Source organism: Mercurialis annua, linkage group LG7, assembly GCF_937616625.2.
Source record: "Mercurialis annua linkage group LG7, ddMerAnnu1.2, whole genome shotgun sequence".
In the NCBI taxonomy this organism is placed as follows: domain Eukaryota; kingdom Viridiplantae; phylum Streptophyta; class Magnoliopsida; order Malpighiales; family Euphorbiaceae; genus Mercurialis; species Mercurialis annua.
This window is the reverse complement of record NC_065576.1, coordinates 12,095,922-12,156,869: the sequence shown is the minus strand read 5'-3', so window position 1 is coordinate 12,156,869 and position 60,948 is coordinate 12,095,922. Positions and strand designations below refer to the sequence as shown.

Sequence of the window (60,948 nt, the reverse complement as noted above, 5' to 3'; positions counted from 1 at the left end):
TCATATGACCACACTCTTTTGTGTTGTGGCCATGACCTCTATGGAACCCACAATATCTCGACCGGTCTCCTTCTTGTAGCAATTATGAGGGGTATAATAGGCTCATTATGATTCTTTCCACATTAAGATCTCCTCTCTCGGGGTATTGAGAGGTACCAAAGGTTGCTCTACTCCTGCTCTATCTATGCAACTATGTCTCTTACTATAATTCAGCTTTCCATGTGCATAGCTAGGTCTAGCGCCCCGGTTGCCAGAGCTTTTGTTTAACAGCCGGTGTCTGTCGTAGGTCTTTCCTATGGGAGGTTGCATCGAAGGTTTCACATATTTAGTTACTGCATTGCCAATATCTTTCGATGTCTTTCTTCATCTAGATTTATATAGTTTCAAGCTCTAGCCATCAATTGCGTGTAATCCTCCACTGGATCAGTTATTAAATTGTCTCTAAACTCGGTCATGGTCGTATTGTCTTTCATAGAATCTATTATTATATCATCAATCAGATTCTCTACCATGATGACCTCATCGTTAAAGCAGGCCACAAAAACCTTCAGACTCTCTTTTGTCTTCTAGAAACATTGTTTTAAGTCGCCGGATTTTTTCCTTATCTGGATGCTCGGAGTAAAGTGAGTTTTGAATGCTAGGGCTAACTCCGAGAAACTGTTGATGGACACTTCTCTCAGGAGCTGGTACTATTTTTGAGCCGCTATTAGGGAAGAGCATCCAAACAGCCGCATTCGATATATTCTGCACCCCCATTGCAACCTGAAAACAGTTTAAGTGAGTCATTGGATCCGTTTTCCCATTATATTTATCTAGATTAGGATACTTGAACTTATCTGGGAATTGTTCTTCAACGATGGCTCGGGCAAGCAGATTTCCGAGTCCTACCACTCTTACTCTTGCTGGGTCTCCCTTGTTTCCTTTTTGTTTGTCGAACTCGGCTCGTACTTGCCGGGTTATGTTATCGTTCAACGTTTTCTTCCAATTTGAATCGTATGTACGCTCTCGGTTGGTTCTTTCTTGATTAGTCTAGGAGGATTTACCTCAACTCGAGCTTCTTTTGTAACACTCCGTAAAATTTTAAGTCATTACTTATGACACAAGTCATAACTTTAAGACTGGAAGGACGTAATGAAAATTTAATTCATAAGTGTCCCTAAAAATATATTATGGTATTGGGAGTTTAAAATTTTAATTTTATTATATAAAGAGTTAGCGTGGTTAAATGTAACTTATAAATTAGAAATAAAATATATTATAAGTCCTGAGCAAATTTTCCGGTTTCAATATTTGCGATATAATTTAAAAAGGATATCGTTAAAATTTGATAAAGTTCGGATGTAAATTTTTTATCAAGTGGGACTAATTTAGACTCGATAAATCGTAAATGATTTATTAAATATTAAAGGGTTAATTCTTAAAAAAATCACGAACTTTTCACGAAATTTCATTTTAATCATGACCTTTAAAAGTTGTCATTTAAAGGCACGAACTTTCATATTGCTTCAAATTCATCATTTCAGTGTACTTTTATTAACTAAATTTTTCACTAAACCACTAATGAAAGACCCAAGTTATTAATCAACATCAAATCTTAGGCTTAATTCCTTAAAAAACCCCCACCTTACACTTTTTATTCGTTTATACCCTGACCTTATAAAAACACCATTTGTACCCAATTTTGGGTTTTTATGTTTCATCCCTACCCAAAAGCATTAAATTGTATTCTTTTCATTTGGAAAAGAGTTTAAACATACTTTTTTCTATTTTAAAATATACAAATAAATCCTTAAACTTAAAAAATAATCAAATACATCCAAATAATTAATTAATATTTTTAATTTTATAAAATAAATAAAAAATTAAAAAAAATATTATTATTTTTAATTTTTTTGTCGGAAATATTTTTTAAAAAAATTAAAAAAAATTATTATTATTTTTAATATTTTGGAGAAGATGATATTTTTGTACTATTAATAACATTAATATCTAATTAGTATATAAGTTAAAAATGAAGGATTGTTTTAAACTCTTTTTTAAATGAAAAAAGTACAATTTAATGCTTTTGGGTAGAGATGAAACATAAAAACTCAAAATTGGGTACAAATGGTGTTTTTACAAGGTCAGGGTATAAACGAAAAAAAATGCAAGGTGGGGTTTTTTTAAGCAATTAAGCCCAAATCTTATTATCTTTCAGTTAGAGTATCTAGGATTAGGAATTTTTAGTCAAATAAAATACACCGAATTTTACTTTGGTGATAGATTTGAAATAAAATGAAAGTTTGTGCCTTTAAATGACAACTTTTAAAGGTCATGATAAAAATAAAATTGTGTAAAGTTCATGATCTTTTTAGAAATTAACCCAAAATTAAATATAAGTCATGTGCGCATAAAAATTATATTTTTATCCGTTTGATATTTTATGGATTTTTTGGGTAAAATTTCATAAAGTTTGAAATTCGTTTCCGTTTTAGTTACAGACGGATGTTTAAGAAATTTGGTTAAAATGACGCGTTAGTCACGAAGGACTAAGTTTCCATTTCACCGATACTATATAAGAAAGAGTCATTTGAAAAAATTTAAAAAGGAATTTAAGCTGCTTAAGCTCCTAGAGGCACGAAACCTAGGGTTTGATCCGAACTTGATCGTTTATCGATTCTAACTCTGTTTCTTATACTAATCCTCAATTAATCAAGGTATTAAACCCGTATACTATGTTTATTTCCATATATTTTGATTATTAGCGGTTATTGAACCGATCGATCAAATTATTCGTCTGAATTGCGTTTTAATTGCTTATATGTATAGTAGGGTATGAATTTCAAGTTTTGCAGCGTTCCGAACGTCCTGAGAACTTTGGAAGGCCTGGGAATTGAGGTTCTCCAGGCTATACCATGGCTGCACGAACGAGCAGCCACTGCTGTGGTATGCACAACAGGTCAGTCGTCGAAGGGGAGGGGGATTTTCCGAGGGCTTTTTCCTATTTAGTTGACGCATTTTCGTTAATCCAGAAATATTTAAATGGATGTTTTTAAAGTAAAAGTAGAGGTTTTAAACAAATGTTTTAAACCTAAAAGTAAATGTTTTATAAGAGGTTTTAAACAGACTTTTGAAGATGTAAAGTGAATGTTTAAAAAAGTTGATTATCGGTTTTACAAAGTGACTAGTATATTACTATTAATTGTTGTTAAGCATATAGGTTTATAGTATTGTAGACACCTATTTCTCGAAAAGGTAAAAAGTGATAAGGAACTGAAGCGTCCAATGATGATTTCCAGAGAAATCCATCCGAGAGACGAGCTTTCGATTTGTTTGCTGGAATGAAAGCAGGAGTAGTTTGTGCACAATTGTGAACTTGGAGGATTAAAACGTAATTAGACGTAAATAGCCCATAAAAATCCAAAGAAATTGTAATCTAAGTCTTGTAATTGGACTAGTTGCAATATTTTAGAAGTTTATGGGCCAATTTGCAAGTTCGACGGACTGAAATTGACCATGACCAAGCCTATAAGGCCCAAAGGAATCTTTTTTGAACACTTTCGGGCACCAAAATGCACTTTTAACTCTCTTTTACCTAGCTAGCAAGTCTAAATTCGAATTTAATTAATTTACTAGTGTTTCTAGCTAATCCTAATTCCTTAAGACCTAGCACTTCACACACTTTCACCCTAGAATATTCTAGAAGATTCTAGGAAACCGTAGGTCATACCATTCCCCTATAAATACTGCTGTTAGTCAGCTGAGTAAATGGTCGGACCAGAAACACAAAAAAACATAGTATAGGCCGAACCCCCTAGCACAATACACACACAAATATCATCAATACCAGTCCTGAAACACCTAAAATCAGTTTGATTCTCCAAGAACGCGAGATGGACAGACTCGAAGCTGGATTCCGCATCCACTTCGCCAGCTAACGAGCCAAGAACTCAGACCGGTATCTAAGGACCCTCTATATTCTCTGTATTGCTTTTTATGTATTCTGTTCATATTTGCTGAATATTTGTGAGCTAAGATGCATGATTAGGTTATTTTCACTATATTTACCATAATTGTCAAATCATGTGTTTTTATGAAATTGCCATGAAAATCGATGAAAAAGCATGTTAATAGATAGATTAATATGTTTTGTATGTTTAAATCCAGAAACCCAGACACTATAATTGCTTAGAACGCATGTTTAGGTTAATCACAAGCCTATTTGACATAATATGTTTAATTCAATAACTACTACGATTTGATAGTAGTGATGATGTAAATACTACTTATATGTTTAATTCGACCTCTTTTTGCATGAAAAACGGATTCAACAACGAGCTGAAACAAGCTAAAAACAGTAAACAACGAATGCTGGAAATTACTGTTGTCTGCTGCCTGCGCAATGGCGCAGTGTTCTTCGTTCCCCAGCCTCCCAGATTCGTTTCCCAAATCTTCCAGACTTCGATCCAAACTTCCATACGTGTTTTCGGTCTCATCCAGACTCCGAATGAGGCTCAGTTTGATTTTAGAAATATTGTTTTAGTTGTAGGATCTGTTTGTAATAGCAAATGGGCTTAACCCGATATTTTTAGAGCCCCGAAGCCCGCTATTGTAATCTGCCCAGTCAACCGGGCCCATCGAACCAGATTCGATTTGACCAGCAACTTTCGTACCAATTTCTGGGTTCAGCTGGACTCTAAATCAATTCCAGTTTGATTCAGTGGTTTTGTATCGATGAGCCGGTCAAATTTTGTGTTTTGACCGATAGCCAGATCTGACCAGATCGATGGTCAAAACCCGCGCGAGTGCCAGACACTCAAAGTCAACGAGGTTTTAAAGTATTCCTAATCTTATATGTATTCAAACTGTTCATGAGCATGCCTGCAATGTTTATCGCTTTCTAAAAACATTCCAAATGAAATAATAACCGGTTAAAGGACTAATCACCTTAAAATTGACTCATTAATGTAATTCCAGCCCATTACCTAAACATCGTAGGACTAATACGAAAATGTAGTAAACGGTTGTATAGGTTTTTCAAGACTCACCTAATAAAATCAATCAATCACACTTATACATCCGGTTTAGGCTTTGTGCATGTAATCAACCCAGACCATCCAGACTTATGCTACTTGCTAAAAACCTCTAAGGTTAGATGTATGCTTAGGAGTACCTGCTACTTGGCTCAAATGCTAATACAGATTGAGTCATATGCGCGTCAAACGTGTTTACCGCTTTCATACTTATTTATTTATAGATTTCATATCCTGTGAACTGCATATACTGTTGAGATGAGAATAAAACGAATATATCCAGTAAATAAAGTTCGGTAATAGATAAGACAAGCACAAGAGTCTCGGGGAGGTACACGAACCCTAGTCTTTTGTCCGATGCACGATAGTCTTACTAGAGGCGAGTAAGGCTATCTAGTCGGTTAAAAGGCATTTCGTAGTTGAACTAGGTGGCGACTACATTTTTCAAATAATTTCCAGATCGAGAAGTTAGCCATCAGCCTTAGGCGAACGGCCCCCGTACCCCGCTCCGCTCACAAGTATAAAGTGTTTTCTTTAGATATTGTTAATATCTAAAGTAACTTCTAATTAGAAGTTTGAATGTTCTCTCAAATTAGTGAGAATTATACATACGATTATTAAACGAGAAAGACCATAAGTGTTATGTGTTTATGCGACAACATGCTTTATCTGGAACTCATAAATATTTATATTTTCAATCTCGCTGTTGTTAATATTTTTAGGTGTCTAGTTTTGGGATGATCGAGCTTTCGTACTCTTGTTTCAAGGAACCTCTACCTTTTTAACATGTACATATTATTTTGTACTCTTAGAATGCTGCAGTAGTTTAAGGCAGTTGCATGTAGACTTGTCAACATATACTCTGATATGAAACTATTGCTTTTGTATATACCATTTCAGTGGCTACATATAGGACATTGTATAGTTATTAGCAGTAGTTTACATATGTGTTTGGCTGTCTGTTTTTGGGTTACGAAAAAAAAATATTTTATACACGCCGACTATATATGTATCCGGTCATTTGTGTATATATTTTAAACCTTGGCTAGGTTCGGGTGTTCCAAACCCTTGGAAGTGAATAGGTATGACTGTCCCATTTATAATGGGGCTACTGGAGTAAAGGGACTGTTGCTAGGTTTCTCCCGGACGTCCTGATTGAGCAGGTCTTTTTCTTTGGTTGTGGGATTTGATGGGTTTTTTTGATTTCCATCATCCTGGGATCCAATTGTTAAATTTTTATAAAAAATAGAGGTTCTCTCAGATAGCGCAAATGATGAATCTGAAGATACTATGGGGTGTGATTCTATTGGGCTTCTTGAGTATTTGTGGTTGTGCTAGTACAGACAAACAAGGGACGCGACAAAGTTAAATTTTGGACTCTAGACCTCGAATTCACTCTGATGCTTAAATCAATATAGTATTAGTTGAGGGTAATAAATGTGTGTTAAAAGTAAAGGAATAAAATTGTTTACTTTTTATAAACTTTTTTATGTGGTCACCTTATTTTTTTTAGATGTGGGACAAATTGGTTGTACGATGTTCCATCAATTAGCACTTTTATTACAAATTCATGTTAATCATCATCAAAAATTATTACGTTTAGTAAAATAATTAATTATAAACATAATTTTAATGATAGTAATTTAAAATTTATATTTTTTAATTTGGTACCAAATTGAAATTTCGCTTCAGCGATTTTTTTTATCGAGAGGAGACACATTATGATTATGAATAAATCAAATAAAAGAAGACGAAATAACTGCAAACCGAACTAGTGGAATTTATATTTGAATTTATAAAGATGGTTAGATTCTGGAAATTTGCACACCGAAATAAACCGTGTTCACCTTTAACCGTACGGTTTTTTTTATTAGAGATTAAGGGTTCAGTTTCTTTTAAAAACACTCTCTTATTCCGAATGATATAAAAGAAAAAGGTCTATTCATTTGAATGGATTTGTAAATTTGAAAACATTTTCTTATTCGTAAAACATGTTTAAATCAACAAATTGATTTATGAAAGCAGACAAAATAAATAAAAATGGGGGCTGCCTGTATCCCAGGACCATGACCAATTTCAAGTAGATATAAACAAGGTGGAAAGATTGTGGCCACTCTTCCTCTCCCACTCCTTATGATTTTTTTTTAGGATTGATTATATATAAAATCACCATCTTTACACGAATTTTTAAAAATAACACGATCTTTAAAACGTGTCAATTCAGGGCATCACCTTTCATTTCTTTTCAAAAATAACATGGGCACGTTTTTTAATAAAATTTTACTGACTTGGACACCCGATGAGAGTGCCACGTGTCACGCCACGTCAGCAAAAATGCCACTAAAAATGTGCCCGTGTTATTTTTGAAAAGAAATGAAAGGTGGTGCCCTGAATTGTCACGTTTTAAAGGTCGTGTTATTTTTGCAATTTCGTGTAAAGGTGGAGATTTTATATGTAATTAACCCTTTTTTATATAAATAGTCTGTATTTGATTAAAATCAAATCAAATTAGTCTATGGGAGTTTTAAAAAAAATACCTATATACTAGGTAAATATTTTTAAAAATATTGTTCAGTTTGTGTTTAAAAATATGTTTGTCTTTTAATTTTTTTGGAAATGAAAAATAAAAATAATAATAAATTATTGATTAATTTACTAATAAATTTTTACTATTAATTTACTAACGGTTCACTAATAGTTTACTGACGGTTTAATTTATTTATGTTTAGTGTACTAACAGTTTTATAAAATTTTAAATACATACAATATTCATAATAAACTATACCATTAATTTAACAGGTGAATCTAAGAGAGCCAAATTGCCTAGTATATAGATATTTTAATCAAAAAATCAAACAGAATAGAAGAGCCTTTGTCTTTTGGTTTTTTTTCTTCATTAATGGCTTCCCTTTCAAACTTTGTTAACAGACCCACTTACCCTGCTCACTGACTCCCAAAATCATCAACTGCCCATTTCTCTCCTCTTCTTAATATATCACCCTCTAAAAAAAACGAGCAATTCGCGAACAAATTATAGAGCGATCCAACACAGATTTTCTCGGACCCACCGCTGCCGGCAAACCCACCACAAACCCATGAACTCCAGCAAATCCACATATTTCGGGACACTCTCAGCCTCCACAACCTTTTTTTTTAAAAAATTGGTTCGATAAACTCATCTTCATATCTGATTACTTCAGCTTGTATTGTAAGGAAAGATGATGCACTAGCAGCGGCACCGACATAATCAAATTACTAAAACTTAAAACCTTTAAGTGTTTTAATGTCGAGTCGAAATAAAAAACGGAAGAATGGGGTTGTAGCAGAATAGGTCCATACAGAAAAAAAAATGGCCAAGATGATGGAAAGGAAAACAGAAGGGTAGATTCAAACCATACTTTTGCAATCGACAAAGTAACTCTGCAAATTGATTAAATATTCTTTAACACTGACTAATCAAATAGTATAAGTGATATTTTTTTACTGTTGTGTGGTGTACTGTCTAATTTACTCTAGTCTTTTTAGTCAGAATCTTTTTAATTTTATTAAAAAAATATTTTATTTTTTTAAATTAAAAACCTAATTATCCGAAAAAAGTCAACTTTTTGCTAATTAGATTAATTCTAATTGAGACTTATAAAAATGATTACTAGTCAAATTTTGATAAATAACATTTCAATTTTAGCAAATAATTTATTTATTTTAAAATTATTTTTTTAAGTTTTTTTAATTGATGATCATTTCGTCGACTATGTTCTAATTTTAATAAGTATTTTTCAAATAACAATGTTAGATTTCGTTGGAATTAAAAATATAATTTTTAAATTTTTTATTATTGAATGAATAGGTCATTAAATCGGATAAATGACACTATTTAAAAACTAAACATACTAAATAGATTAAATTTTCTGTTAATTTTTGAAAGGCTGCAACATAAAAAAGTTTGGCTTTTTATAATATTAGACCTAAATCAAACCGAGTCAATTATAAATTATTTTAAAAATATATTTTATTCAGTTCGATTTTAATACAAAGCAAATTAGTTTCTTTTAACTTTAGAGTCGAATAGAATTTAAAATTATTTTCTCTTAAATTTCAAACCAAACCATATATATATATACACATATAATTACCATCTTACCCATACATTGATTACCTAGCCAAAAACCGAACCAACCGTAATTTAACAAGCCAGAATTTGATTAGACAGCAATCAGTAACCCAAAAATTGGAGCTTTAGAAGTTGAAAGGTATGAAGTAGATCGAGGATGGTGGAGCTGATGGTCCATCACGTGCCACACCCGGTGGCTTTGGCATATGTTGCTTCATTTGTTATCATAGGAAGGTAACTCTATTGGAATTCTGTCACTTTCTTTAAATGACAAAGCCATTATTGAAACATAGAAGGGCTCTTGTTTTCTTCGACAACAAGTACATTTACCTACTGAATATGCTCAATAAATAGATGAGGTAAAATTTCGCCCCAATTTTTTTTACACTTTTAGCGACGGATACAAATAACACATTTAGCAACAAATTATTTCATTCTGTCGCTAAATACTTACTTTAGCAACAGATTTCACAATCCGTAGTATTATTTTTATTAAAAACTTATTTATTAAAAACATTATTTATTCAAAAAAATTATTTATTCAAATATTATTATTTATTTTTAAAAAATATTATTTATTAAGCCATTTTTGAGCCATTTTTGAATCGAATCGGATCTATTGCCTACATGTCATTCATATCACTTCCAACTCAGTAAACTATAGCTGACATGGCAACATCCAAAAAAATGTCAAATCTTTACGCCTTGTGTCAGTTATAGCCAAATCTTTTAAAATTATTATATTTAGCCAATTTTGCTATATTATGTTTTTTTACCCATTTTTGAATCGAACTGTATTTGTTGCCTCCAAATCATGTATGTCATTTCCAACTCAATAAATTAGCTGACATGAAAACATCGCAAACCACTAACCCAACTTAACCAAACAAAATATTTAACCAAACAAAATCAATCCAACTAAATCATATAATAATTAATTAATTAGTAAAACTCATATATATTAATAAAATTAATATTAATTTATTTCATCTAATAACTAATGGATATATAATTAATTTTTTACTAAATAAATTAAATAAATAAAAAATCATAAAATTCAAACAACCAACGCAAAATTTAATATTTTTTATATTTAAAAAATAATTAATATTTTTTAATTAAATAAAAATTTATATAAAATATAATTAAAACTAAATTTAAATAATAAATTTATTAAAATTAATTTAAAACTCTATTATATTAATATAAACCTTAATTATCTCGAAACCCGCCTCCATCGAGACCGACCGCCGAAGGAAGAGCAGATCTGCTCTACTCCATCTTGCTTGAGAAGGAGCATAGCAGACCTGCTCCTTCTTGCCTGAGAAGGAGCAGATCTACCCCTTCTCGGAGGAGGAGCAGTAGATCTTCCTTCGACGGTTGGTCTCGGTGGAGCGGGTCCTGCAGGCGGCAAGTCTCGGTGGCGGCAAGTAGGGATGTCTAATTTTATGATTTTTTATTTATTTAATTTATTTAGTAAAAAATTAATTATATATCAATTAGTTATTAAATGAAATAAATTAATTAATATTAATGGGTTAGTGGTTTGGGATGTTGTCATGACAGCTAATTTGCTGAGTTGAAAGTGAGGTGGATGACATGGAGACAATAAATCCGGTTCGATTCAGAAATAGCTAAAAAAAGAAACAAAATATAGCAAAATTGGCTAAATCTGGTGATTTTGAAAGGTTTGACTATAATTGACACAAGACGCAAAAGTTTGGCATTTTTTGGGATGTTTCCATATCAGCTAATTTGCGAAGTTTGAAGTGATATGGATGACATGTAGGCAATAAATCCGGTTTGATTCAAAAATGGCTGGAAAAAAAAACAGAATATATCAAATTTGGCTAAATCTGGTGATTTTGAAAGGTTTGGCTATAATTGACATAAGACGTAAAAGTTTGGCTTTTTTCGGTAATTAAGCCAAAAATTATTATATTAGAATGCGGCAATAAAGTATAAAAGTAAAAATTTGTTGTTTTTAATTAAAATAATTTTATTATTCATTATTTATTTAAAAATAATTATTTTATAATGAGGGAGTAAATTGCAGGTGTAAATATATAAAAAGAGTCTGAGTTGGTTAAAATGGTGTAACCCGCGGGGAAACTACAGTGTTAAAGAATTTTTTGATGGCAGTAATTGAAGGATGTGTAACGTATTGAAAAATTTGCAAAATTTGCAAGTGGGTAACAGTGTGTGATCTATCGCGGGTGGGTGACGTTGGGCTACCGATTAAATAAAATTTTATTTTACGATTTTAATTTAAAAAATTAATTTATTTTTTATCTTAAAAATTTAGTGACATATTTAAACTTGTCGCTAAAATCCGTCATTAATATCGGTAGCAAATTTTTTAATTCTATCACTATAAAATTTTACGACTAAATATGTAGTGACGGAAAAATCCATCGGTAATGGCTGTTTTGCTAATAGTGTTATTTGTTAATGGGTGATAAATGGGTTAAAGCCCTTAAAACCCATAAACGTAGAAGGGTCACATTAGAGCTGGGTTCGTTCTAGAGAAAAATTAATAAGTACCCAACATAGGCAAACTTATTATGAAATTTACGGTTGACAAAAAAAAAATTGACAACATTAATTATTACTTTATAAATTACACAAATAGATTAGTTAATATAACAAATACGGTGGATATGTGAGAAAGGAAAGATGGTGAATCTTTTGTAATGCTTAATTATAGCAACAGTTATGGAAAAGATCCTGATATGATACAAATAAATCTATTAAAATCCTTAATTGCTAATAAAAGACCACATAAAACGGAGATTCAAGCAAAAGAAGAAAATCAAAAAGTCGAAAACTTGACAAAAAATAAATTTCAAGCAGAAGAAGACCTTCATAAAATCAGCCTTTCAAACGGGTAAGTGGTTTCTTGAATTAAAACAAAAAATTTCATATATATTATGCTGAAATTATCTATGAACAAAGGATCACTTTACCCCCCGAACTTGGCACAAAGTATCAAAAACGTCAAAATTAGCAAAACCGGATCACTTTTACCCTGAACTTGACAAAACCGGTTCAAAAACACCCCTATGCTGATGTGGCACCTTAATTGGAGAGTGAGACTCCAAACTAAAAATAATTAATTCTAATTAAGTTTAAACCCTAATTAATTTTATACCCTTCTTCTTCTTCTTCCTCCACCACCACCACCACCACCATCCCTCTTCCTCCACCTCCATCTTCACCGACCACCACCCAAAATTTATAATCCACCGCCCAAACCCATTATCACCATCGGAAACCAGCGGCCGGACGAAACGGATTCGTCTCTCAGATCTGAGAGACGAATCTGCTTCGTCTCTCATCTGAGAGACGAAGCGTTCGTCTCTCATCTGAGAGACGAATCTGCTTCGTCTCTCATCTGAGAGACGAACCCAGTTCGTCTCTCTGACGAACCCAGATCTGGGTTCGTCAGAGAGACGAACTCTGACGAACTAAGTTCGTCTCCACCACAGAGACGAACTCAGTTCGTGATGAGCAGCTGCCGGAAAACAATTTCCGGCAGCTGGTCATCAAAATTTAAAAAAAATAATTTTTTTTACAAAATATACAAAAAGGTCCTTTATGTTTTTAGTTAATATAATTTAGGTATGGAGTTAATATAATTTTTAGTGATTAATTTGGTATATAAGTAAATGTTGAAGGATTAATTTGTAATATTAAGTTTGAAATTGAAAGGATGAAAATGTTTTTTTTTTAATTATTAGGTATTAATATAAAATATTTAAAAACAATTAGGACCATTTTAAATTTTTTTCAATCAAAAACCACCTTAGAAAACCAAAACCACTATTAAAACCGGAGAGTGAGGTACACTCTCTAAGGTGAGAGTGGGGAGGGGGTTTTTTGTACTAAATTTGACAAGTTCAGGGTAAAAGTGATCCCGTTTTGCTAATTTGGACGTTTTTGATACTTTGTGCCAAGTTCGGGGGGTAAAGTGATCCTTTGTTCAATTATCTATTATAGATGGTGAATTAGGTGATTACTAATGATTCGAATCAGTGATGATTCGAAAACATTAGTGATTCAAAACCAACGATATAATAATTCATTTGAGTTATAAGTAGTGAATTACATGTATAATGAAGAAAAAAATGTTAATGAACTTGCAGCAATTGTTAACCTGAATGATGCATATTAACGATGATATTAATGACAATTTTTTTCCAAGTGAACTATTAGTGTACTAATCGTAAACTAAAGGTTAACTTAAGTAACTGATGACATAATTTATTTTTTTCAAAAACTGCAGGAATGACAACATTGAAGGTTCTTGTATACTATGATGGAGTATGGGATGAAAATCTAAACTACTCAAATTATAAGATCAAGGGTATTTTAGTTAAAGACGATGCGGAATTTGAAACTCTAAAAGCATTGATTTTCAGTATACTTAAGGTTAAATTTGGGGAAACTGAAATACACATCAAGTATCAGTTGGAACCAAATCAGCAAGCTGTGGACATTGATGATAATGAAAGCCTTCAATTTTATATTGAGATTAAAAGAGAGGATGCTAGAATTACACGTTTTCCACTGTGCATCACAACTATAGGGTATGAGATTCAGAATGTCATTGAAATGGACACTGAAACAGTTGAAGATACGAATGAAGACATACATGAGGCGTCATATCCCAGTCCTACAGCAATGGATATTGTTACATATGCTGAAATGATATTCAAGCAGACGGAACATGACGAAGCAGAACGACAGACAATCGAGGACGGGGAGAATGAAATTGTATCGTCACAAAGTGTCAAAGAAGCCTTTAAAGGGCAGATATTCAAGGATAAAAAGACAATGAAATCATGTTTGTGTTTTTACGCAATTGAAAAAAAAATTCAGTTTGCTGTAAGTAAATCGTGCAAGCTCGAATACGTGATTCATTGCCTTTATGATCAATGCAACTGGAATTTAAGGGCTTCGAAAGACGGAAAGACAAGCATGTTTATTATAAGAAGAATGGACGATATTCACACATGTCCCCCGAAATTCAGAATGGAAGAACAACGGCAAGCGACATATTCAGTAATTGGGGACTTGATAAAATCAAAATTCTTGAATATAAAGACCGTGTACACACCGGCAGACATTATTTCCGATATGCAAAGAGATTTTGTAGTTGTTTTGAATTACAACAAGGCTTGGAGATCCAGAGGAAAAGCACTTGAGTTAATTAGAGGTAAACCAAGAGATTCATATTCAGTTTTGCCTAATTTTTTGAATATGTTTGTGAAAACAAACCCAGGATCAGTTGTAGATCTACAAACAGCAGAAGGGAATAAATTTAAATATGTTTTTATGACTTTGGATGCATCCATAAAGGGCTGGAATTTTTGCAGACCGGTTATTGTAGTGAATGGAACTTTTTTAAAATCAAACTATGGAGGAACACTACTAACTGCATCTACACAAGACGGTGGGGGTAAGATATTTCCACTTGCATTTTATGTGGTCGATTCTGAAAATGATGAGTCTTGGCATTACTTTTTTTAGAAAATAAAAGGAGCTTTTAGAGAAAAGGAGAAGTTATGTATTGTATCTGATAGACATGATAGCATTAAAAAGGCTGCAAATTCAGTATTTCCTCTTGCTAGTCATGGTATTTGCGCGTATCATCTCTTGTGTAACGTCAAAAAACAATTTAAAGTTAATCCTAAAAATCCAAAGAGTTTGAAGGACTGTTTTTTTGGGGCTGCGAAGTCGTACACGAAAAAAAGTTTTGATTACTTTATGGCAGAACTAGATAGCATCAACGTAGCAATACGACCATACCTTGTTGGTGTTGGGTTAGAAAAATGGGCAAGAGCATATTCAACTAAAAACAGGTACAAAAATTGATTACGATATTTTGTTTTGCTAAATAAATAATAAGATGTTTATTGTTAACCTATAATTCACTATAAGATTACTTACAGTTAACCATTAATTTAGTTTTTAAATACTAATCATGGGAGTTTTATCAGGTACTGAACAATGACATCGAATATTGCTAAGTCTTTTAATGCAGCAATCAAATCAGCAAGGGAATTACCAGTTGCAACACTTCTGGAATATTTGAGGATATTAGTTCAAGAGTGGAGCTACAAAAATAGAAACATAGCTTCTTATACTATGACAAAACTGACAAATAAAGCAGAAGAAGCACTTAGGGAAAACTATTCACTAGCTAGAAGAATGAAGGTAACATCAGATGTTATTTCAAATATATTTATACATTTAACTTGTAGAATACTTTTAGTAATTTTCTAGTTAACTAAAAATGTAATTAAAATGATACAAGTTATTCCATCAGTAACATGTATATACAGTGTGGAAGATGGCACAAAGACTTCAATAGTAGATCTCATTGAGAGGACATGCAGTTGTTGTAGATTCCAAAAAGATGAGCTACCTTGTGCACATGCAGTTGCAGTGTTTTGCAAATACCACATGGATCCCTATCAATATTGTGCAGAATTTTTCAAAAAAGAAAATTTAGTGAAAATATATGAGGCTATTGTTTTTTCGATGCCTAGCCAAAGCGATTGGGATGACGCAGAAGACATGGAATATACCGACGTTCTTCCGCCAATAGGAAAAATTCCAGCAGGACGACCGAAGAAACAAAGATTGAAGCCATGTCATGAGAGAAAGGAAAAAAATACATGTAGCAGATGTGGAAACCGGGGGCATAACAAAAAAACATGCCGTAATCTTCCAAAGTGAAGTTAATTTTGTCATATTTCTAATTTAAGAAGAATAATGTTATTTTAGATGATTTTAAGTGATTTATTTATATTTCAAAATTGTTATCATTTTTAGTAAAAAAAATTAAACTCTTACAATGTTAATTTTAAATTTTTTTAGTTATCCCTTAACTATGAGCAATTACCTATTAGTTAACTAGTATGGTTTTAAAATTTATTGTTAATTCCTTAACTGTGTGTAGTTAACTATTAGTTAACTAGTATGGTTTTTAATAGATATTTATTAATTTTGTATAAATATTCTTCAAACATAAAAAGTCTTAGTTAACTAATAGTGACATATAAGATAACTTGTAATAAACAACAATTTAAAAAAATGTACGACATAATTTAAATAAAACAGATAATATATAACAAAATACAATATATGATTGAATAACGAATGTTTGCAAAAAACAAGGTCGGATAAAAACAGTTAAACACATATTAATGTTGTAAATCTAAAAAAAAAAACAAAACAATTCCAATGTGTACAACAGAGTTAAATTCTGATAACGCCCTTCATCTTTGGTTTGGGTTCCACCTCCTCATCACTGTCAATGTTGTTATCATGCTTCATGGTTGCATACTTAAAAAAACAGATACGCAATCCGATGGCTCTCAATCAAAAATTCTGATGGAATTGGTTGACTTTTGATCAAATGTTCAGCGAAAGCCAAAACAAATGCTCCGCAATCGCTAATGAAAAAGGAAAACAAGTAAATAAATAGGAATAAAAGATATGTAATTCAATATAAAAAAAATCACCTTTTCTTCTGAATTGGTAGATCAGTGACATATGAAATGGAAAAAGGGGAATCCGGCAATTTATTTCGATAGGCAGGTGATTGTAGGTCTATGTCTGTCCGAAGATTGTAAATATCCAAAAGAGCGAAAATCCTGGGAAGCACGACTGAATATTTCTTCGCAGCTTTTTCTGATTCTTTCTTGGACGTAGCAGTGTCCAACGAATTGTAAACGTAGACACACCTGTCTTTAAACACAAGACGACCCAAAACCCAATGTTTTTTTGTTGGTTAAATGCATTGGAAACAGCACCTCATCCACATCTTTCCATGGAGTGTTGCATAGAATGCCATAACCTTGGACGTAATCAGCAACAATGTTTAGATCGACGACCGTTGATGTATCGCCCTTGTTTTTCGTATAAAGCATAAACAACCCCTGTATTCTGTCATCAAATAGACAGTCTGTGGTGGTTATTCGCAATCCATTGTGTGGATTTACTTAGCCTTCTTGCGAATAAAATACATGCCGACGTCGATATGCTGCATTAAAAAAAAGTTAAAAGTTAATATACAAAATTAAAAAAAAGAGTTGGAAGTTAACCATTAGTTAACTGTTAAGTTATATAATGAACAATTATACTATTAAATCCTTAACTTATATCAATACAAGATAACTGTTATGTAACAAAATAATTATAAGTGTATTATTAGTTAACTAGTAGTTAACTGTGAACATGTATTATATTTTATTATAACTAACAATGACATAAGGACTTACAGTGTCGTCCAAGAATACGCCACGATAAACGAGTGAATGCCACCACAGCTTTACGTAAATGGTGAGAACTCCTAGATTTAAACCATGGTCCAATATGTTGTCAGCAGGTGCGTAGTTATTTCTCCTATAAACAACAAACAAAAAAGTCAAACAATTCAATATTTTTACAAATAGTAGTTTTTTAATTTAAAAACACTTGAATCACATAGCTTACTTAAATCCAATGTCAATCCAAGCAAGCCACGCATCCATCTGAGGTGAATGTCTGATGCTACCAAGATTATCATCAAGAGGATTCAAACCTTTGACCTTCCTGCGTGGAACATAAACAGCTACCGGAGTACAATCAATAGGTGGATCCTGAGAAATAGTGAAAACAAAACCATTAATTAATGGTTAACTTGTAGTTCACTAATATTTAAACAGTTAACTAATAGATAACTAATAATTAACTATGCTTTATGTTAAACACTTGGATCAGTGGATGCCACCTTAAAAAGATAAAATAATACATTTAATTTGATTAAGAAAAATATAGCAATATGCAACTGATAATATTAAAAAAACATGTAAAATTACGGCCATACCTCCGTTGCATTTGAATATTTCAAACTCCCTCTCAACTATGTCTGCTGCTTTGTGTAACGCACTTGGATCAATGTCGCCAAAGAGACTTGGACATTGAAGTTCATCGAATGCAACAACCTTATAGAAAAAAAAAATCAACCTTTTAGTGAAAACACCAAACTTGAATGAAAATATACAAAAAATTAAAAGATATTAAACCTTTTCAGCAACTTGTTCATGGCCAGGTTGCTCAGTTCCTTGGTCTTCATGCAGGGCTGTTTCACTCTCTTTTGCTTGGTGTTCATGGTTAGTTCCTTGCTCAGTCTCTTTTTCTTGACCAGCATGTTCAATTCCTTGGTGGTCATGGTTAGTTCCTTGCTCACTCACTTTTGATTCTTCATGAAGGGCTGTTTCATGTTCAGTTCCTTGGTCAGTTGCCTTTCCTTGATCATTTTGGTCAGTTGAGTCAATTGTTTCATTGACATTTGCCACAATGTCATGACCTTCAAGCCGGGAATCTTCTTCTTTTTCGGAACTATTTGAAGTTGTCTCATCGTCAGATGCATCTGGGGTTTGCTCGTCGTCTTCAGAATCGTCCTCCTACAAACACAACCAGTTAAAAAAAACAATTGGAATCTAAAAAGTACAATCCTGTTAAAGGTTTACCTTGACATGTTCGTTATGAACACTATTCGAAACTAGGCTCTTCAAATCCCCAAGAAGACCAACAACTTCTGAGAACTTATTCTCGACAAAACTCTTGAACAATGTAAATTCAGTATACATACTGGTTTGATCCATGTCAAGCTTTTTAATTTTTGCATGCAAACTAGCATCAACATTGCCTCCATGCATTGTTTCCTCGATTGTCGCTTTCCGCTTCTTTTTCAGGAACATGCCACCCAAATTAAGTACTGATCTCTCCTCAGCAGTTGGGTGTAGGTTGGACAGTTTCAACTGAATTAAACAAAAGTAAGTCAAGTTTATTGTAAGCATATGTCTTGATCAATGCAACATAAAAAAAATATAAATTGGTTAACTAGCTAATGTCTAATAGTTAACTACCAGCAAACTAATTATGTATATTATGTGATTAAGTAATAGATAACTAATATATAAGTAATAAGTAAGTTATGCTAACTTATAAGCATAAAAAAATTAAGTAAAAGTAATACAATATAATTATAAGACCTATGCTTTGAAAATGGAACAATAACAAATACCTTTTCAGCAGATTGTGAAAAAAAATGTCGATCTAAATACTTGCGTTACCTCAATTCTGTGATCTTCCATTTTAAAATACGAGGGATGTGACTTTCAGAACATTCAGCCAAGGTTCCATTTGACGCGGGGCAGCATTCAAAAACCAGCATTGAAAAGCAAGAGGAAAACCATCGTACCGACAAGTGTTGGGAGGTACACCAACATTCTTATTTTTCTTAAGAAAATCACATCTTTTTACTGAACTCAATTTGCTTTTTAAAAACTCAATCGTACAGTGAAAAACATCTTTGCCCCAAGCAAAATTTTCATATTCCCCGTTACCCACAATGTTGATATGTTCCTCACGAACAATTGCGTCTGCCTGGTTATTATACAAAAATAGTTCGACAAAATACAAAACCGCCAATTTGAAAGACTCTTCTTCAGAGGACCAACGCTTCAATAAGAAACTGTCCTCTATATTTCTTTTTGAAACCTTTGTAATATTTCCAAAACAGTTGAGTTTAAAATCAAAATCAGATTTCTTGTACAATTTCATATCGACGTTTTCGGTACAATTAAGACCAGTAACTACTGCAAATTCATCAAGAGAGAATTTGAGCAATTTGCCCGACACATTAATCCACAGTTCATAATAGTTTGGTTGTTTTATTTCTCTCAAAAGTAAACTGTGGACCAATTGAGGTTGCAATATATAGTCGTTCATTTTAAGAAAAAACCCAAAACAACTTGTTGAAAACTTTTCCAAATTTTGAGGTGACAAAATTTTCTTAATATTTGATATAACATTTACCCCTTCAAAATGCTGAACCTTGACTGAAAAATGTTCATTAGGCTTGATAAAGTAGTCCCCATCCTACAAATAAAACAATTGACAAACCATTAATGATATTAACTTATTAATAAACTGTAACATAATGTAGTCTAGTTAACTAATAGTTAACCATCAGTGACCATATAGTTATACATAAGTTATTTAAAACTTACTCAGATTTAACAAAAAGCAACAGAACACAAAAAACATACTTCATACACACTAGATTGAGAATAAAAAAGATTAATACATCATTATAAGTTAACCCTTAGTTCCAATATAGTTATCAGAACACAAAAAACATACTTCATACACATTAAATTGAGAACAAAAACAGATTAGTAATCATTATTAGTTAACCCTTAGTTCCCATATAGTTACATACCCACAAAAAAGATAATTCATACACATTAAAATGAAATTAAAAAAAGATTAGTATATAATTATTAGTTAACCCTTAGTTCCTATATAGTTAAATACAGACTCACAAAACACTCAAATACCAACTCATTAAACAACAATAAAACAATTAATTGAAAAAAATAAATAATAAACACCATCAATTAAAGAAATCACAAAGTTAATTGGTACAAACACTAACCCTAATATAGCGAGAAGGAAGAGCAATTTTGTTGTCCTTTTTGTTTTTGTTATCACTGATAGTCTCAAAATCACTGTCACTCTCTTCTTCATCATTCTGAAGCCTACGTTGCTTGCTGGTTGAAGGAATATCTTTGAAATCAACCTTCCTTTTGGTTGCAACAACTTTCGACTTCATAGGCGGATTTTTCTTTGATTGAGATTTAACGGTAGGCGATTTGGAGGTGGCAGCCCTAGTATTCGCCATTACAAAACTGATTCAACCTACATTCAAAATGTTTTTGGTAATATTTGGTTAATTAGAAAATGTGCTAAACAGTTCCGAAAATCTAGAGAAAATCTTAAGCAAAAGGAAAGTAACAGATTGCTCGTGGATGTTGCTGCATTAACGGCACCGTATTTGTCAATTTTAAAAACTTGTTTGTGTGAAACTTATCTTGTTAAATCAAAAAAAAAAGTTTGTACCCGTAAAAAGTTGAAATGAATTTGGTCACCGTATAAACTATAATATTTTAGCCCAAAACAGTATATGGGCTAATTTTCTCTTCGTTCTACCCTTTAATTTATAAGGTAACCTTTATTAGCAATTCCAGGGTTTGCTTGCATTATGGCTATTATAATTTTATATTTATATCTATAATAACTATTAAAAATTTATATTTATTTATAAAAAATATAATTAAACAAAGGATAATACCATAAAAATTTATCAACTTTATACGTTTTGTCAATTTAATCACGCCTTTCATAAAGATACACCAACTTTCATTTTTTTCCAAATCCATGCACGGTGATAAAGTGACACTCATTCATTGGTATAATTTGCTGAGGTAGAGGTGATTTTTTACTAATGAATGAATGACATGTCAACACCGTTTGTGGATTCGAAAAAAATGAAAGTTGGTGTATTTCTATGACAAGTTTTAAAAGGCGTGATTAAATTGAGAAACCGTGTAAAGTTGGTGAATTTTTATGACATTAAACCTTAAATAAAATACCATTATTTTATTTTTCACAATTTACTATGACATATAATGTATACAATTTTAAATAAAAAATTATATTAATTCAAAAGCTGATAGTTAATACATAGAATTTGATTATCGGAAGACACAAACTAAAATAATTATATCCTAACATATTATAAAACAACATGTATACATCTCAATTAAGTTAAAGTAGTAATGTGTTATCAAACTGATATTATTACAAAGTAAAAAAATTGTTGAAGACATTCATTAAAACATTTGAGATAAACGGAATTAGATTAGTTTCACTTCCTGTAATAATATTAATTTGGGTTTATTACATAAATACTTAATTTTTGTTGATTAAGTTCTTCAATAAACTATTGATTAAAGACCCAAATTATAAATTCACACTAAATTTTATTATATTTTGGTTATATTATAGGATATGAATTTTGAGAAAATTAGCACAGGTATGAGCTTTGGGCATTTTAATGTGAATTACGGGAGCAAAAGTTCAAATTGACTTTTACGGTTTTCATCTTTATAATTTGAATTTTATATTTTTGATTTACAAAAGGATGTTTTTCAAATTAGAAAAACACTGTCAACATAAATGGAAACCTCCCTCATTCAGTTTGCATGTTGCCATTTCAAATAGATTTTCCAGAGAATCTCGCCGAAAATAACTCCTCAATCCTTTTTACCGAATCTTTCCCACTTCACTTTGATTTTAGGTTGACACAAAATTGGAATGACGAAAACTAGGTCTTCCACAAATATATCGGATATGAAAAAAATCCCCATCAACGACAAGTCAATGGCAAAATAGAAAAGGATATCTAGCAAACGGAAGGTTGATTTTAGTGATGTTCCAACTTCGAGTAAGAACCGTAGAGTTCTTATTAATTAAAAAGAAAGTGATAGTAATTTCGAGGTACTCACAGTCACTGATAAGTAAAAGAAGAAACTACTTGCTCCTCCTCCTCCTATGGCTGTTAAGGTAAGTTGTTTTTAATTTTTTTATCTTTAATTGATTTTTGTTAGTTGTTTTCTGTGATTGAATAATATAGTTTAGGGCTGTATAACTATATTTTGTCTCTTGGTTATTTGGTTTATGTTTTCAATTATGTACCTATTATGTTTGTTTTGATTTTTTTTATGTATGCTATTTGTTTGTTACATGTTTAAGTGTTACTATGTAGTTGTCTGATGATTAACTAATAGTTAACTTGCTTGTACTGTTTATGCATTCTTTTTATACCTTAATTGATTTTATTAGTTTTTTCAGTGATTGAATAATATAGTTAGGGTTGTATAACTATATTTAGTTTATTGGTCATTTGGTTGATGTGGTTTATTTATGGATCTATTATGTTAGTTTTGTGTTATGTATGTATGCTATTTGTTTGTTACCTGATTAAGGTTAATATGTAGTTGTCTGATGGTTAACTATAAGTTAACTTTTTATTCTAATGTTAATGCCAAAAGATTGTCATGACAGTAATAACATATTTACTTATTCGTAGTTTATTAATGGTTAACTACAGGTGAACTGAGAGTATAAATGTGTTTATTAATGGTTAAATGCTCAGATAAAGCTGGAGCAAAATATGCCTTAGTTCTTCCCAAAATTTTTACTCTTTTGAATTTGTACGATGCTCGGACAGACATTGATATTTCATCCCCTGCTTATCGACATAAAGCGATGCATGCCCCATTTTCCGTTGTCCATTGCTGATTTTTAAAATGCATAATTATTTATTAGTCTTTTATATATAATTATTAACCATTTTTCCTTTTATCTTTAGTGATTGCGGAGCGTTCGTTTTGGCTTTCGCTAAGCATTTTATTTAGAATCTTCCAACTCCAGCAGAAGTCCCCATTGAGAGCCACCGTGAACGAATTTCGTTCTTGTTTTTTTAATATGGAAAAGACAAATATACTAGAAACATTGTCAACGATGAGGAGGTTAGAAAGAAACCAAACTTGAAGGGTAGACCAAAGATGAAGGCAATGCATAAAGATTAGTGTGTTTGACAGATTGAAAACTTTATATTTTGTTTTTTTTAAATGAAAATAGTTGTAAATGTGTAACCAATTTCATGATAATTTATTTTACTTTATTTTGTTATGAAAACACATGTTTTTGTCAAATATATAGTTTATTGTGGTTTGCAACTGGTCTATTTTTTAATGTTACATTTTTGGGTTATTTAAATAAATATGTGACTTAATATAGATGTACAAAAACTATACTGTTAGTTTAACTACTAGTGTTCTATTAGTTAACATCATGTTACCTGCATAATTTTAATCCATTTAATTGGTAGGTTTGATTTTGCAAAATATCTTAAGTGATTAAAATAAAATTAATGTCATAACAATTAACTAATACTAGACTATTGGTTAACTGATGATAGTGTACTTTTTTTAACACATAAAGAAACCTTCGAAAGTAATAAATTAATATATAACATGGAAAGGGATTAAACATTTCAATGAAAATAATTAAAAAATTGTAACATTACAAAAATCAATTTAAACCATTAAAATAAATTTGATTGTTCATACATTGTTAATTTTGCCAAATAATCTTCATTTTGCAAGATCCATTAATGTATGACTGGAATATCCATTGTAGCAATATCCATTGATATGAATGGAATATGAAATCTCATTTGTGTCTTCATTCATACTGTCAATAGTTTCATTATTAATTTCATTGAAGTTGTGAATATCAGACTTTCTAGTTGTGATGCACAATGGAAAACGTGTAATTCTTGCATCATCTCTTTTAAGTTCAATACATAATTGAAGGCTTTCAGTATCATCTATATCCACAGCTTGCTGATTTGGTTCCAACTGATATTTGATGTTTATTTCAGTTTCTCCATAATTTACCTTCAGTACACCATAAATTACTGCTTTCAGATTCTCAAAATCCACATCGTCTTTAACTAAAATACCTTTGATCTTATAATTTAATTAGTTAAGATCTTCATCTCGGAATCCGTCATGGTAAACAAAAACCTTCAATGTGGTCATTCCTGCATTAACAATTTATAGAAATTTTATTAATCTTAATATTGATTAACCTTTAGTTAACTAATAGCCCACTTCTACTATCTTACATAAAAAAATTATAATTTTTGTTACTGAGTATTAAAAACTTACAGACGCAGTTTATTTCATGATTTCTATTGCATCATTTAAAAAACAATTATGCACAAAATTGCTTGAACAATTTTTTTTTAATGTTAATCATATAAGCATGCAACTCACCAATTATAAAATAAATTTTCAATTTATCAGTGGTTATTTATGTTGTTTCGAATCACAAATTTTTCGAATAACCCATGTTTCAACAAATTTTTCGAATAACCCAATAACCCATGTCTCAAATCATTTGTTCACATGAAACTCACCAATTACGACACATAATATAAGCCGATCGTAGACAAAAAGCTTTTTTAATTTTTCAGAAAAGACTAACTTTTTTCAAATGATGTGTTGATGATTGTCTTCTTTGCTGAGTTTATATTTTTTTCTCAATTCGTTGAATTTTGTTTTCCAAACCGATGTTATGTTTTAAAGAATCAGGTAATTGCCGTTATACATGGAAATCAAATATTAAATACATTGTTTATTATAATCAATGATTCTTAAAGATTCTTCCAAATATTTTCGGATTATGGTAATTTGAGATTTTGTAGGAGATTTTAATTTTAGTAACAACTCCTTTTCTTATTTTCTGTTTACCGTATTTCTTATAATTGAAATGTTATACACAAAAGCAAAATTAGAAACTGTATTTGTCAACTTTCTTTTTTCCTCTAATAAAATTTACAATATTTTAACTCATGTATGGCATTTGTCAATTTTTCTCATGAATTTTTAGTCATAAAAGTTTAACCGAATTTTACTTTGATGATAGATTTAAAACAAATTGAAAGGCCGTGTATATAAATGACAACTTTTAAAATTCGTGATTAAAATAAAATTACATGTAAAAATCGTGATTTTTTAATATAATTAATCCTACTAATTTTAATCGCACGACTGCTAGAATTATCAGCTTTAATTTTATCGTTGAAAGCATCCATTACAACCTTTAAAATAAATATAATTAGGATCATTTTTTTAATCTAAAGAATTTCTCTTAAAAATTTGAATTCAGAACATTAAAATTCATGGATTTTACAACAATTTGTGAATTTAAACAAAATCCATCATTTGCTATGGTAAAAATTTGATGAAAATTTATGAATTGCTAAAATTCAACATCCTTAAATATCCTTCATTTGATTTTCCACCGAAAAGATAAAAAAGTTTAAATCCATAATTATTTTTATACATGCTGGATTGTTATGATTTTTTTTTAATTATAAATTATCCCTATAAATCCTTCAATATCCTTCAATTTAGTTAACATTTCATAAATTTTAGATTCTAAATTTATGAATTTTAAAATGAATAAAGGATCACTTTACCCCCTCAACTTGGTACAAAGTATTAAAAACGTTCAAATTAGCGAAACCGGATCACTTTTATCCCGAACTTGTCAAAACCGGTATAAAAACACTCCTATGTTGACGTGACACCTTAATTGGAGAGTGAGTTTCTAATTAAATATAATTTACTCTAATAAATTATATTAAATATTAATTAATAATAATTTAACCCTAACTAATCTAGGGACCCTTTTAAACCTTTTTCAAAAAAAATATTTTTTCCCAATTTCCGGCGAGGAGAAGCTCCTCCTCGCCGGAGATCTATTATGTTCTCTCAAGAACAGACCCACGTTTGTTCTTCAGATCTGAATCTGTTCTCTCAGGTCTATTCAGTTTTTTAAAAAAATTAAAAATATTTTATTTTTTTATTAAAAATATAAAATTTTTGGGGTTCATTTGTTGTATATATGAAATTTGGCGGTTAATTTGTTGTATTTATGAAATTCAAGGGTTAATTTGTTATATAAAGTTTTAAATTAAAGGGATTAATTTTTTTAATTATTAGGTATTAACATACAATGTTTAAAAAAATTAGAACCATTTTAAACCTTTTTTCATCAAAAACCACCTTAAAAAATATAAGCCACCATTAAAATTGGAGAGCGTATCTCACTCTTTTCAGTGAGAGTGGGGAGAGATGGTTTTGTATCATTTTTGACAAGTTCAGGATAAAAGTGATATTGCTTTGCTAGTTTGAACTTTTTTTAATATTTTGTGACAAGTTGAGAAGGTAAAGTGATCATTCATTCATTTTAAGATTCATCAATGGAGACGGGGCTTTAAGGCTTAATCACAAAAAACCCCCACCTTTTAGCCTCTTTTCAAATGCACCCTGATTTTGCAATTTTGTCAGCTTCACCCTAATTCGCACCTTTTGTTTTCAATTCCACCCTCAAGTACTAAATTAATCTCTTCTCCATTTGGAAAAAGTTAAAATAAGTCATCCATTTTTAACTTTTTGTGTGGAAAAAAGTTCAAATGAGTACGTTATAAGGTTTTTATGAATTTTTCCCGAGTGAAAAAGAGTCCAATTTGATTTTTAGGATGTAATTGAAATCCAAAATTGCGAATTAGAGTGCAGATGACAAAATTGTAATGTCAGGGTGCAGTTAAAAAGAAGCTAAAAGGTAGGTGGGGTAGGGGGAGGAGGGGGTTTGGTGGCTAAACCAGGCCTTAATATTTATTATAAACCTTAAAGATACACTTATGTTTGTTTGTTTGTTTTTGTCTAAATATCATTTTGCAGTCTTCTATATTCACCATCTAAGCCTAATGCAGCTTGTTCAGTTTCAGACTCAGATCCAGCTCAGCAATCCAAGGCAGTTTCTCCAGCTCAGCAATCTGTGGTTTGCTGTGTCAGCAGATCATTACTTCAGCTTGAAGTAAACTCAGAAATCAGCAAGAAGAGCATGCAGTCACATGAGCTCAGCATGAGTTTTATCCCTACAAATCAGGAGTTAGTTACTAGCTGAGCAGTTAGCAGTTTCCGCTAAATAGTTAGTTGCAGTTAACAGAATAAGCATATTCTGTTAACATTTATTTTTCTGTTATCTATTTTCTTGTAGTATAAAAGCATATCAGAATTCATTTTGTAATTCAAGGATTTTAATATCAATAAAGATTCAATTTCACTTTCATTACATGGTATCTGAGCTAAGTCTCTATTCTTCCGCTTGAAATCCTTCATCTTCTTCATCTCTGATCTTCTTGGCTAAAAGCTTCAAATCGCTCATTAATAGAGAATTTTGTTACTCGCGAGCAGAGACCAGAGGAGACTCTCTCTAGTCCATATTTTCTTCATCCTGGAGAAAATCCTTCTTGATTTTAGTTGTTAATCCACTGATTGGAAGCAATTATTATATTTGGTTTAGATCTATGAAAAATGCCTTACTCTCAAAGAACAAATACATGTTTGTTAATGGAGCGATACCTGTTCCAAATCCCATGGATCCGATGTATGAAGCTTGGGAGCGCTGCAATACAATGGTAGTCTCATGGTTAACCAGGTCTGTCTCACCAACCATTGCTCAAAGTTTTTCTTGTCTTGACAATGCACTAGATATTTGGAATGAGCTTAAGGAAAGATATTCACAGGGAGATGTAACAAGAATTTGTGATCTCTATGAAGAAATTTATGCTTTGAAGCAAAACAATTTAAGTGTTACAGAGTATTTCACTTTGTTAAAAACCTTGTGGGATGAATTAACCAACATGAGACCTATACCTAATTGTTCCTGTTTGCCTCAATGCACTTGTGGTATTACAGAGAAAATGAGAAAGTATCAAGAAAATGATCATGTTATCAAGTTTTTGAAAGGCTTAAATGATGCCTTTACTCAGATCAGATCACAAGTTACTATGATGGAACCTTTGCCTTCAATGAACAAAGTTTTCTCTCTGGTAATTCAGTTTGAAAGACAGCTTGGACATTCTAGGAATACAGAATCCGATGCTTTTCTTGCCAAGGGCAATTCTGCAGGAGATTTTGACTGCTATAGTACAAATGATGGAAGGACAAATGTGGATGCTAATGCTCTCATGGTTAAGGGCAAAGGAATACTTGGAGGTGGACCAAGTCAATACAAGAAATTTGGTTATTATAATCAAAAGAAGCAGCAGTAATGTTCTCACTGTGGACTAACCAACCACACTATTGATTCATGCTATAAAAAGCATGGTTATCCTCCTGGGTTTCAATTCAGGAACAAACAAAGTAACTTTGTTAGCCAAGAAAATAACTCTTACAATCAGATGACATACAATTCTGGTTATGGAAAAAATCAGAACTATTCTAATCCCTCTGCAGTTTATGGAGGAGATACTAACAAGATTATGCAGAATCAGATATCTTTCCCTTTCACAGTTGAACGATATGCCAAGATTATGGCTATGATTCAACCTGGAGATAATGGAAGCTCATCAACTTCTCATGTCAACAGTTTATCTGCAAGCTTCAAACCTGACTACCATACAGGTAAGCTTCTGCATACTTGTCTGCAATCTGTAAAATCTTTGACTCATGACTGGATAATTGATACTGGTGCTACTGACCATATCACTTGCTCTATTGACGTGTTTTCCAGTTACAAAACTGTAACTGGAGTCAAAGTAAATTTGCCAAATGGTCAACAAGTTTCTGTGACTCATATTGGCACCATTAATCTCACTGATTCCTTCACTTTGCATGATGTCTTATATGTGCCTTTATTCAGTTTTAATCTCATATCTGTCAGCAAACTCACTGACCAACCTCAAATTTTCTTTCTGTTTCATTCAAACATTTGTTACATTCAGGAACTACTCAAATGGAGGATGATTGGGATAGCTAGAAAGAAAAATGGATTGTATCATTTAGAATTGTGCAAATTTCCTTCTTGTAATGCTGTGTCAAAAACTAAATCCGTGTCTTCAAAATTGTGGCATTTGAGACTAGGTCACCTTTCTAGCTCTAGATTAAAACTCTTGCAACAGATTGATCCAGTGATTTAATGTACTTCTTGTGATGTCTGTGATGCTTGTCATCTTTCTAAGCAAAAACGCTTACCTTTTCCTATTAGTGAATCTGTTTCCACAGCATGCTTTGATCTTGTGCATATGGAATTATGGGGTCCATGTCAAAGCATCTTTTTAAAAGGTTTTAGATATTCCTTAACTATTGTGGATAATTGCAGTAGATATACATGGATTTTTATGCTAAAAGCAAAATCTGAAGCAAGAGGACACATAATTAACTTCTGTGCTTTTGCCAAAACTCAGTTTCAGACTTCAATTAAAACTATAAGATCAGACAATGGTCTTGAATTTGATATGCCACATTTCTTTCAAACTCAAGGAATTTTACACCAAAAATCATGTGTTCATACCCCTCAACAAAACAGTGTTGTTGAGAGGAAGCACCAACATATCTTAAATATTGCTAGAGCATTATTTTTCCAATCTTCCATTCCTATTCATTTATGGCCAGAATGCATTCTACATTTTGTCTATCTCATTAATAGAACTGCAACTCCAATCTTGTCAAATAATACTCCTTTCTTTCTTCTGTACAAGAAAAATTCTTCTTATGCTCATCTCAGAGTGTTTGGATGCCTTGCCTTTGCAACAAACACTCTATCTCATAAATCTAAATTTGATCCTAGAGCCGTTAAATCTGCATTCTTAGGCTTTCAAACAGGGGTTAAAGGATACAAACTTTCTGAATTTGGTTACTCAACAAATCTTTATATTTAGGGATGTTCAGTTCTATGAAAATGATTTTCCTTTTGCTCAACTTACAAATGATACAACTCACAATTCTACTACACTATCTCAAGATTCTTCTCTCAATTTTCTCAATCCTTTCGTATCTCCAATACACCCTTCAATAGTTCCTGCTACACCAACACCTTCAATGAATAATCCTTGGACTTCTTCTCCTCCTTCTGTCCATAATTCTTCTCCTACTATACAATCTTCTGACTCAGTATTTCAAGAAGCAAACTTTCCTTTGCTTAGAAGATCTACCAGAGTCAGAAAATTACCATCTCATCTCAAGGATTATACTCTAAATACCACCACACCTCACACTCTCAGTTCTGTCATATCATATGTGTCACGACCCATTTTCATGAATCGTGACCGGCGCTAGGGTATGGGTATGGTTGTACCAAAACCCGTAGCTAGCCTTGCGGATAACCAACTTAGATACATTTAAAACAAAGTACCTGCAGAAAATCACATGCTCGGGGGCAACCGAGACTTCAGCCTAATCTAGCAGTACAGATAAACAGCATATATTTAAAGCACGCTTAATCTCAAATAAACTCCAACATGGCAATATAATATAAATGCCATAACACTGTAATCATGCCACAAGCGATAAGTAATAGTTGGACCAATCCAACAACAATAGTCTAAAATATAAACGTAAGGCTAAGTCATGAATAATATGAAACTACTACTGCGGTCTAAGAGTTTAAAATAGTTCGACACTTTATTTCTGAAATAAATAAAGAACCTCCGAGAATGAAGAAACGGAGATCGACCAAAGCTCAAATCATAAACCTGGAAAATTTGGGAAAACAACGGGGTCAGATTTACTGAGTAGAGTTTATATAACCATTTACATTTATTAAGTTAAAAACCTTTAAAACGTTTAATAAAACATTTTCATTATGGATTATCAATGAAACCCTAAACCACAATTCTAAATCCATTGCCGTGTCGGTGAGACGTATCTCAATAACCGATCCCCGACTATCACTTAATAAATAGTGAGCCCAGGAGACGTATCTTCCACCGGTGCCCTCACTAAGGTGAGACGTATCTCAAACCTACCTCAATACCATAATCATTACCGGTGCGCACGCAGTCCCGATGATGCCCATCGAGTAGCACGTTCCAAATCAAATCCACAATGCCGAAAACAGTTCGAAAGCTGTTTATACATATACATATATACAAAATATAATAGTTGCTTAATAAAGAGGTAAATAGAGATATAAACTCACTGCTTGCTAAATCCACGTGATCCTGACAAGCAATCTAACTCTGGTTCGCCTCTGAAGTACGAACAGTCGACGGGTCTAAATAAAATATTAAAATCATAATTAAATTCAGACCCTAACTCTAAAGAGTACTAGACAACACATAGGACTAGCACAACGCAAAACCAAACCACATTTAATAAACACTTATATTAAATGCATTCCAAATATAATTCAAGTTATAGAATACAATCATATTAATTATATATTAAATTACAATTTTAGTAATTTAATAAACAAATTAATTTAACCCAAGTTAAAATCCGTATCAGTGAGTCAGCCGAGTTATTAAAAACTACCAAGCTTCTTCCCACTTGTCGGGCGACCATAGTCTAACCCAAACAAAACTTATTAATTTTATAAACCCGAGTTTATAAATTAAAGATACTTGATAAAACAATTATCTGTATTAAATTTAATATCTTATAATTCAAGTAACCCAAGTTACACCCCAAAAACTTAATTAAATAAGTCATAAAAGTTTAGGGACTAAATTGTACTTTAGCCAAATAGGGACTAAACTGTACTTTAGCCAAAAAGGGCTAAATGGTACTTTAGTCAATTATGAAATCCAATAATTTTTCCCATTCTTCATTTACTAATTAAAAATCAATTAGAAGTCCCAAAAGATAAAACATAACTTAAATAAGCTTTTAGAAACTTTTAGGGGCTAAATTGCAATTTAGTCAAATTGGCATATTACTCGAAATTTAATATAATTACCCAAGTAATTATAAATTAATTGATTATAATGTAGATTATAATTTTCTGATTATTTTTAATTCAATACCAAAATCATTAAGCCTTCAACCAATGGAAATCAAATTAATAAGCCTATCACTAACTAAAGCATAAACCTAATAAATAAACAAGGCCTAGTAGAAATTAACATGTTAAAAGCCCAATATCCTTTGACTAATAGAAACTCAACAAATTAAACAATGTCTTGCCGCCCAACCCATCATCATCAACCATAGAAAAGTTACAGAACACAGTAACACAATTCCAAGAACAAATCAAGGTTCCTTTAGCAAATCAATATAATAATCTCATCAATCCTAATCAGCAAAGGTAGTAACATGAACAATAACTACTCTAAGTAATTAAGGTACAAGGACAAGAACATCCATAATGAGAAACAGAACCATATGTTGGCAGCCGTAGAATAACAAAAACGATGAAACGACGGCGGTTAAAACGGATTGATTTACGTACCAAAAACGACCAATTTGCAGGGGTTTATGAAGTCGATGAATGAGGATGCGAGAAGCGAATAACTTCAGTAACACGCTAGTAACACGAGACAATCCAAGTTATATACGGCGAGACGGTATCGAATACGAACAATGAAAAGAGTAACGCGTGAATACTTACCGGATTGGAATGATGAATGATTGATGAGGTTTCAGTATTGATAAGGGAGAGTGTGGCGGCTGAGTTTGATTTATTGTGAAAGAAATATTAGGTTAAGGGAAAACAAGAAACGTGCAGAAGTAACTATATAAGAGGAGACGAAGTTTTATTTTTATTTGCTGCTGTTTCTTAGTTAAGGCAAGGAGCATGGCTTTTTAAATTAAGCAAATGGGCCTTTTATACCTACAAAATGAATATGGCCTATTCACGTGATCCAAATGTGAGAAAGGCATGCATGAGACTTCACTTTTCATGCATGGAAAGCATTCTTTTCCTTTTTTTTTCTTTTAAAGATTTAATAAATGCTTAACAATTTAGTAATAATTATAAATTACCTAAGTTTGGCGGAATATAAAAATTATAATTTTTCTTTTTAAAAATAAAATAAAATAAATAATTTAAAAAAAATACGGGATATTACATTCTCCCTAACTTATTAAAAATTCGTCCTCGAATTTAACACGATAAGCAAATCACACCAGAACAACACGTAACACAAGTAAAAATCATAAAAATCGCAGAATTCAGATATCGTACCTCACGGAAAAAGAAAAGGATAGCGATTCCGCATATCCAACTCGGTCTCCCAAGTACACTCCTCTACAGAATGATTGCGCCAAAGAACCTTGACCATCGGAATCTCCTTGTTCCGCAATTTACGCACTTGCGTATCAACAATCTCAACTGGCTGCTCCTCATAGGACAGCTCCTGGTCAATCTCAACACTCTGAGGCACAATCACATGCGAAGGATCGGAAATACACTTCCTCAACATAGAAATGTGAAACACAGGATGTACTAACGACATGTCTGGTGGCAGAACCAGACGATATGCCACAGCTCCAATCCTCTCTGAAATCTCATAAGGACCAACGTACCTCGGTGCCAACTTTCCTTTGACACCAAAACGAACCACGCCTTTCATAGGCGAAACCCGAAGAAACACAAAGTCTCCCACCTGAAACTCGATGTCTTTTCTCTTCGGATCAGCATAACTCTTATGCCGACTAAAAGCTGTCTCCAATCTCCGTTTTATCAACGGTACCTTCTCTGAGGTAATCTGAATAATCTCAGCACCAGACAACTTCCGCTCGCCGACCTCTTCCCAGCAGATAGGAGATCGACACTTGCGTCCGTACAGAGCCTCATAAGGTGCCATCTCAATGCTCGCATGATAACTGTTGTTGTAGGAAAACTCAATCAACGGCAAATGAGTATCCCAGCTACCCTGAAAATCAAGAATGCACATCCTGAGCATATCCTCCAATGTCTGAATAGTCCTCTCAGACTGACCGTCAGTCTGAGGATGAAAGGCTGTACTGAAATCCAACCGAGAACCCAAGGACTCTTGTAACGCTTTCCAGAACCTCGAAGTGAAAACAGAACCTCTGTCAGAAACAATCGAAACCGGTACACCATGCAAACTGACAATCCTGTCGATGTACAACTGAGCCAACTTCGAAGCAGGATACGAAACCTTAATCGGAAGGAAATGAGCTGACTTAGTCATACGGTCAACTATCACCCAGATGGAATCGTACCCCTGTCGAGTACGTGGTAAACCAACAACAAAGTCCATGGCAATCCGCTCCCACTTCCACTCTGGAATAGGTAGTGGTTGTAGATAGCCAAAAGGTCTCTGATGTTCCAGCTTCACCTGCTGGCAAGTCAGACACTTGGAAACGTACTCTGCAACATCCTTCTTCATTCCGCTCCACCAATACGTACCCTTGAGGTCATGGTACATCTTGGTAGATCCCGGATGAACACTGTAAGCTGATCTATGCGCTTCCTCCAGAATCTGGTCTCTCAAACCATCTGAATCCGGAACGCACAGTCTAGAACCAAACCTGAGAACTCCGTCAACAAAAACAAACTCGGAATTCCCATCCAGATGGATCTCGTCCAAAATTCGTTTCAATTGTGGATCCTCAGCTTGTAAAGCTTTAATCCTATCAATCAAAACCGGCTGCACTTGCAGATGTGCCAACAAACTCCCGTTCTGAGAAACCTGAAAACCGTAGCCCGAAGCTATCAAACCATGCCACTCTCGAACCATGGGTCTACGTCCAACCTCAGAAATATGGGCTAAGCTGCCCGAAGACTTGCGACTCAATGCATCGGCCACCACATTAGCCTTACCAGGATGATACTGAATAGTACAGTCGTAGTCTTTCAGCAACTCTAGCCACCTCCTCTGTCTCAGATTCAACTCTCGCTGATCAAAGATGTACTTCAGACTCTTGTGATCAGTGAAGATCTCGCAAGTCGCACCGTACAAGTAGTGCCTCCAGATCTTCAGAGCAAAAACTACAGCAGCTAACTCCAGGTCATGTGTAGGGTAATTCACCTCATGCTTCTTCAGCTGACGAGAAGCATAGGCGATCACCTGTCCATGTTGCATCAACACGCAACCTAAGCCAATCCGAGAAGCATCGCAGTACACAGTAAAACCCTCAATGCCAGAAGGCAACGCCAAAACAGGAGCTGTAGTCAGAATCTCCTTCAGCTTCTCGAAACTTGCCTCACACTTGTCGGTCCACTCAAACTTAACACCCTTCTGTGTCAGCTTAGTCAAAGGTGCAGATATTCGAGAAAAATCCTGCACGAACCGACGGTAGTAGCCAGCTAACCCAAGAAAACTCCTGATCTCGGTAACTGACCTCGGCCTCTGCCAATCCATAACCGCCTCAATCTTCTTCGGATCAACCTTGATCCCATCCTTCGACACCACGTGTCCTAAGAAGGTAACTTGTTCCAGCCAAAACTCGCACTTTGAGAACTTAGCATACAACTGATGCTCTCGCCAGGTCTGTAGTATAGTCCTCAAGTGATAAGCATGCTCCTCCTCACTCCGAGAATAAATCAGGATGTCATCAATGAAGACGATAACAAACTGATCCAAAAACGGCTTGAAAACCCGATTCATCATGTCCATAAACGCTGCTGGTGCGTTAGTCAACCCAAACGACATGACCAGAAACTCGAAATGCCCATAACGCGTTCTGAAAGCAGTCTTAGGCACATCGACATCCCGAATCCGAAGTTGATGATACCCGGATCTCAAGTCAATCTTGGAAAAGCACTTCGCACCTTGCAACTGATCAAACAAATCGTCGATGCGAGGAAGAGGATATCTGTTCTTGATGGTAGCCTTGTTCAACTGTCTGTAGTCGATACAAAGTCGAAAGGAACCATCCTTCTTCTTAACAAACAGAACTGGAGCACCCCATGGAGAAGTACTCGGTCTGATGAAGCCACTGTCCAGAAGTTCTTGTAACTGCTCCTTTAACTCCTTCAGCTCAGCAGGAGCCATCCGATACGGCGGTATCGAAATAGGACCAGTTCCAGGAACAACGTCAATGCAAAACTCGATATCCCGATCAGGTGGTAATCCAGGCAACTCCTCTGGAAAAACATCAGTGAACTCATTCACTATAGGGACAGTGTTCATACTGTCCACCTCAGCATCCATGTCTCTAACCACCGCTAAGAAAGCTTGACAGCCCTTACTCATCATCCGCTTTGCCTTGATCGCAGAAATCAGATTCTTCGGTGTCTCCGCCTTTTCCCCTTGAAAAGAAAAGGGTAGATCACCTGGAATCCGAAACTCAACCGACTTCCCTCGACAGTCGATCGAAGCATAATGGCGTGCCAGCCAATCCATCCCCAAAATCACGTCAAATGAAAGAACATCCAAAACAACTAAGTCAGCACGCAAGTCTCTTCCATGGATAACCACGGAACACGATGGATACACAACATCCACCACCACACAGTCAGACAAGGGAGTAGAAACAGATAAAGGTTCACTCAGACTTGTTGGTGTTACACCCAACTTAGCAGCAAAACACGTAGACACAAAAGAATGGGTTGCACCCGCATCAAATAAAACAAGTGCATCTACGAAAGAGATCTGAAGAGTACCTTGCACCACTGCGTTAGATGCATGAGCATCCTGAGGAGTCAAGGCAAAAACTCTGGCCTGACCTTGACTCTGCTGCTGAGAGCTCTGCCCGGTACCATAGCTGCTAGAACCTCTACCGCCGTTGCCACGGCCTCCAAAACCACGCCCTCCAGAACCTCGGCCCCGCTGGCCACCAAAAGAAGCAGCAGGTTGAGAAAACCCTGCTGGTGCAGAGAACACTGGTCTCTGACTCTGATAGGATGGTTGAGCGACACTAGCTGCCGACATCTGCTGTCCAGATGCCTGACACTCTCTGGCAAAGTGACCCGGCTGGCCACAAGTAAAACAACCCCCTGGTGCTAAGCGACACTCGCCTGGATGTCGACGTCTGCAGTTCTGACAGAAAGGAAAACTAGCACCTCCGCTGTTACCGCGCCCAAAACTGCGGCTGCTACCGCTGTTGCCTGAACTGTAGGTGTACGGCTGATAACTCTTCTTGACACCCCTCTTCTTGTTCTTGTACTGAGAAGGTGCCGATTGGTAGCTACCACCACCACTCTGCTGTCCAGGGCCAGAAGACTTCTTGGTCTGAGAAGGACCAGAAATATCCCCAAACTGCAGTAACGAGCTCTCCATACGCCGAGCACTGTCTACTACGTCCGTAAAATCCCTGCGTGTCTCAGTCAGCAAACTCACAAAATCGCGCCCTAATCCTTTCACGTATCTGTTGTTCACCCTCTCCTGATCTGTCTGCAAGTCCGGCGCGAACCGACCCAACCTCACGAACTCTGTCGTGTACTCGGATACTGACCTATCATCCCTAGTAAGTGAAAGCAATCTGTCTCTGTGACCCTCTGTCACTGAAAACGGCAAGAAAAAAGCTCTGAATCTCGCCACAAACTGAGCCCAAGAGATGGTAGCCATGTCAGCATGAACAGAACTACGAAACCAGTTCCCAGCTGAACCCTTCATAGACATCTCTACAAGAACGACGGTCTGACGCTCCGTAGCCTGTAGTCGCCGAGCATTCTGCTCAACCTCCTCGAGAAAATCCAGCGCGTCTCCGGAACCGTCAAACTCCGTTGGCTTCAGCCTCATGTAAGCCAAAACCAAATCTCTGTCAGTGGTTCCGACACCACCAACTGCTGCACCACTAGCCTGTGGTTGCTGTTGCTGGGCAATCTGACCCAAAACTGCATATTGATCCTGCAAAGCGACCTGTCCCGCTTGCAGCTGAACCTGGTTGAGTTGTAACGCCGCGACTCCAGCCAAAAACGTGTTGAAGTCGAAGTCGCCCAACTCAGGTTGTGCCACACCTGGCGCTTGAGCACCTCCTGCAGCACCGCGTCCTACGCCTCTTCCTCTACCTCTGCCAGCTTGGCCTCGGCCACCACGACCTCGACCAGCTCGACCCCGACCAGCTGGGCCTCTGCCTGCTAGTCCTCTACCAGCATGAACCTCTGGTTCATTCTGATCCACCTCCATAGAGATCGCGTCATCAGCCTCAGCATTTTGCTGAGCCGCAGCACGAGTACGAGTATTCATTCCTAAGAATGAAACAAGAACAATTTTAAATAACACAGCAAATTTCATACCCAAGATTGAAATAGAACAAACACCAAATAAGATTTCCCGAGAGATCAACAATGATAAAAAATTTATTCACCCAAGTGAAAACAACCACATAATAAGCAATAAGCAATTAAATCCACACGACTGACTCACGACATTCCTATAGGAGTAGGCAGAAAGTTTTTGAAAACAAAAGATGACGTTTCAAAGACAAGACTCGAATCCTAATTCCGCAGTAGTTCCTAGGGCAATTTAACCACTTAACATGCCAAACAAATTAACATTTAACATTTAAAGGCCTTGGTTTGAAACCAAAGCTCTGATACCAAGTTTGTCACGACCCATTTTCATGAATCGTGACCGGCGCTAGGGTATGGGTATGGTTGTACCAAAACCCGTAGCTAGCCTTGCGGATAACCAACTTAGATACATTTAAAACAAAGTACCTGCAGAAAATCACATGCTCGGGGGCAACCGAGACTTCAGCCTAATCTAGCAGTACAGATAAACAGCATATATTTAAAGCACGCTTAATCTCAAATAAACTCCAACATGGCAATATAATATAAATGCCATAACACTGTAATCATGCCACAAGCGATAAGTAATAGTTGGACCAATCCAACAACAATAGTCTAAAATATAAACGTAAGGCTAAGTCATGAATAATATGAAACTACTACTGCGGTCTAAGAGTTTAAAATAGTTCGACACTTTATTTCTGAAATAAATAAAGAACCTCCGAGAATGAAGAAACGGAGATCGACCAAAGCTCAAATCATAAACCTGGAAAATTTGGGAAAACAACGGGGTCAGATTTACTGAGTAGAGTTTATATAACCATTTACATTTATTAAGTTAAAAACCTTTAAAACGTTTAATAAAACATTTTCATTATGGATTATCAATGAAACCCTAAACCACAATTCTAAATCCATTGCCGTGTCGGTGAGACGTATCTCAATAACCGATCCCCGACTATCACTTAATAAATAGTGAGCCCAGGAGACGTATCTTCCACCGGTGCCCTCACTAAGGTGAGACGTATCTCAAACCTACCTCAATACCATAATCATTACCGGTGCGCACGCAGTCCCGATGATGCCCATCGAGTAGCACGTTCCAAATCAAATCCACAATGCCGAAAACAGTTCGAAAGCTGTTTATACATATACATATATACAAAATATAATAGTTGCTTAATAAAGAGGTAAATAGAGATATAAACTCACTGCTTGCTAAATCCACGTGATCCTGACAAGCAATCTAACTCTGGTTCGCCTCTGAAGTACGAACAGTCGACGGGTCTAAATAAAATATTAAAATCATAATTAAATTCAGACCCTAACTCTAAAGAGTACTAGACAACACATAGGACTAGCACAACGCAAAACCAAACCACATTTAATAAACACTTATATTAAATGCATTCCAAATATAATTCAAGTTATAGAATACAATCATATTAATTATATATTAAATTACAATTTTAGTAATTTAATAAACAAATTAATTTAACCCAAGTTAAAATCCGTATCAGTGAGTCAGCCGAGTTATTAAAAACTACCAAGCTTCTTCCCACTTGTCGGGCGACCATAGTCTAACCCAAACAAAACTTATTAATTTTATAAACCCGAGTTTATAAATTAAAGATACTTGATAAAACAATTATCTGTATTAAATTTAATATCTTATAATTCAAGTAACCCAAGTTACACCCCAAAAACTTAATTAAATAAGTCATAAAAGTTTAGGGACTAAATTGTACTTTAGCCAAATAGGGACTAAACTGTACTTTAGCCAAAAAGGGCTAAATGGTACTTTAGTCAATTATGAAATCCAATAATTTTTCCCATTCTTCATTTACTAATTAAAAATCAATTAGAAGTCCCAAAAGATAAAACATAACTTAAATAAGCTTTTAGAAACTTTTAGGGGCTAAATTGCAATTTAGTCAAATTGGCATATTACTCGAAATTTAATATAATTACCCAAGTAATTATAAATTAATTGATTATAATGTAGATTATAATTTTCTGATTATTTTTAATTCAATACCAAAATCATTAAGCCTTCAACCAATGGAAATCAAATTAATAAGCCTATCACTAACTAAAGCATAAACCTAATAAATAAACAAGGCCTAGTAGAAATTAACATGTTAAAAGCCCAATATCCTTTGACTAATAGAAACTCAACAAATTAAACAATGTCTTGCCGCCCAACCCATCATCATCAACCATAGAAAAGTTACAGAACACAGTAACACAATTCCAAGAACAAATCAAGGTTCCTTTAGCAAATCAATATAATAATCTCATCAATCCTAATCAGCAAAGGTAGTAACATGAACAATAACTACTCTAAGTAATTAAGGTACAAGGACAAGAACATCCATAATGAGAAACAGAACCATATGTTGGCAGCCGTAGAATAACAAAAACGATGAAACGACGGCGGTTAAAACGGATTGATTTACGTACCAAAAACGACCAATTTGCAGGGGTTTATGAAGTCGATGAATGAGGATGCGAGAAGCGAATAACTTCAGTAACACGCTAGTAACACGAGACAATCCAAGTTATATACGGCGAGACGGTATCGAATACGAACAATGAAAAGAGTAACGCGTGAATACTTACCGGATTGGAATGATGAATGATTGATGAGGTTTCAGTATTGATAAGGGAGAGTGTGGCGGCTGAGTTTGATTTATTGTGAAAGAAATATTAGGTTAAGGGAAAACAAGAAACGTGCAGAAGTAACTATATAAGAGGAGACGAAGTTTTATTTTTATTTGCTGCTGTTTCTTAGTTAAGGCAAGGAGCATGGCTTTTTAAATTAAGCAAATGGGCCTTTTATACCTACAAAATGAATATGGCCTATTCACGTGATCCAAATGTGAGAAAGGCATGCATGAGACTTCACTTTTCATGCATGGAAAGCATTCTTTTCCTTTTTTTTTCTTTTAAAGATTTAATAAATGCTTAACAATTTAGTAATAATTATAAATTACCTAAGTTTGGCGGAATATAAAAATTATAATTTTTTTTTTTAAAAATAAAATAAAATAAATAATTTAAAAAAAATACGGGATATTACAATATGATCATCTATCCACATCTCATCATGCATTTACCACTGCAATTACTACTATGAAGGAACCAGTTAACTATAATAAAGCCATAAAGGATGTATGCTGGCAAGAAGCAATGCATGCTGAGATTAATGCTTTACATTCAAACCAGACTTGGAAAGTTAATGATTTGCCTCCTAATAAGCATTCTATTGGGTGTAATGGGTTTATAAACTCAAATTCAAGGCAGATGGAAGTATAGAAAGGTGCAAGGCAAGATTAGTGGCAAAAGGTTTCACTCAACAAGAGGGTATTGATTACTTAGAAACCTTCTCTCTAGTGGCAAAAATGACAACCATTAGAACTCTTCTTGCTTTAGCTTCAGTTCATAAATGGCATTTGTTTCAGCTGGATATAAACAATGCTTTTCTCCATGGAGATCTGCAAGAAGAAGTGTGTATGAAATTTCCACCTGGTTTTCAAACTTCTAAGCCTAACCAAGTCTGCAGACTCCAAAAGTCTCTCTAAAGACTTGGGGGTTCTCAAATATTTTCTGGGATTTGAAGTAGCTAGATCCACTTCTGGGATCAGCTTATATCAAAGAAAATATTCCATTGATCTTCTGAAAGAATTTGGCTATCTTGAAGCTAAGCCTGCCCCTACTCCAATGTTAAAATCTATCAGATTATGTGCTGATGATGGTGATCCTCTGGCAGACAACACTTTGTACAGACAGCTTGTTGGCAAAATTCTGTACCTATGTAATACCAGTCCTGATTTGTCATTTGCTGTTCAGCAGCTTTCTCAGTTTCTGGATAAACCAACTCAGTCTCATCTCAGTGCTGCATATAGAGTCCTCAAATACATTAAAGCTGCTCCAGGGAAAGGCTTATTCTTCCCATCCACTTCTTCTTTACAGTTGAAAGGATTTACTGACTCAAACTGGGCCACTTGCAAAGATAACAAAAATCCATTTCTGGTATGTGTGTTTTTCTTGGAGATTCACTTGTTTCCTGGCGTTCTAAGAAGCAAAACACAGTTTCCAGATCAAGCTCATAGGCTGAGTATAGAGCTTTAGCTTCCATCACTTGTGAAATACAATGGTTACTGCATTTGCTGACTGATTTCAAAGTTCTGCATTCTCAGCCAGCTTTGATTTATAGTGACAGTCAATCTGCAATACAGATGGCTTATAATCCAGTATATCATGAGAGGACTAAACACATTGAGATAGATTTCCATCTCATTAGAGAAAAGATTGCTGCTATAATCATCCATTTGCTGCCTGTTCCATCCGCTCTTCAATTAGCTGACTGCTTTACTAAACCATTGGCTCCTCATGGTTTTAACTTAGCTATCTCTAAGCTTGGCATGCTTAACATCTATGCTGCAAGCTTAAGGGAGGGTAATGCAGCTTCTTCAGTTTCAGACTCAGATCCAGCTCAGCAATCCAAGGCAGTTTCTCCAGCTCAGCAATCTGTGGTTTGCTGTATCAGCAGATCATTACTTCAGCTTGAAGTAAACTCAGAAATCAGCAAGAAGAACATGCAGTCACATGAGCTCAGCATGAGTTTTATCCCTACAAATCAGGAGTTAGTTACTAGCTAAGCAGTTAGCAGTTTCTGTTAAATAGTTAGTTGCAGTTAACAGAATAAGCATATTCTATTAACAGTTATTTTTTTGTTATCTGTCTGCTTGTAGTATAAAAGCAGATCAAAATTCATTTTGTAATTCAAGGATTTTAATATCAATAAAGATTTAATTTCACTTTCTTTACAAAGCCTGCTTCCAATTGCCAAGTGACAAAGTATTTTTCTCTTAAATAATATTGACATGAAATAAATTAACAATAAATAATATAACTAAGACGTTAATGAGACCCATTAATATATGCTTAAGTTTAAAAATATTTCACTTTAATTACCAAAGGTCAAAGGTACCGGAACGTACTTAAACTTTTATCAAAATAATATTTAGGTCTTTTATATTGTATTTTATATATGTTGAAAAAAATCATCTATACTATATATAAAAGCACGGATGGGGAGGGGGGGGGGGGGGGCAAACAAATTTACTGAATAATCCTTTTCAGTTTCCTACTAAATAAAGGTTTTATAGTCATTAACTAATTAGTTATTTAATTAATCATTATTGTAATTAAAGTCCTGATTAGAATAGGTAGATAAATTATCTCCAATTTAAGTTTTAGTATGTAAAAAATAACTAAATTGTCTCCAAATTAGTAGGAATACCTATCTTTTAGTTTGACTGAACTACACAATTAAAATAATATATTTGGTCAATATAATATTATTTAAATTTCTATCTTACTATTTTTAAAGATATTATTAATAAAATTAAGTTAATTATTTAATTATGGTTATTATAAAACCAAAAGAAGAATAAATTCAGTATGTAAAAAAATTTAATAACCGAATATATTATATTTATTTTTATAAAAACTCTTAACTAATTTAATATTAATTCTAAATAAAAAATTGATATAATTATAATAAATTTACCATTATGTTCATTGACGAGTTACGTTACGAGCCACGTACATAGCACGTAATGCGAAACTAGTATTTTATAAATATTTATATATAAATCGTATCTTTATAAATGTTATAGTCAAGCAACATATTATCACAAAAAAGATAATTTAACCGTATTTTAATAATTTTAGACATTTTTATAAAAACCGAAACAAGAAATGCAGCCCTTGTTTTTACTCTTTAAACAATGCTTGAAAATTCACAAATATGGACTTCATTTCTAAATTAACAACGATCACATTAGCCTAAAATTCTTAAATCAAACAATTACAGAATTTATAAGTAGAACTTTTATTCATCAAGAAGGAAAAAAAGGATACAATAAATGAAAAATGGTATCTCTAAACATTGGAGTTAAAGCACATTTGATCCCCTTATGATCTTCATAGATATAAGTTATTACAAAAGAACAAATCAATTACAAGCAACAATTTTATTTGGAACACACACACCATAGAAACAAAGAGGGTAAAAAGCAGCTCGATCAGTGGGGTTTACACCAATTATTCAGTCGCGTATGATAGAAAAAATGCTCGCCCCGGAGAAAGAAATACGGGAGAAACCCCTCAGAACGGTAGTTGTTCAAGGAACAATTGGCGGACGACATCTTCGGAATTTAATGAATAGGTGAATCCTTCTTGACAATCAGTGTAAACTATATCCATTACGCGACCAAGGTTTACACTAGTCATTAGAAGAGGCATTGTTACATGGTTAGGCTTCATGATTTCTTTATTCATATCCTTCCATGCATCTTCCACCAACTTCTTCATCTCTTCTATCGCCTCCTCTTTTGACACTCCATATTCTTTCATGTAGCAATCCCAAGCTAAACAGTGTCCCATCTTTAGTTCGTCCTTCATTTTAAAACAAATCAAACAACCCCACGATTGATTAAGCATAGCTTGAATAAAATATGATGGAAGTGTTCCAATTAATACTAATAAAATGCGACGAAAAGACGTATATACCTCACGTGCAACTATGTCATTTGCAAGACGTCCGGGCACTTTTGAGGCCTGAACAATTTTGGGATTAGTATCTAGCCATTCATATTCTTTAGCTCCTGCACTTTTGTCCATTCCAATGAAGGCAACTGCCGTAATTACAGCAAAAGTGCACGTAGTTAATGCAATTTGCATATATTCATCGAATGACGGCACAAATCTACCATGATACCATTGCGCTTCGACTTGGTATCCTCTCACCAGTTCTTTGAACTAACATAAATATCCATTAAAAAAGTCAGTTCTACACATTTTCAATGATAAATATGTATGTATGTATATATAAACTGCTTACTTTTTCTTTAATGTGATTCATAATATAAGATCTCCCTTCCTCGATAGCATCCTTCTCCATATCCTCAATAAATTTTACGCATTCCCTATATATAGCCTTGGTATGATCTGAAGGTATCTCATCAACAGCATCCATGGTGAACCTGGCAATCGATTGATGCTCTCTCTTTTAACAATTATAAAGCAAAATGTAGAAAATGTTATAAAAGTTGCAGTTGAGCTTTTTGGTTCATACCTCTCAAATGCATTTGTAAGGCATTGTAGTTCTTCAAGCGTACCATACGCATCGTACGTATCATCTAGCAGTGCTACAAGCTGTATGAACTGGGCCACGAGTATGCGAGCGAGAGCAAATTGAGGCTCGAAATGTACCCCAACTCCTACCATATATCCTTCTACGACTTTGTCCCATCTTGCGTAAGGAAATTGTTTTTCGCTATTAAGGTCTTCCCACCACCTGAAAATCAGATTCATAAGAATTCTTTTCGCCTTTTCGTTTTAAATAATTAAATTATTTTTCTTTACTTTGAAAGGAAGACTATCTCTTGTCGATGAATCAACTGGATACGATTAAAATCTAGCTTTGCGAACTTGAGTAGAGTTTCATTATGAGTCTCTTGTTGTTCGTAGAAACATATGTATTTCCTAGCCTCTAGTCTCGGAAGTCCTCTGTGGAAAGGCGCTCTCAAGGCATTCTTAACGTATCGTGCGAGTTGAGGGTCTGATTCTGTTGCCAGCGACTCCAGCAATGGCCTTGCGAAAGATCGCGCTTCCTCAAGAATATCTTCTTCTCCATGCATGCATAGAAATGTGGCTTCGTACAGACTCACAACGCCTCTTGAATCTTTACTCTTCATTTTCTTGAAATTTCCATCACTGTCTTTAAATTTTTTGAAGACATCTGATTCACGGCAAATTAATTAGAATATCATTTTAACTAGGTACAATATATAATATATTTATCTACCTGACAACTATATATCGATTGTCAAATATATCATGTATAGTTTTAAAAGCACGTTATATTTGTCATATTAAGATATATTTGCAATTTTTCCTAAAACATAATTAAATACATGCTATACTTGTATTTAACAAGTGTAAAATACTAAAAATATTAGTCTTCCATCCACTGATATTAATGCAATAAGTCCGATAGTTTGTAAAACAAAACATGAAAATATAAATATTTAGACAATCAAAAAGCACAAATAATTAGTATAAATAAACTCACCAGAAGATACATTATATCCATGTTGTCTTAAAATTTGAAATAATAGTGCCGTAGTATAGAGATCATCAGAGAAATCATGGTGGTTAAGGTTGCTGAAAATTTGAGATAATTGTTCGTCAATTTCACTTTCAAAATGATATGATAGGCCAAGGCGGCATAATAAGTTGATGAACTCAATATTTTGGAGTAAATCCTTTGTGGAGGTCATAAGCATCCCCTTTGTTTTTTCTTTTAGCTCTTCGATTTCCTTCGGATCAATATCCTGTATCATAATTGATAAATGAGTTTTTCGATTGACCAATTACAGTATTTCTAATTTTCAGCATGAAATTTTTAATTTAATTACCAGTGCAAAAATTATATGAAAACATATGTTGTTTCAAATATATATATATATAAAAAAACATCGCCTAGACTCTGTTTATAACTAAGAAGATAAAAGTAATCGTTTTATTTTATTTAAAATTTGTCGTCATATTAGTAAAAAAATTGGTAACTGTACGCGTAAATGATATATTTCTCTAAATGGCATTATCTCCAATGCAATGCTAAAATGAAGTGCTAATACTATAATTTAGCATTTAATTTTAAAATGCATCTCCAATGCAGTGCTATACTTTGTACTAAATTTTAGCATATGCTATATCACGTGCTAAATTTAGCACAGTCTATAGCATATGCTAAAATTCAACAACCAATAGCAATTTACTATTAATTACAATTTTACCACGGTCATTTATGCATTTATTATTTTAACCTTTTTTTTTATTTTTTTATTTTTTTCATTTTAAATTTTGTGCTTCTATTTAATTTTACAACATCGATTTAATTTTTTAATAGTAGACCATACATTAATATAATAAAAAAAATTAAATAATTTATTTTTATATAATTCATCGATTCTTTTAATTATATATTTTGAAAAGCTCATTATTAAATTAAAAAAAATATTACATAAATTTTAGTTTAAAATATTTAATTAAAAAATTATTAAATAATTAGCAATTAATAAAATTAAGAGATAATTATCTTAATAAATAATTATGACATTTCTTTTTAACTTTGTGCATTGGAGTACAATTTAAAATGATATGCTATCTATAGCATTTTACCACTTTTTCATGCTAAATTTAGCATAAAAAGTAGCATTCCATTGGAGATGCTTTTAGTAAATTTAAAATTTATAATAGATCTCGTTAGTAGCCAGTGATAACTTTTAAAAATTAATATAGTAACTGATGAAAACATTCAAATGCTAAAGTAGTAAATTCAAAAATTATTAATATGATTTTTTTCATTTTATTTTTTTACAATTATAATACTTCCCCTTTCAATATTTGTTCTCTAGTTGTAAGTTGGCTTTATAAGGAATCTTTTGAGAAACCAAAACTTTTTTTTAATAAAGTAGAAATTAAAACTTAAGGCTGCAACATGGGTTTTCACATGGGTTGGGTTTAGTCCGGCCTAACTAATGAGTAATGACATAAACAAAAGACAAAATGAACATTTGCATTTTTATGATCATCATTTTTTAGTAATATTTTTTTAATTTTATTTATTAAGATTGAACTTTTATATTTTCAATTTTATAAGCATAAGGTTTCTCTACTATAAAAGTTATAGGACACATGACTAACAAGACCTACCGGCTTAGGATGTGTATACTCTATAAGTTGTTAATGTGATAGAAATAATCTTTTATTTTATATTAAATTTTCAAATAAATTCTCCATATTTTAGTTTAATTAAAATAAGTTTCTCAGTCAACTTTATCGGTGTGACTTGATGTTAATAACATGTTTTATGATGTAAAAATCTAAAATTCACATAATTAAAAATACAGAAATTTAATGTGTATAAATTATAGTAGAGAAATCCAATTTTAAAAAACTACCGTAATGCATGAATCCAAATGTAATATTCTACCTAAATAAACAAATTTGTTGTTTACTATATATCCATAAACAACAGTCAATTGATTCAAAAAATAAAAGGAACAACGGTCAAAGATTAAATAACCCACGAGGCATAGAATATGGTTATGCATCATATCATACTATCCCTTAAAATTGTACACCATAAAAAAAATTTCTAAAACTAAAATAATCTAATTTTATCTTTGATATATCTTAAAATAGAGAGTATTGTGTTTAATTGGATAAAAAATTAAAAATATTATTTTTAACTTATCAAAATAGTTAAAAGTGAATTATTTAACTTTAAATTTCAAGGTCAGAAACAGAAATGATGCTTTGCTCAAAAATTTATTACTACCTTATAATCTTATCTTTAATAAAAAAATATATTTTATATTTAAATTAGGCCTAATCACTCAAAAACCTTTCACCTTTAATTTTTTTTTTCAATTCCACCCCGACATTGAAAATTTGTCAATTTTACCCACTTTTGAATTTTCCGTTTTCAATTGTACCCCAATATTTTAATTTTTGTTAATTTTTTACTTAAATGATGAAATCATTCAATTAATTAAGTCTAAACATGAAATTAAATTCTTTTTTATTCAAAAAAAATACAAATAAGTCCTTTATTTTTAAAAACTAACTAAAAACCATAATCAAATTAACACTAATTTAAATTTTTAATTAATTTAACTAAATTGAAATAAATTTTAAAAATATACAATCAATATATGCGAGACATGGAGAATATTTTAAACAAATTTCCAAATGCAAAAGACGTTAATTTAATTTTTCAGGGTACAATTGAAACACAAAAATGCAAAATAGGGTAAAATTGACAAATTTTCAACGTCAGGGTATGATTGAAAAGGGGCTAAAAGGTCGGGGTTTTTTAAGACATTAGGCCTTTAAATTAAATTAACAAATAATTAAAAATTATTATGCAAAAATATTTGTCTTCATCTATACTTCTATATAGGAGTTTAAAAAAGAATGTGAAATTTTAATGTAATGAAATTTTTGTATGTGAAAAAGAAAAAGGAAAGAGATTTAATTAAAGACTTACAGGGCCGGGTAAGGAAAATGCAGCCAGGCTATAGCCCCAAAAAGCAGGAGGAAAATTTGGGGGTGGAGGACGACAATCCTTTTGCTGTGTGTTTATCTGCGTTGCCATCTTTATTTAGAGAATGATAATAACTACTACTACTAAAACATTTCTATTTATAGACAAGCCATTTCTCATACATGTACCACTTGGGATATATTTTAATTTCTATATTTCGTGCATGTGCGACAAAATTAATTTTTTATTCGTCAAGATGTTCTCTTTAATTTACATGAGTCTTCAATGAACCGCTCCTTTATTATAACATTTTTTTTTTATCTTGGTAATTAGTTTAAAGTTAAAAAAGTTTATTTAAATTTAATTATAAATCTTAATTAGTTGAGTGAAAGTGATTATTAAGCCTTGAATTGAATTTATTTAATTATCTACTAGGGTGGCGATATTTTTAGAATAAATTTTGATATGGCCAGAACAGCTTCTAAAACTTGGACATTTTTTTTTAGAGAATTTAATAATATCATTAAGGAAAAACTGATATATCAACCATTACATGAGAAACAATACCAGGAGCAGCTATTCATACTAATCAAGCTTATACTATCCTGCACAATTAAACCCACTTCATTCCGAAGCAACTGTTTGTTTTTAAAGGCGTCTATTACTACTTTTGAGTCAGAGTTTAACACAAAAGGAATAAGATGTGCTTCATTTGCCAAGGAAATACCGATGCCTGCAGCTTGAACCTCAGCATTTCAATCCCTTATCACAATTACTGTTCCAAACTGCTTATTATCAGAGCTAAAACCGGCATCCACATTAGCTTTAAAGATGTTTATGCAAGGAGGTACTCATCTCATGTCTTCATTCTTCGCAATCTGGCTATTATTCTTTCTCATGTCCTGCAGGTAAGAAGAGGCTGCTCTCTGAAACTCCTCTACATAGCCAGAAGCCCAATCCACCAACTTACTAGCCACTTTAAACTCCCTGCAAAATAAGATAGAGTTTCTATTGTTTCATAACAACCAAAGCATCACACCAAACAAATGGAAAGAGGATTTATCAAATCTCAAATAAACTGTGTACATCGGTAGACTCATACTCCAATCTTTCCCTAGGTTAAGAAAGTCCTGACTCCGGCCACATCCTCCACGCCTGCTGTGCATATTTGCATAACCAGAGAGTGTGTATGCTTGTCTCCTCTCCTCTAGCACATGATGGGCACTCCACCTCTATCTGCATACCTTTCCTTTTTAAATTGCTTCGAACAGGAAGCCAATCATGATAACATTTTCAAAGGAAGATTTTTATTTTTGCAGCTAAACTAAGACTCCAAACGAACTTCCACCACTTCAAATTACCTAAGTTCTCTGAAGTAGAAGGATTACATTTCATCTCCCAAACAACTCTATATCCGCTTCTCACTGAAAAAACTACTTTTTTTTATCATAGTGCTAGCGAAGAATATCCGGCTGATAAGACTTATTACTCTTTTAGAATTAGTTAATTATTTCTTTTTTTAATTTAATTTTTTTATTCGTAGATTTTTTTTTTGGAAAGTAATAAATACCTAAATCTTCTTTATATCAATCTCTTTCTCTTCATTCAAATATAACTCTTTTGATAAATTGAAAATCAAATTTGAATAATACAAAAATCTCTAACGCAAAATCATTCAGGTAAGTTAATATTATAAACTTTTTACAATGTCTCTGACATTTTTTTTCATTGGTATAGTGCTCACATCCTCTTATGGTAATTCTTATTGGGTTATTTTACTACTTAAACATTAAACTATGATATTTAGTTTTTATTTTTCAAATAGATTTATAATAATACATTTTAAAATATTAATAAAAATATTGAACACCCACAAATATATTTTTTATGCCTGTAGAAACAATTTTTGAGAGTTTAATATAACTTTATACTATGACAATATCACTTATCGTTTTTGTATTATATATGTTAATTAAGAAAAATAACATGTTAATTTATTTTATTAATTACTTTCCAAAAAGACCAAACTAATTTAAGAATTGATAACAAGATAGATGGAACAATCTCAAAAAGGAACTTAACCAGGTATCCTCACCTTCAAAACCGACACTGCCAACAAGATAATCAAAGACGATAATATCATAAAGACAAACAAGCAGTGTCCTGCTCACACAAGATCATCTCGGCCAGCCGAGTAAGCACAGATAACACAGAAAGACCTGGTCGGACAATCGAGCAGGATTTCCTAAGGTACTCTGACATCTCCAACATTCTATGCACAAACAAAAGGAACAAAATTAAAATTGTCGGCCAAACAAAGAGACAACATATCCCAGACAAAGACATAGCATAAAATACTTAGGAAAAGTAGGTAAAAAGGTTAATACTCTTTTTCTCTCAACTCATAACTCCCTTTTCACTTCTCTTTTCTTTCCTCCACTTAAACAGTTACTAACTTGATCGTCAGAGAGGCTTGTCGGAATCATCTTCCGACGCCCTTCTAACGGTTGTTTGTGAGTTTCAAGTGCATTCCTGAAGACATTCCGGATCCAAGACTGCACACGTGATTCACAAGTTATCAGGAATAAAAATATTAAACCAAAAAAGGATATAATTGACTAATTATAAAAGGGTAATGATGTCCAAATGTTAAAAATTGCTCTGTCCCTATCAAAATTTGCTCTGGAAATATTGTCACCCTTGTACTATTTGATAGTTAGTATCTTGGTAAATTAATTTATTTATCGACTTATACAAATGTGTGACAAGTTTGATATCTTTTTTTCATTATGATTGTTAGTATCCTTTTTATATAACGGGTATCGGCAAAACAAATTCTAACGTTTTATCTTTTTAGCGATTCAAACCTAACGTTTAAAACGTTATAAAACAAATCATAACCTTTCCAATATTCTCATTTTATAGCCTCATTTCGAATTCTGTTCATTTTGTCATCTTTGTTAGGCTATATAGTGCAAAAATACAAAAAATTGGAATTTTATTTGCAAAATTTTAAAATTTTGAGATTTAATATGCCAATAATATGGCGGCCACATATGCAAATAATTGCCAGAAAACGGTTTGGGCTAGAAAATGCAAAAATTGGAAAGGTTGGAATTTGTTTCGTATTGTTTTAAACGTTAGGCTTAAAACGCTAAACAAGTGGAACGTTAGGATTTGTTTTGCTAATAACCTTTTATATAATTATATTAGTTAATTTAATTGGATATTTTAAACTGAATTTGATAGGCTCTTTTTAATAAAAGGATTGATAACAACTTTAAATTATTATCGTGGGAACATCTTTCGTATTTTTTATTGTTGTTGCAATCTCACATGCTTGTAAAAAGTATATTCCTTCCGTTTTTTTATTTTTCTATTTAACCAAAATTATATATATATATATATATATATATATATATATATATATATATATATATAAAAGTGTTCTTGTTGTTTTAAATTATAAATAGAGATATTAATATAACTCGATTAGTTAATAGATGATGATTTGTAAATTGAATCATATAATCATTTATTAGAAAAAAGTAAATTTAAAAAAAATGATTAAAATTATTTTTGAATCTTCAAAGGACAAGTAATTATAGAAAAATAAATATTTTGCTAAACGGACAAGTAAAAAAACAGAGAGAGTAATTATTATTATTATTAATTTTATTTTCCATACAATGCGATGGATATATTTAATAATATTTAATACATTTCATATGCCCATTTAAAAAGAAACATATCTCATTTTTTGAAGACCATATCATGCGTCTTTTTAAAATTAATGACTTTAATTCACTACTAAAAAACTGTGTTTTACGGACGGATTTTACGGACGGATTCAAAATTCGTCGCTAATTGTTTTTTACCGACGGATTTAGCGACGGATATGAAATTCGTCGCTAAATTGTCATTTAAATTGGCGGGAGTGTTCCCGCCAACTTTAGCGACGGAAAATCCGTCGCTAAAGTTGGCGCGAACACTCCCGCCAATTATTTTTGATGGATTTAGCGACAGATTTTATATCCGTCGCTAAATCCGTTTAGCGACGGATTTTAGCGACGGATTTAAATCCGTCGCTAATTTAAAAAAAATAAAAAAAATTAAATCGTAAAATTAAATTTTTTATCAAAAAATTATTTAGGAAAATAATTATTAAAGAAAGAATAATTTTTTTTAATTAAATATAATATTATTTAAATATAATATAATAATTATTAAAATATATTAAAAACACTGTTATTTATTTATTCATTAATAATTATTTAAACTAACTATTAATTATAAAAAATGATTATCTTAAAATGTGGGAGGAAGTATTTGTTATTTTTTAGTTACATTTAAATATAAATATACATATATATATATAACAAGAAGCTGAACTGGTTCAGGTGGAGCTATGCGCGGGAGAACTTCAAAGTTAAAGAGCAATGAGTGGGAGTAATGGGAAGGATGTGTGACCTACTGGGAAGTTTGTAAAATTGTGAGTGGGTGATGTAGGCAAACCTACTGGGAAGTTTGTAAAAATGCGAGTGGGTGATAGAGGCAACGAATGGGTAACGGAAAGCGTCAGGCGACGGGTGTTTGACCAATTAAATAATAATAATAATTTATTTTTACGATTTAATTTTTTTAATTTTTTTCAATTAGCGACGGATTTAAATCCGTCGCTAAAATCCGTCGGCAATTTTTGAAAAATCCGTCGCCAAATTTTTTGGTCCGTCGCCAAAAAATTAGCGACGAGGATTTTGCCGACGGATTGAATCTGTCGGGAAACGTTTTCCTGACGGATTTCATGCTTTTAGCGACAGAAAAATCTGTCGCTAAAAGCCAACAGTTATAACTTAAACACAATTCATAAGACCATTATTAATACGAATAACATGAGAAAAAACAATATCAACGATCCTTCTAAATCAATGTGTAAAGGCACATAACACACTTAAGTTCGAAGTTGATATATATCAAAATCGACGTCTGTTTATACTTTTAAGTACGATGTTGTTATGTTATTTATAAAAAAAATCATCAGAATAGAATATTATTTTAATAATTTAATAAAAATATTAAAATTAATATTATTTCTCTGAGTTAATGTTTACTTTTTAAAATTAGATTCATTTTTATTTTTTAATATAATGAAAAAAATTAATTGTTTATATCCTTTTTTAAAGTTAAATAATAATAATTTTAAATATTCAATAAGAACAATCTAAATATTTAATAAAACAATGGTTAAAAGATATAAATTTTGATATTATTATTTAAAAATGCTTTAGATAAAAAACACCTCACCTTTTTCATCTTTTTTATTTTTTTCTAAAATTTATTTATATTATAATTATATCTAGTTTTCATATTTTTTTCTCTCAACCACCTCTCTCTCTCTCTGTCTTTTTCTTTCTCGCTCTCTTTACTGTCTTTCTTCTTTTTTTTTACTGTTTCTTGTTTTCTTCTCATTTTTTCTTTTTTTTGTTTCTTTTTGTTATTCTCTTCTTCGTCGTTCCTTCATCACTCTTCCAACACTTCTCCGTTATTTCATATTTGATTTTAGGATCTTTTTTTCCTTAACTCGTGGTGATTATTACTATTTATTTAACTTCCAGATCTAAAAATTTGCATAAAAAAATAATTTTATGATGAAAAAATGATTTTCTACAAAACAACAGAGTCTGATTATCATATGAGTATCATTGTATTATCATATCGGTATCATAACACTACAGAGAAAAACGATTTTCTGCAAAAAGAGAGAGTATAATTGTCATATGAGTATCACTGCATCATCATATCGGTATCATAACACTGTAGAGAAAAACAATTTTTTATAGAAATAATATTTGATTATTATATCGGTGAATTTTTTATATTGGTATCATAATATTATCATATTAGTATCATTATATTATACGATTATAATAATAGGATGATAAAGTTATAATAATAATATGATTCAATAATGATAATAGTAGAATATAGTTTATGATAATATATAGACAATGTTATGATAATAGTATTATAAGGTTTTATGAAATAAAATGATATGATTATGATAATATTATGATAATATGATGCATACATGAAAAAAAATACAAAAAAAATATCATAACAAGATGATAATGTTATGATACCTACATGATAATAGAGTAAAATCATACTTATTTTTAAATCGAGAGTAAAAACATGAATCTGAAAAAAAAAACATGTAGTATTTTCTAAAACTTTTACGTATTGAGGTAAAAAAATAATTATTTTCATTTTTTTTAAGTAAACACGTAAACAACTCAAAATTAAAAGAATTTAACGGCATAAACACTCGTCTTAATAAAAGGACAGCTGATTGATTGAAGTGAAAGTTGGGGGATTTAATAAGGAGATATTTTAGTTTGAGGACCTGAAATGTAAAAACCTCAAAGGGCAGGACCCGGCAATAAATTATGTCAAAATAAAAAGAGGAATGTGAACGACATTATCCATAATGTAATGTGGCATCAGATAACAGGTCAAAATGTCAGGATTAGCATTTGGGACAGGAATGTATGTATGTTTCAGTACCTTTTATTAATAATAAATAATCTGGATTGCTATTCGCCGCCCCCTTTTGCTTACCACCGCACAGGCGAAGGACAATTTTACCCTTTTCACATTTTCAATAGATAACCAATTCATAAAAAAAAAACTAAATCCTCTCAACTCATTCAACTTTTCACAAATTCATATTTTACGAAAATGTCGGATTTGGAACGAGATAGAAATCGACAACCTCCGGTAAGTATTTTTTTTTATTAATTTCGGTTTTTTTTTTAAAAAAACAATTTAAAAAATAGAAAACGGGATTTCACGTCCCCTCCGGAGGAGGGGACGCCGGAAACCGGCGTCCCCTCTTCCGGAGGGGACGTGAAATCCCACGTTCCCTCCGGAAGAGGGAACGTGGATTTCCCACGTTCCCTCTTCCGGAGGGAACGTGCGGCGTCCCCTCCGGAAGGGGGGACGCCGGAAACGGCGTCCCCCCTTCCGGAGGGGACAGGGGACGCTGGCGTCCCCTCCGGAAGGGAGGACGCCGTTTTCGGCGTCCCCCCTTCCGGAGGGGACGAACGGCGTCCCCTCCGGAAGAGGGGACGCCGGAAACGGCGTCCCCCCTTCCGGAGGAGACGTGGGCGTCCGGCGTCCCCTCTTCCGGAGGGGACGCCGGACGCCCGTTCCGTAATTTAATATAATTTATTTTTTTTAAAAAAAAAAATAAATTTAAAATAAATAATTATTTGAAATAAATTAAATAATTTTACAAATTTATTTAATTTAATATATATTATTTCTATAATTTAAATTATTATAATTGCAGGGCAGAAAGCGTATGGGGAAGACGTTTTTGGCCCCAGAATTAGGGGGATCGGGAGCCCGTCACGTTACGACGCGTAAAGTTTCTGCCTCGGCTCGACGGAAGAAACAAGCGCATACTTCTCCCGATGAGGTCCGCATTTCTGTTGAGGATCTTAGAGAGTCTGATGATTTTGTGAGCTCAGAGGACGAGCCAGAGGACGAGCCAGAGGACGAGCCAAGTGAAAAAATTTACATTTCTAAACGGAAAAAGGGTGCAGGTGGTCGGTTCGTTGGCGACTCGTCATCAGGTAAATATAATTAAATGATTATAATTAATTTAATAATATTGTTAAAAAATTAAATGTAATTTAATTATGTTTACTGTTACTTTCAGGGTCGAACAGACGACCTGAAGAGGTTGACGTGTGGACCGTTACTGGTCCAGTACCTGGTGGACCCGAGGATGACACTGTTATTCCTAGTTTTCTCGGGCATGTCGCTTCTCGGCTATGGGATGGGGCGGACAGAGGCGTGCTGAAGTGTCAGACTAGACATGGAGCTCTGAAGAAGCTGAGACAGTGGTATGAGACGGCCTCAGAGGAGGTTAAGGTGCTGATAGACGGGACTGAGATATCACATCTCCCGTTTATCATGTTTGATCATCTGGATATCCCGCTCCTTTCTGCATTTGTGGAGCGATGGCAGCCAGATACAAACTCTTTTCACATGCCATTCGGGGAGATGACCATCACATTACATGACGTGTGGCATATTCTTCGGATTCCAGTTGCTGGGGCTATGGTTTCAGGTGCGATATTCTGTTATATTTTTTACATTTAATGTTATTTAGAATAAGTTAATTGTTTTAGGTTATTTAATAAAATATTTAGACAAATTAGTTGTTTAATGTGGATTGTGTTTTGGTTTGCCAATTGTAATTTCTTTGCAGGACTTCCCTGAAAAATGGGTGATGCTCATTTTTAGGGGAAGTGCTGCCCAATTTTTTCTAGAAATTTACTGTACCTATTGCGTGATATTAATTTAAATTGCGAAATTATGTTTTCAGGTCAGCCGAACAAGGCTCAGCTGATGGCTTACTGCGTACAGATTTTAGGTATTTCACCAGAGGATCTTGTGAGTAAGACGAGCAAGCATTTTGCCCAGGGAGGTGTGCTGATTGAGTCGATCATCAGCTTATGTAGGCGTGACCGTACTGCAGAGGTGGAGGCAATAGCCTGGATCTGGTTGACGTTAGGTTGCACTCTATTCACTGACAAGAGTGGCCATCGGATTAGACCTGCAACCATATGGGAGGTGCGGGAAGGAGTCACAGATACGAGTACAGTTTCCTGGGGATCAGCTACACTAGCTTATCTCTATCGGCAGCTTGGAATCTCATCGAGAGGAGACTGCTCCGGTTTGACTGGCTGTCTGACACTGCTGCAGACATGGATTTATGAGTACTTTCCATGCTTCCGGCCCCAGCGAGAGCGGTTGTTGATCGAGTCTCATCTTCCTCGAGCTTCTAGCTGGAGTGCTATTGCGTCTGATTGCTCAGCCACCTGACGGTATCCTTCAGGATACACAGCTAGAGCATGGTTGTGTGTACTCGAAATACCAGGATCTGTAAGTATAAACCATGCAGTCTTTCCTAATTTGACAATAATTTTAAATTTGCACTTACACGCTTTTGTCTTCGTATTTTTCCGTACGAAGGAATCAGAATCTGTGAATGAACCTCTGTAACGCTCACCCCGAGCACATCGTAGAAGCTTCTTTTTCCCCTCGTTCTTATGTGACGAAATGACTAATTCAAATCCAATCTTTATAGCAGTACTCTTAGCCCAAGTAATTGCTTCAACATCACTATCAAACCCATGATCTAGCTTAAACCAATCGCTGTAATCAATTCCATCACCGCCATAATCTTCTAAATCAACCTGCAAAACATAAATACTTACGTTTGACAAATCGAAATAATATGTAATAAAAAGTCGTAATAATATGGAATAAAAAATTACTGTAATTATTAAAAGTTAATTTCAACGTTTTTTTAGCATTAATTAATTTCCGGCCGCGACGTTTCGGTCGCGGCCGGAAAAGGGGACGCCGGCGTCCTCTCCAGAGGAGAGGACGCCGGCGTTGGGCGTCCCCTCTAGAGGAGGGGACGCCCAGCTCCACGTCCCCTCTAGAAGAGGGGACGTAGAGTTGGGCGTCCCCTCCTCTAGAGGGGACGCCAAACGCCGGCGTCCCCTCTTCTAGAGAGGACGCGAGCGTCCTCTCTAGAAGAGGGACGCCCAAAATTGGCGTCCCCTCTAGAGGAGAGGACGTGGAATTTCACGTCCTCTCCTCTGGAGGGAACGTGAAATCCAATCGTCCCCTCCTCTGGAGGGAACGTGAAATCCAATCGTCCCCCTTGAAAAAATTTAAAAAAATATTTAAAAAATTTAATTATTACCCCAGAAAAGCCGGAAAAACTTGTTTCCGAATGCCGATACTCGTTTCCCGACGAATTATACTCGTTATCCGTCATTTTACTCGGCTTTTTACATATTTTTCCGAATGTGTTCGAATAAGTTGAGAGAATCTTGGTTTTTTTTTTTTTGCAAATTTTTCTAAAAGGGCAGAAAATGTCTTTTGCCTGTGCGGTGGTAAGCAAAAGGGGGCGGCGAATAGCAATACCCTAAATAATTTATATTTTATTTTATTTTCATCACAAATATGCCTGTTTCGGTACCTTTTATTAACGAATGAACATGTGGAGCAAGAATCTAGGACCTCATTTTACTCGTATTTATATATCTTATTGGAATAACCCAATTTACAGGTTTTTAATTATATTTGTTTTATTCATTCGGTCCTTAAATTATTTTTTATCCTTATCCGGTTCTTCAATTTAGTGAAAAATTATTTTTGAGTCCTTCACTAACAAAAACAACGCCATTTAGGATAAATAATTGCATTTTCAAAAATACGAAACGACGTCGTTTTTTACGTTTGGAGACTTGAAAATGATTTTTTACTAAACTGAAGGACCAGATAAGGATAAAAAAAATAGTTTAAGGACTAGATGAATAATACATGTATAGTTTAGGGACCTGGAAATGAGTTATTCCTATCTTATTTTTGTTAAACTTACCCGTTATCAATTTGGTGAATTTTTATCAAATTTACTCTAATGAGAGTCATTAATTAATAAAAAAAATTACACAGACTCACTTCATCACGTCATTCGTGGATTAAGTCGGTCATATGTTATTAAAATAATGGTAGATTATTTTTTTTAAGTTTTAATAGTTCAAAAAATTCAATTTTTCTGATTTGTTATAAATCTATTGAGAAATAAGTTTAATAGTTCAAAAAACTCAAACTTTCGACTCCTTATTAGAATTTTTAAAATTTATAAATCTATTCAAATTTGATAATTTTATTGTAAATTAATTCAATTTTTTTCAATCAATTTAAATATTTTTTACTTTTAGTTGAATATCTGTAACTTTTTAATCAGTACAATTCATTTTTTAAATTGAAAAATGTAACCCCTAATTAAAAATAAAAATAAAAATAAAAATTAGAAAGAATAATAAAATCTAATTTCAGATTCTCTATAATTCGGTGGTTGAAGCTAAAAAGATTTAAGTTTGAAGCTAAAAATAAACAAAAAATACAAATGAGCATTGTACACAGGTGAAAAATTAACTCAATGAAAATCATTGAAAAACAAAATTAAATAGATCTGTAATACAAATTGTCACATTGTGATAGATTTGCAAACTTTAGAGATTTAGATAGATTTATAAGAATTTAAAAAATTAAGTTTCATCTTTTGGCACTACAAATGTAGTATTGTGAAGTCACAAAGCTTCGCACTTTATCAGAAAATAAGAATTGATCTTTTATATTTGTAGTAGACATTTATTTTTCGGACAATAGAAAAAGAATTAAGATTTCAA

The 60,948-nt window shown here is 33.2% G+C and overlaps 5 protein-coding genes and 2 long non-coding RNA genes across 7 annotated transcripts; 3 read left to right on the top strand and 4 right to left on the bottom strand.

Annotated features, from left to right (window-relative positions):
- Positions 1–9,280: 9,280 nt before the first annotated feature.
- Positions 9,281–15,132, top strand: LOC126656819 (uncharacterized). Its single transcript, XM_050351440.1, has 6 exons — positions 9,281–9,357; positions 11,831–12,010; positions 12,572–12,657; positions 13,409–14,613; positions 14,656–14,987; positions 15,126–15,132. The coding sequence occupies exons 1-6, from the start codon at positions 9,281–9,283 to the stop codon at positions 15,130–15,132; spliced, it is 1,887 nt and encodes a 628-aa protein (XP_050207397.1).
- A 3-nt stretch (positions 15,133–15,135) lies between these two features.
- LOC126656818 (uncharacterized) lies at positions 15,136–15,867 on the top strand. The gene is made up of 2 exons (XM_050351439.1): positions 15,136–15,342; positions 15,412–15,867. Exons 1-2 carry the CDS (start codon positions 15,136–15,138, stop codon positions 15,865–15,867), a joined length of 663 nt encoding a protein of 220 aa, XP_050207396.1.
- A 15,153-nt stretch (positions 15,868–31,020) lies between these two features.
- On the bottom strand, positions 31,021–31,671 carry LOC130014877 (uncharacterized). Its single transcript, XR_008789561.1, has 2 exons — positions 31,591–31,671; positions 31,021–31,144 (listed from the first exon to the last, which is right to left on the bottom strand). It is a non-coding gene; the product is annotated as an uncharacterized LOC130014877 (long non-coding RNA).
- A 1,528-nt stretch (positions 31,672–33,199) lies between these two features.
- Positions 33,200–38,044, bottom strand: LOC126656815 (uncharacterized). The gene is made up of 2 exons (XM_056103757.1): positions 34,996–38,044; positions 33,200–33,222 (listed from the first exon to the last, which is right to left on the bottom strand). The coding sequence occupies exons 1-2, from the start codon at positions 38,042–38,044 to the stop codon at positions 33,200–33,202; spliced, it is 3,072 nt and encodes a 1,023-aa protein (XP_055959732.1).
- A 1,136-nt stretch (positions 38,045–39,180) lies between these two features.
- On the bottom strand, positions 39,181–39,831 carry LOC126654971 (uncharacterized). The gene is made up of 2 exons (XR_007632815.1): positions 39,751–39,831; positions 39,181–39,304 (listed from the first exon to the last, which is right to left on the bottom strand). It is a non-coding gene; the product is annotated as an uncharacterized LOC126654971 (long non-coding RNA).
- Positions 39,832–44,416: 4,585 nt separating this feature from the next.
- On the bottom strand, positions 44,417–49,777 carry LOC126656417 (probable terpene synthase 6). The gene is made up of 7 exons (XM_050350990.1): positions 49,670–49,777; positions 46,685–46,946; positions 45,976–46,351; positions 45,686–45,907; positions 45,452–45,593; positions 45,121–45,369; positions 44,417–45,006 (listed from the first exon to the last, which is right to left on the bottom strand). Exons 1-7 carry the CDS (start codon positions 49,775–49,777, stop codon positions 44,716–44,718), a joined length of 1,650 nt encoding a protein of 549 aa, XP_050206947.1. The 3' UTR covers positions 44,417–44,715.
- Positions 49,778–56,313: 6,536 nt separating this feature from the next.
- Positions 56,314–58,561, top strand: LOC126656814 (protein MAIN-LIKE 2-like). The gene is made up of 4 exons (XM_050351435.2): positions 56,314–56,443; positions 57,018–57,303; positions 57,390–57,803; positions 58,062–58,561. Exons 1-4 carry the CDS (start codon positions 56,405–56,407, stop codon positions 58,559–58,561), a joined length of 1,239 nt encoding a protein of 412 aa, XP_050207392.1. The 5' UTR covers positions 56,314–56,404.
- The last annotated feature ends 2,387 nt before the right edge of the window (positions 58,562–60,948 follow it).

Bases quoted from the DNA above. Each gene is read 5' to 3' on its own strand.
- LOC126656819 (XM_050351440.1), top strand. From the start codon at position 9,281: ATGGTGGAGCTGATGGTCCATCACGTGCCACACCCGGTGGCTTTGGCA. The intron at 9,358-11,830 runs GTAACTCTATTG...GCTTAATTATAG, and splicing joins TCATTTGTTATCATAGGAAG to CAACAGTTATGGAAAAGATC. The intron at 12,658-13,408 runs GCAGCTGGTCAT...CAAAAACTGCAG, and splicing joins CTGCCGGAAAACAATTTCCG to GAATGACAACATTGAAGGTT.
- LOC126656814 (XM_050351435.2), top strand. From the start codon at position 56,405: ATGTCGGATTTGGAACGAGATAGAAATCGACAACCTCCG. The intron at 57,304-57,389 runs GTAAATATAATT...TGTTACTTTCAG, and splicing joins CGTTGGCGACTCGTCATCAG to GGTCGAACAGACGACCTGAA. The intron at 57,804-58,061 runs GTGCGATATTCT...TTATGTTTTCAG, and splicing joins TGCTGGGGCTATGGTTTCAG to GTCAGCCGAACAAGGCTCAG.
- LOC126656818 (XM_050351439.1), top strand. From the start codon at position 15,136: ATGACATCGAATATTGCTAAGTCTTTTAATGCAGCAATCAAATCAGCA. The intron at 15,343-15,411 runs GTAACATCAGAT...GTAATTTTCTAG, and splicing joins CACTAGCTAGAAGAATGAAG to TTAACTAAAAATGTAATTAA.
- LOC126656417 (XM_050350990.1), bottom strand. From the start codon at position 49,777: ATGGCAACGCAGATAAACACACAGCAAAAGGATTGTCGTCCTCCACCC. The intron at 46,352-46,684 runs GTGAGTTTATTT...GCCGTGAATCAG, and splicing joins TGGATATAATGTATCTTCTG to ATGTCTTCAAAAAATTTAAA. The intron at 45,908-45,975 runs GTAAAGAAAAAT...TCTGATTTTCAG, and splicing joins GAGATAGTCTTCCTTTCAAA to GTGGTGGGAAGACCTTAATA.
- LOC126656815 (XM_056103757.1), bottom strand. From the start codon at position 38,044: ATGAGGCTGAAGCCAACGGAGTTTGACGGTTCCGGAGACGCGCTGGAT. The intron at 33,223-34,995 runs ATAGGATTAAAG...TTCATTTTGTAG, and splicing joins AGTGCAGCCGGTTTTGATTG to GTATAAAAGGCCCATTTGCT.